Raw genomic sequence first — 63,684 nt, forward strand, 5'->3', positions numbered from 1 at the left:
GGCCACTTACTGAGTATTCTTTGAAATACTCAGGCCGTGTGCCACATCATTTTTCAGGTAAAGGCAAGGCGCACTTGTACGGAGGACGGCGGCATCGCGAGTAGAGACTGTGGCACATGTATAGGGTAGACTCATATTTAAATTTCTAGTCTTAAGTTAGAATAGGTTGTTTTGCATTTCATTGTTTTAAATTATTTTCTATTTGTTTTTGTTCTCTCTAAATTTCAGTATTTCATATTTAAACACGTAAGACCATGGCTGTGTTTTCCAGAGAAGAAGTTGTTTTAAACGTTTTTTTTTTAAGTTTACGTTATCAATTATGTTCAAGTAAGAGTTACATTTCCGCATTATAGATGAGCATGAGACGTTAGTAGCGACTTTGAGTATGTGGAAATTTAGGGTCGTTACAGTTACTCCGGGCATGGATCCTAGCAACTTGTTAAGCATGCCATCTGCATTAACCTAGGTGTTTCCTTGTATTCTTGGGGATCTTAGGTTTATGCATAACGTCTTGGGTCAAGCTTGGAACTTAAAGGTTCTTCTTAGAAATAGCCCAACGTAACCTTGTGCACTTAGAATCTTATTTAGCAACCATGGATACCTATGGGAAATCTCTTATTTCATGGGTACCTCGTTAGTCATCCTAGGAGGTAAAGTCATGTGGATCGTGATATACATTTTTCCCCATATCTTGGTTTCGCTATCTAACGTTTTCCAATGACTCCCAAACTTCATTACCTTATACAACATCGTGAGATAAAGATTCATATAACATTTCATAATGTTGGGAGGTCATTTAGGGCTTAACCCGTAGGTAGTCTTCTTTAGGGGCATTATGGTCATTTTACCCCTAATTCTTGGTTTTGCTACTTAACGAGTTCCAGTGGCTTTTGAACTTCACCACCTCATCAATCATCATATAATAAGATCTATTGTAGAGTTTCATAGCATTTGGAGGTCATCTAGGTCATGAACCGTAGGTAGATATCCTTAAGGGCGTTATGGTCATTTTTCCCCATTTCTTGGTTTACCTACTTATCCTTATCCATTGACCACTAAATTTCACACATAACCTAAACATGCTATAATATGCTCATCATTAAAGTTTCATAGGCATCGGAGCTCATTTAGTGAGTTATTTTAATGTTCCTTAAATCCCGAGCAATTTGGTCGGTTCAGCGCCTTAACTTACGGTTCTTTGAGTTTTTCTTTCATAGATCCTTGTGTAATACTTGGTTTAGGGTTCATACGAAAATCCAAGTGATTCCTACAAGTATTTCTTAAGAAAAGTCCAAGGTGGCTACTTACTTCATCGTCGATGTTCGGGACCTCCGTTCTTGAGCTTCCGGTATTTGAATTACTTCACATTTCCTTCCATAGACTCCTTATTGTGTCTAGTTTCTGGAACCATAAAGTTTGTCATGAGAACCAACCTAGAAGAAGATTAAAATTGAGAAACATCGAGGGAATGCCAGATTTTGGGCTGACTTGGCCGGTTCAACTAAACTAGCCACGTCATCGTCTTCTTCCTCTGGACAGGAAGAAGACGCGCGCGTCCTTAGCGCCACCGTCTGAAAGTGGCCTTCCACAGCCCCGATATCTTCGTTTAGCCCCTCGATTTCTTCATGAAACTTAACGATAATATTACAAGAGCTTGGGATTGATTTCATACCTTTTCGTGGATCATAGCCTAAGATATTAGCCTCCAAAGTTCGTCCAAAATCATCTTCCTCGCCAGAACTAAAACAGGGGATTTCTTATCGGGTAGCCGATTGTAGGGGTTTTCAAGGCCCGATTTCTTCATGGAACCTCTTTCATATCCTTTCCTCATGCTATAGGAACTGGTTTGGAGGAATGTCTTTGAGTGTGGAACCTTAATTTCCAGAAATCGTTCTCGGTATGCAACTCACCTGAAACGCCAGATTTCCGATCTCTTAGATATCTTATTCTACGACGTTTCAGCTCTCGATTCCTTTATATAACTTGTGAGTAATCTTGTTTGGAAACTATAGGAATAAGTTTAAGGAGGAATTGTGGAGAATTGCTCTCGAATTTGGAAGAAACCCGAGAGTAGGAAACCCACAAACTAAACGCTCATAACTCTCGAATGGGTGCTCGACCTTGCTCGAGTCTTGTTCCATATTGTTGCCCCTACTCCAGACTTTATAGGCAGAGCTTAAACCGACATTGAAAGCTCTAGAATCGTCGTGAATTGGCGGTGGGATTTTCTGGAAAATCTGCCGGAAATATCTACTCCGGTCAGAGCCTCACCAATTTTGGTTTTGCATAATAGCCGTTGGATGTGATGATCTGTCCATCTTCTAGATCATATCCAAATTTGGGGAAGATCCAACGACTGGGATTTGAGTTTCGTGAGATATTTCTCAGATGGTTACTGTAGATTTGCTCTGTTTCTGATCAGAGGGGCATTTTCGTAATTATACATTCTTCTAGGGGTATTTGGGTCATTTGTCTCTTTCCGAATATTTTAATATTATTTTTCCTGAAAAATCCATAATTTTTTCTAAAAATCCTTCATCTCATGTTGGTCATTTTTTTCTTGAGCATCTCGAAATTCCTTCTAGATAAGCAACTAAAAATCTGAGAAGGTCCTTAATAATTAGAAAAATGACACTTTTGCCCTTTTCACTTACTTTTACTTTCCAATCCTTTTTCCATCGGTCTTAAACTCCTTAACATTACTTGTTAGGGTATAAGGATGACTTGCTTGTGATCATCATCCTTGCTTAATCCTTTAATTCCTTCTCTTTTGATCATTTGGGTCTTACATGGGCAGCTTATTCTTGTAGGATCTAATTCCTTTCATTTTTGGGGTGTTACACGATCATCACCGTCCCGGCGTCGTTTCTGTCTCTCAGTCGATGAGCGGGACTCGTTCGATCCATCGGTTCCCTCCATGGCCCTTGCTACCCTCAGGGTGTCGGCATATGTAGTGGGCGTTATCGCCTCAACCACATTACGGATCTTACTGTCTAACCCCAGCAAAAATCGACGAGCCGTCCTGTAGTCAGTGTCTACCAAATCTGGAGCAAAACATTTCAACTTGGCAAACTCCCTGACATAAGCGGTAACCGAACGCCCTCTTTGCTTCAAGTGGGTGAACTCCTGATGTTTGTGAGTCTGGACGTCCTCTGGGGAGTACGCCTCCGCAAAAGCCTCCTTGAATTCTGCCCACGAAATCTCACCCCCCAGGTCAGATAAGCTCTCGGGTGGAACGCCACCATATATGTGCATCGACCGTAGCATGAACGCTGTGCACTCTACCTTTTGGTCTTCGGGGTAGTTTGTCAGCCTGAATACGATCTCTATGGAACTCAACCATAATTGTGCCTCTGTCAGGTCATGGAAGTTCCCTTGAAGGTTTGTAGGTCACCCCTCTTAAAATTCCGTAAGCATCTGACTTCCCTGGTGGAGGCTGAGTCATTAACTGGCTGGCCATCGGGCAGGTTTCATACTACGGTTCGCAATACGTCTACCAATTCTGCTGCCGAGTCTCGGGCGAGCTGGGGTGTCGTTGGCAGTGGGCACATCATCGTTATGTTGGGCCCCTCCATGGTGTCCTCGTGGTTGGGACCCTGTCCCCTTACGCTCCTACCCCTGACTGGGGTTCGCCTCCTAGTACTCTCTCCTCGCATCCTCGGTGGCATATCTAAACCTAGCAATAGCTGTGAGGTTAAATGTAACGACCCGAGTAAGAAAAAGAAAAAAAAGAAAAAAAAGAAAAAGGGAAAGAATAAGAAAACGAAGAAAAAACTCAGTCACCGAAAAACTCGCGAGTTTTTCGGCGACCACCAAGTTTCGCGGACCCACGCAAAACGACGACCACACCACGCCCAGCCTTCAGCCCACGACTTCCAGAACCTATCAGAATACCTGCAAAGGAAGAAAAGAAAGAAAATACGAGAGAGAGAGATTTCGGATAAACGTCGGCGAGTTTCCAATTTCTCCAATGAGCCCCTAAACCACCCAAAAACTGACACCAAACAATCAGTTACCACCACGAGAAGGATCCCTAATGAAAGCACGATAACTCAAGGTGCGTGTTGTGCTTTTTCGTAAGCGCCATCGTCGGTAACCGAGGTCGAAAAATTGGATTTTCCTAATCGTTCTTAGATCTGTGGTTTTAGGAACTTTTAGGCCGCAAAACTCCCAGAAAAGAAAGAAGAACGACAAATAAAGAGGAATAGGAAGAAAGAGGACCGAAATTGGCAACAGCAATGCCACGAAAATGAGAGAGAAAACTCGCCGGAAAATCGGCCAAAGTCGGGTAAGGAAGACGAGATCCACGAACCCGAGTCAACCCAAACCCAAAACCCGAGAGAGCCAGCCCATTCTTTCCCTCGACCTCTACCTTCGGCCCAGCCCAACTACAACGGCCCAAACCTCAAACCAGCCCAGAAGCTACGGTTCACTTGAACCAACCCGAGACTAGACCCACGGTCCAATCAAGCCACCTTGCAACCCAAACACTTGCGACCCAGCCTAGTAAGCCGAGGCCAAATGATTAGTCTTGGCCCAGTAGCCTTCCGCAGCCCGCGACCCGCGCTTCGACCCGACGTTACCGCACGATGTGGCTCGCTCTGTTGCTGCGACGTGTCACACAGCGGCGCAGGCAGTCCCTCGGCTCGGCTCAGCGCAAACGGCTCGGGCTCCCTCCAGTGACGCTCCGGCGGCTCCCAGCGGCTGTTCGACTCGGCTCACCTGTTTTCAGCCTGATTTCCACTGTTTTGACCCTCCCGGATCTGTTTTTAGCCCCGATTAAGGTATCCGAGGCCGCTTTAGAGTCGTATTTCACATTTATTGAATTATAGGTAAACTAATTGTGAAATACTAACGGAAAGTGGTGAACGGTGTGATAGGAAACAAACCCCGGCAACGTAGGAAGAAGCTCTCACGGAACAGGAGCTTACCTTTAGCTATTTAGGGAGTACTTCGGCCAAGGCCAACAAAATAAGTGGTTTTACTATAGGATAGGCTAAAAATTGTATGAGTTATGATGATGTATGAACTATGTCGTACGATGCGGTATATGAGTTATGATGATGTATGAGTTATGATGATGTGTGGGTTACGATACTTGATGATGTGTGCAGTATATATATATTTTGATGAATGACGTACTTGATATGTTTGATGCACTTTATGGCAATATGATGAGTATGATGATTGCATGACGTTACCTTAATATGAGGATGTTTTCCATATTGAGCATGCTATATGATGATGAGTGCCTTATTGCATCATGTCGTTAGATCGACATAGGACACAACCCTAAGAGCGTGAAAATGATAACGAGTATGTGTTACCTAAAGTAACAAAGAGATGAGTCTAGAGGGTTGTGTCAGAAGAGACATTATGATGGATTTAGAGGGACCTCATGCATATTGTATGTTCATAAGCATAGGGCTACTTCCCCTAGAGATGATGAGTGCAGACGCGCACCATATGATGAGCGCGAATGCGCACAAGTGCGAATGCACACAGATGAGGGTGTTCATGAGGCGCATGACACTATGGGGTTCCGCTGACCTCCGGACGTCGCTACAGATTGGCTTGACCAGAGGGTCCAGGGGGTGTGCGAGCGCCCTGTGGATTCACACTCACACGTGTGAGTCGTGTGTAAAGAAGTACTACACATCCAATTTGTCCGAGACTGGAGGCCACCCTTAAGATGGTTAGAGATAGGTCTCTAATTCATGATTTCATGAGTTTGCATTAGCATGGCCCCTATACTGGGGTCACTTACAGAGTTTTTCTTCGAAATACTCAGGTCGTGTGCCATATTGTTTTTCAGGTAAAGGCAAGGCGCCCATGTACAGTTGATGGCAACATCGTGATCAGAGACTGTGGTGCGTGCATAGAATAGTTGCATATTTAAAATTCCTAGTCTTGGTTAGGATAGGGTGTTTGCATTTCATTTATTTAAATTATTTAATTTGTAATTGTTTTTATCTTTTTTGAACTCCAGCATGATGTTTGAAACACGTAAGTCCGGCAGTGTTTTCTAATGTTTGAAAGTATTTTGAAGTTTTAAATTTTTCCGCTAATAAAGATGAGCATTCTTAGATTTATATTCTGCATTAGAGATGAGCATGAGACGTTAGTGGCGACTCTAGATATGTGGAAATTTAGGATCGTTACATTATATACTAATCTATCCATTCTATGAACAATCACAAGGGCATAAGTCACGTACACATGCAATGGCATTAGTCGGATACACACATAAGCATATATCTATCACATCATGGAACGCACTAACATCAGGACAAGAGAGCGTACAATCGTAATTCTTCCTTACAATATATACACATACCTGACGGTGACGGTGACGGTGTGGTTGCTGGAGGCCAGTCTACAAGACCTATGACCTAGGGCTCTGATACCAACTGTAACGCCCCTAATTTTCTCTATCCTAATTAGCGACGTTACCTTGTAATCATATAACGAAAGTGCAATAGTTTATGTAAGACAGTCTCAAAAATGGCAATACGTTCATTATTATAAGCAATTCATACATGGGGAAAACAATAACGACAGCCTAACCTAGAAATAATCAACAGATAACTAGAGGGACAATTGCAATAACTATTAACCGAGAGAATCCAACAAGATGCCTACGACACTACGAACCCTCCTTAAGACTTCCATGGCCTCCGCAGCATCCACCGTCAGCCGTACATGGGGGCCTTGCCCTTACTTGAAAATATGGGTTGCACGTGGCTTGAGTATTATATAAAATACCCAGTAAGTCGCCCCACTGTTGGGGTTAAGCATATAATCATACATTAGCATACACACGATCACATACAATACACATACATAAGCACAAGTGTCAAAAGAAAGAAACCGAGAGAGGTGTCTGTCTTCCATTCCTTCTCATTGCCTTAGGCCCTTGCTTTGTCTGGGCGGGGGTGGATACATGGTACTTTCCCACACATGGCCCACGTGCGTGACTGTGGGCCCACCAGGCGAGGTCGCATGCGAACTCCCTTGGCCTGGCTTGGTCGGGTATGTATGACATACATTACCGACGCTACGGAAAAGGAGGGCTTGCATGATATCGTGGCGAACACAATATCGAATATACGCGTCCATACCATCAGTAGCATAACGGGGGAGTGCCCCATGTACATAACCATAGCGTGCATAAGGTTTTTAAGGTTTACCTCCATGGCATTATACATACAACGTTCCATCCCCTCACCGAATTACATTGCATAACTGGGTCAAACATCGAGTAAGCATATCGCAACATACTGGTCATCACATTCATGGCATGCGGGGTTCTCATTACAATCATGACATGTCAATCAAGCTCATACATACAGGATAGCAAACCGTATCACAACGTCATATACATAAATATGGCATACATAGCATTTCACTGCAAGAATCACATACATAAACATGGCTTACATAGCATTTCACTGCAAGAAACATCTAACCTAGCATACATCAACAACACACATGGTGCATGCAAGGGCCACAGGGCACGCACCAACATACATACATAACTAACGACAACAGTAAGGTTACTTACCTCGATGGTCTTGGTTGAAGTTACTCACAACGAGCTAATCCCAGCGGTTAAATACGTCCTATGATAACCACATAAAAACTTAGGAACCTTTCATAACATACCCTAGCTAAACCTCATGCTATTTATCAAAATAAACCCCCGACCTAATCTGTCTTTAACGTTTAGGAACCATACTGACCTCGGATGGTAAAACTAAGGGCAGAAACGGCTTCAGAAGAGTCGAAAACCTTGGAATCGATATATTATGGTGATACAGAGTCACCAAGCCGAGCTGCCGAGTCGACCAACTAAGCCGCTAAGCCGCCAAGCCGAGCTGCGGGATTTGACTGAGCCGAGCCGCGGGTTTTGACGAAGCCGAGCCGCGGGTTTTGACGAAGCCGAGCTGCCGTACACGTCAAGCCGAGCCGAGAGCACGCGTGCAGGGCCGAGACCAAGGCTGCAGCGCGTGTCCGTGTTGGGCCAAAACGCACAGGGCCCGTGTTTGTTCCGTGGGCCGGTTCAAAGGCTGAAACCCGACCAGACTTTGTGTCTTCTTCACCCGAGAATCCCGATGGAACCCTAATCGCAGAGTTTGACTGCCGTTGCCGATGAGACCACCGCCTTCCGTCGTCCTTGGCGATGCGTTTGTCCCGCTTGTCCCAAAGTACCCTGGCGTCGGTTTGCTCCTACCTAAGGGCTCACGGAAGTTCGAAGTCTCGCGACGTTTTCGATCCCTCACCTAACCTTTCGGCTCCTCCCTCACAGGTACGATAGTGACTCGAAAGAAAAAGACGGCTACTAAGTTAACTAGGGTTTAATATGGGGACTCAAGGCATTAATACGCCCATCACAGGAAATCCCACAATTTCTGGCGAGATTTAAGGCGTTTTTTTTTTTTTTTTTTTTTTTTTTTTTTTTTTTTTTTTTTTTTTTTTTTTTTTTTTTTTTTTTTTTNAACCCTTATCATTACACCACCAGTCTAGATGAGAGACTATGCAACAAGAGAAGATCTTTATGAAGAAGATAATAAAGCTCACTTGGCCATGTTTACCACTATTGATCTGTAAGCTTTGAAGACGCATTGAAGAGTGAGAAATGGAGGCAAGCCATTGATCTTGAAATGGAAGCAATAAATAGAAATGACACATGAGAATTGATGGTGTTACCTAAGGGCGGAAAGAAGGTTGGAGTAAAATGGATTTATAAGACAAAATTCAATGAAATGGGAAAGTCGACAAATACAAGGCTAGGCTTGTAGCAAAGGGGTATACTCAACAGTATGGGGTTGACTATACTGAAGTATTTGCACCTGTTGCGCACATGGAGACAATTCGTTTGGTGGTAACACTTGCAGCTCAAAGAAGTTGATCCATCTATCAGCTGGACGTGAAATCTGCATTTCTATATGGTGATTTGAATGAGGAGGTCTTTGTGGAGCAACCTTGTGAATATGTGCAAAAGGAACATGAGCAGAAGGTTTACAAGTTAAAGAAGGCACTCTATGGGCTTAAGCAAGCTCCACGTGCTTGGTACAACCGTACAGAAGCCTATTTCATGAAGGAAGGTTTTGAGAAGTGTGACTATGAGCATACTTTGTTTATCAAGAGAGGAAAAGAAGTCAAAGTATTAATTGTAAGTCTTTATGTCGATTTTCTCATTTTTACTGGAAATGATGAATTAATGTTTCAGAATTTAAAAATTCCATGAAAAATGAGTTTGACATGACAGATTTTCGTAAGATGAGGTATTATCTTGGCCTTGAAGTCTTACAAAAATATACTAGTATTTTTATAAGTCAGAAGAAGTATGATGTCCTAGGATGCAAACTTATGAAAGATGAAGATGGAATTAACGTGGACAAACTTACTATATGTGTAACGACCCAGGAAAAAGAAAAAAAAAATAAAAATAAAGAGAAAAAGAAAAGGAAAAAAAAAACTCAGTCGCCAGAAAACTCACGAGTTTTCCGACGACCGCCGAGTTTCACGGACCCCACGCGAAACGACAGCCACACCTCGCTCCACCTTCAGCCCACGACTCCCAGAATCGATCAGAGTACTTGCAAACAGAGAAAATGATGAAAATATGAGAGAAAGAGATTTTGAGAGAGAGAGAGAGAGAGAGAGATTTTGAATAACGTCGGCGAATTTCCAATTCCTCTAACGAGCCCCAAACCACCCTAAAATCGACGCCAAACACTCAGTTACCACCACGAGAAGGATCCCTAATGAAAGCAAAATAACTCAGGGTACGTTTTGTGCCTTTTCGTAAGCGCCGTCGTCGGTAACCGAGGTCAGAAAATTAGATTTTCCTAAACGTTCTTAGATATGTGGTTTTAGGAACCTTTAGGCCACTAAACTTCAAGGAAGGAAAGAAGGACGACAAACAGAGAGGAAAAGGAAGAAAGAGGACCGAAATCGGCAACGAAAACACTGCGGAAAGAAGAGAGAAAACACGCCGGAGAATCGGCCAAAGTCGGGTAAGGAAGACGAGATCCACGGATCCGGGTCAACCCGAACCCAAAACCCGATAGATTAGCCCGACTTCTTTCCCCTTGGCCTCTACCTTTGGCCCAGCCCAACTACAGCGGCCCAAACCTCAATCCAGCCCAAAAGCCACGGTTCAGCTGAACCGACCCGGGACCAGACCCACGGTCCAATCAAACCGGCCAGCAACCCAAATACTTGTAGCCCAATCCAGTAAACCGAGGTCCAACAACCAGCCCGGCCCAATAGCCTTCTGCAGCAGTCGACTCGAATCAGAGTGCGACCCGCGCCTCGACCCGACGCACACCACATGATGTGGCGCGCTCTGATTTCTACCACGTGGCACACAATGGCGCAGGCGGTCCCTCGGCTCGGCGTAAACAGCTCACGGCTCCCAGCGGCTATTCAGCTCGGCTCCCCTATTTTTGGCTCGGTTTCCACTGTTTCGACCCTCCCGGACCTATTTTCGTCCCTGATTAAGGTATCCGAGGTTGTTTTAGAGTCGTATTTCACATTTATTGAATTATTGATAAATTAATTGTGAAATACTAATAGAAGGTGGTGAATGGTGTGATAGGAAACAAACTCCGGCAACGTAGGAAGCAGCTCTCACGGAACGAGAGCTTACGTTTAGCTAATTAGAGAGTACTTCGGCCAAGGCCAACTATGTAAGTGGCATTACTATAGGATAGGCTAAATATTGTTTAATTTATGATGATGTATGAGTATGACGTTGTGTTGTGATGTATGTTAAATGTACGTTATTTATGTTTCGATGCATGACGTGCATGTTATATTTGATGCACTTAATGGCTTCTATGATGAGTATGATGTATGCATGACGATGTTATTAACATGATGATGTTTTCCATGTTGAACATGTCTTATGATGTTGTTTGCCATATTGCATCATGTCGTTAGATCGACATATGACACAACCCTAAGAGTATGAAAATGACATTAATGTAAATATCCACGAGCACGTGCTACATAGTGTAACCAAGAGATGATACTAGAGGATTGTGTTAGAAGAGATGTATAATTGGACTTAGAGGGACCACATACATATTATATGTTCATAAGCATAAGGCTACTTCCCCTAGAGATGATGAGTGCGGACGCGCATCATATGATGAGCGCAAATGCAAATGCACACAGATGAGGGTGTTCAAGAGGCGCATGACACTATGGGGTTCCGCTGACCTCCGGACGTTACTACAGATTGGCTTAACCAGAGGGTCCAGGGGGTGTGCGAGCACCCTGGGGATTCACACTCACACGTGTGAGTCGTGTGTAGAGAAGTACTACACATCCAATTTGTCCGAGACTGGAGGCCACCCTTAAGATGGTTAGAGATAGGTCCCTAATTCATGATTTCATGTGTTTGCATTAGCATGGCCCCTATACTGGGGTCACTTACAGAGTTTTTCTTCGAGAAAAACTCAGGTCGTGTGCCATATTGTTTTTCAGGTAAAGGCAAGGCGCCCATGTACAGTTGACGGCAGCATCGTGATCAGAGACTATGGTGCGTGCATAGAATAGTTGCATATTTAAAATTCCTAGTCTTGGTTAGGATAGGGTGTTTGCATTTCATTTATTTAAATTATTTAATTTGTAATTGTATTATATTATTTTGAACTCTAGCATGATATCTGAAACACGTAATTCCGACAGTGTTTTCTAATGTTTTAACGTATTGTGAAGTTTTAAATTTTTTCGATAATAAAGATGAGCATTCTTAGAGTTATATTCTGCATTAGAGATGATCATGAGACGTTAGTAGCGACTCTAGATACATGGAAATTTAGGGTCGTTACAATATGGACAAAACTTACTGATTAGTAGATATATGGAGAATCCCACTGAACTTCATTTACAGGTAGCAAAAAGGGTACTACATTATTTGAAGGGAACAACTGGTTTGGAATTTTCTATCGGAAAGGAGGAGATGATGATTTTGTTGCATACACAGACAGTGATTACGTTTGAGATTTGGATGAGAGAAAGAGTACTTCAAGCTATGTGTTCTTAGTGAGTTCTGGAGCAGTATCATGGTCATCAAAGTAACAACCAATAGTAAGTTTATCTTCCACAAAGACCAAATTGATAGTTGCAGCTACATGTGCATGCCCGACAGTATGGTTAAAAAGGGTGTTGGAAAAGCTAGGTCAGAATCAAGACAAGTCAACTATTATTCGCGGTGATAGTAGCTCCGCAATCAGGCTTTCAAAAAACCTAAGAGTGCAGGTCGGAGCAAGCACATAAATGTGTGTTTCCATTTCCTTTGAGAGCTCAAAAGGCTGGCACGGTGGAGTTGGTGCATTGTGGCACACAGGAACAGTTAGCTGATGTGATGACTAAACACTAAAATTAGATACTTTCTTGAAGTTGAGAAAACTATTGGGAGTTTGTTCGGACATAGATAGAAACTGAATATAAATATAAACGGATTACTATGTATATTCAATTTATCGGAGGAATTGTTAGGTTTTGTTATTCCAGATGTTAGATTGTTTTAGTGGTCTGCTACCATCACTTAGTCAAAACATTCCTATGGTAAGCGATGTCTGTTTATTTGATTTCTTAATTTGATTTAGTCATACCATGTTATTAGGAGTATGGAGTTGTTAGACGGGCTTTTTTCCTTGTTTTCAGTGTATCAAGGAAGACTATATAATAACCAATTTCATAGACCATGAGATTTCTCCAAATTTTTAATGATCTTTCCAGTTTTTTTTTTTTTTTTTTTTTTTTTATNGATTGAATCCAACACAAACTTTGAATCAAGACTCCTCTCGGTACTGGAAAAGGAGTTCGGGTGGTAGATTCACACATTCCGACAAGAAAATTCAAGAACGAACAAAGGTTCCGAACTTCTTGTTTCGAATTTATCTAGATCTGAGGAGTTTCTTGAGCAATAGATCTAGAAATTTTGAAGTATCTAACTAAAAGAAGATTCACATAGCTTTCTTGAAGGTTTTCATAAGAAAATCGGATGAAAATTGGAGTTTAATTGGAGTTCGGGTAAACCAATCAAGAACAGAAAATGTGAGTTTTCCATATCTTTGAACAGCTTTTAACTCATTTTGTGTTCAAGAAAAAATAAATAAAAAATATAAAAAATATATGGTAGGAGTAGAATATGAGATCTACAATATTCGTGAAAAAACTTCCTTGATATGGATTAAGGATTAGAAGATAAGAAAATCCAAAGAAAATAGAACAAAAATGCGAAATCGCTAACTTCTAGAAATTTGAAACACACGAAGGAGAGAGAAAGAGAACCGCCATGCGTCGATCGAATGAAGGAGCGCGGCGGATGGCGACATTCCACTAGTGCAGCACGTTCAGCCACACCGTCGACACACGTCAGAGCGTACGGACACGAGTCGACCCGGACGTCCAATAAATCGGTCTAAAATCACACGGTCCTACCCAACAATCTCCCAATCACTGTGCGCCACATGTATCGCCCACAAAATTCGAAAGGTAAGCTTACGTCCGCTAGGGTTCGAAACGTGGCACTGCCTGCACGCTGCCCGTGCATGTGCCCTGCACAAGGAGGCCGCACGTGTGGGAGCGTATCGATGCGTGCGGGAGTGTGCTAGCGCGTGCACACGTGTGGGACCCCATTCTCTCACCGGTTTGGTTTTCGTTTGCTTGTTTTTTGCCCCGATTTCAATACTGATTCTATTATTATGTGAATTAGGACCTATCAAGGAAATTAATTTATGGACCATTTTCCGGCAAGTAATTCAAGCTTGGGAAGGTACGCGTCAACAAAGTAAGTAACTATTTGGATTCTCACGAGCAATACTTGTAGGAACCGCTTGGAATAAGTATACATGTTAATATACCGATAAACTTAGCTAGCCAAACCTAGCATATTAGTATGAAAATTATGGAAATGAATTGATTAAAGAAATTAATGGAATCTAAATGTGAATGACTATAAATAGATGTGATAATTGAATGTATGCATGAGTAGGAAGGGAACTTGTGAAATCTGTGCTCCGGGTGAAGATGGATGTTATCTTCCCTTTGAGCATGTTTGTTAATATTGTGTGAACTGTTGCATATTAACTCCAGTGCATGATTGCTTGTGTTATCTTTCTTGTTGAATAGAATGGAACTACGAGCTTAGACTAGGGTGCTTGAGACTATGTAGGTTAGATAGAACCCTAGAATGGGGATACCTCTAAAATATCATGTATTTAGGCTCACAAAGCGATTATCAGCGGACCCAGGCCCTAGTATTCCAGACCACGACAGGTTTGTGAGACTTTGCACGAGAATCCTAGAGATGAATGAATCCAAGTCCAAGCCAACAAGAATCTACCCTAGAAAGACTAATAGGACACCACGGTAACTGTAGGTAGCCCGTCGGAGTTGAACAGTGTGGATAGTGCCAACCGAGATTGTTGAGCTAGGAAAAGTCGGACAGGGAAGTGTGACTTGTGTCCCGACCTAGTGGTGATAGCTAAGGTGTCTTATGAACAAGACTCCTAGGCCATATAAATCCGTCCCTGAGTAGGGAAATGTGGAACCACATAAGATGACTTAGTAGCTGATCAGCACACAAGGGATCGCAACCCCCGATTTTAGTGGATGTATGGTCTCGTGGGAGGGTTGTCAACTAACCTCCGTGGGAGGGTTGTTCAGAGAGAGTACTTATTCAAATCAAGCCATGCGATCTCCTTAGATTTACTTTTGAGGTCTCGTCTCACCTCAGGATACTGATTATTCCAGTGCATAAGATGAGCAAGCCTCCTAAGATACATAAAAGAGAGTTCGAACTTAGTTCACACTCACTAGAAACCCGAGATAAGACCGTGGATACCTACTAAGATAAAGGGATGCAAAAAGAGCCTACAAGTAGGTTGTTTACTGAGTATTTGTATACTCGTTCCTTTCTACTCTTTTTTTTTTTCAGGTACTCGTCGAGATGGGGAGGTGTTCGAGAGCTGTATTGTCATAGAGGGGTGTTGTTCCGGAGCATCAGTTCGTTTTCCATTTGTAATAATTGAATTTAATTTTGGTGTGGTTGACTTTAATTTCTTGTTTTAAATTTTATCAGATTTTTATCTTCTATTTTATTTTCTTTTAAATTTTATTTGTTTTTGCTTTTATCTTTTTAGTCACGATTCATTTTTTTCGAAACCTCGAAAAATCGGGTCGTGACAGCCATTCTCATAAACAACGATAATTGTTGTTATTAATTTTTGTTGATATCAATAGACATAAGTGAACAAGAGTGTGGTGTCAAACTACTTCCCCTTTAATGCTCAAGTCAATAATTGAGTCAATAATAGAGGTAGAAATGGGTGCTTTTAGACGTATCTTTCCATTTATCGACTTGTCATGTCCATAAGGCGGTCTAGAAACTATAGTCATTAAAGTGTTATAATCTTGTAGTGATTCCCCAAAAAGATTACAAGGTTGGGATCGGTCATATTGCCCTTGGCAATCTCCATGGGAGTCAACCTCAAGGGCCTCAACCTTAGCCCATATTTGAGTTACATTCTTTGAATTCACTTGTTGACCCTTGGGGTTTTACACTTTAAGAGCTCTCATCCTAGTCAATAATTTCACTAATATCAAGTTTTAAAAAATGATTGAAAAAACAAATAAATTTTTAAAAATTTAATCGTTATCTAATTTTAAATTTCAAAACATAGACAAGACAAAACAAAATCACCAACATGCACATCGAATGCCTGAAAACCACTTCATTTGATGGTGAATTAGTACGGATGAAGATCATCAATACAAACTTCATTTTGAAAACCTAAACTAAAATGGATGTAAATGAGTGCTTCAAAGTATAAATGTGAAACAACAATTCAATTTACCAATGTAAAAAGAGACTGGCAGGTTCAAATACTCTATCTCAAACTTAAAACTCAAGGAAATTTATATATAAAGGTAGGTAAATAAGTGGACAAGAATGGCCATTTATTAATGAAGTTCAGAATGGAAGAAAAGACCCAAAAAGTCCATATATTAACGAAGTTCACCCTTTAGCCAAGCAGCCATTAATGCATTCAGCGGCTGAGGAAATCTCAACAAAGGAATATCTTTTTGCAGAATTTTGTGCCAAAAAACGTGAGGCGCATACCTTTTTTGAAGACCCGAATAAAGCCAAGTCACTGCAGATTTGATGATGGTATCGTACACATCTAAACTGTAAAAGAATAGTGTTACAATGGAAGGAAAATGAAAAACCCAGATACCTCTTTCTTCTTCATCCTTCTTCTTTCAGCAGGTCCAAGATGATGATCTCTTGATCAGTGGTTTCATTTGCTTGTCCTCTTCAAGTGAAATCATTCCCAAGTGTGATGGATCTTCCAACAACATCTTTGCAACTAAGTATCCTGCTATTGACCACGTCTGATATTTCCTCGCTTGTTTTCCTACATATCTTCCAAACTTCCCATCATAGTATTCCGGCCAACCATCCTTCAGCAAACGACTCTCGGTCAGCTCAATGGCTCTTCTTGCAATCTGTGGTCGTCCAGTTTTTATGCACGCGGCTGTTAGCAGCCATAGTAGCACTGGATCCAGAGCAAGGAGGAAGATGATATTAACATTCAAATGGGATAATGGATTGATAACTTGTCTAAAATATTAACATTCAAAATATTAATAGGAGATTGGTAACTTGAAGGGAATGAACAAACCTGGCCAAGATCCACCATTATGGTAACTCCACCTGGTATTCTTTGGATCACAACCAGTAGTAATTCGCCATTCATGGCTTTCAATGGCAGGATATGATATTTTCAAAGGCATTTCTCCAACCAGCTCCTCCCAGCGTGATTCAATAAGATCCATAATAGCCATGGATTGCTCAGGGGTGGCAAGAGAAGACAGAATTGCAACACAATTACCTAATGCGAACCATCTAAAATCCATTCTTGCAGGACTGACGTTACCAACAAAGTACCCACCACGTTTGGGCATAAAATCAAACACCCAATCTGGGATTGAATCGGGGATGACATTGAACTTATTTACAGCTGTATGTGAATATTCTTCAGTTTTATAACGGTAGATGTCATTTAGTTGTTGGAAGTCAAGCCAGAAATAACTCCGCATGTGATAACTTAACGCATGCAAACGCTTCACAATGCGCTCTATGCATTCTTTTCCTTCAGCATCATGTTTCAGCATAGCCAGAGCACATCTCAAGGCCATAAAGAAAAGGGCTTGAATTTCAATAGGATAACCATATATACCCTAGAAATAAAAGCACATGTAAATGTAATGAAAAACATGTGACTGTAGTTTCAATAGGACAATCAAATTATAATCACATAATATGAAATGAAAAACATGTAAACGTAAGTTTATAACAAGCAGAAGATATAAAGAAATTTTACCATTCTTCGATCGATCATGGAGCATCCATCAGCACAAAGTAGAGTTGGGAATGTATCAAAGCCCTCTGACAGACATAAAGTTAAAATAAGCTTCATTCCCTTCTGACACTCTGGTGTTTCAGCCAGAGATAGATCACCAGTTGACTTGGTATATGCACGGAGCAGAATGATCCACCAGAATCCAGAGTCGACAGGAGCCACTCTTCCAATAGCACTCTCTCCAAAATCAGCAGCTATGGTATCTGTTTTTCTAACAGGATCATGAAGAACCTTAAAGCTAGCAGGCATTGCACCTTCCCCAAGCTTGAATCTGTCTATTTTCTTTTCCCATCCCTGAAGCTGGAGAGTCTTTAACAGGAAATTCTTAACTATTTCCGGCTCTCCATTCATCAGAAAAGCCAGAGCACTGGGTACAAAATCCCTAACAAAAACCTGAGAGAAAAGCAACATAACCAAACATTAGATTGTCTCTAACAGTTCTTTTCATAAACTGTAAATATCCAAAATCATTTTCGAATACTTTTACTGGAAGCATAACCATTGACCTGATCATAGTTCAAAACTTCCTCTGAGGCATGGTCATAGGCTGCAATAGTTCCAACTGGTTGGCCACGAAAATACACCAAGGATCTCCGCAAAGCTTCCCATGCTTCACCTATCATTGGGTGGGTCTCAAATGTGTTTCTAGTAGATGAAGCAGGGGTATCAAATCCTGACCTTCCACCAGGTGAATACGAGCTCTCAAAGTTGTCCAAACCTCCCCGAGCAAGGCCGATGGACAGCTCGCTGAGAGACCGATCATCAAACGATCTTTGCCTCTCAATATTGAGCTTAGGCTTGTCAAGAAGCCGAGACAGATCATAATCATCCATCTCAGAGATCGAGCAATGTGAGCTCACATTTCGAAGTCCAAACCCATCCATTTTATTTTTCCTCTAATGATCCAAACAAGAAATATCTGCGTTATGAACAGATATTTACAATTAGTCATTCATTAACCACAACCGTTTGCAGTGCACAACAATATTTAAAAGAATCGAAGGTCAATCCTTCAATTTTTTAATTTAAACGGAAACGTAAAGTCGATGGTACAGAAAAAGGAAACCCGGCTTTCTATCCTGCAGGGAGTAAAATACACGAAGGATTAAACATAAAAAAAAAAAAAAAAAAAACAANGAAACGAAAAGCCAAATATATAACGTCCAAAAGCATCGAAGGAAAGTGGACAGATATAGAAATGTTCATTAATTACTAGGAAGTTGATTTGCCAAAACTTAAATTCGCTATCATATTACAAGATATTCTACATATCAAATCATTTCTAGCCCTTTCAGCAAGACACGAGTAAAATCAAACCACATAAGGTCCATCGCCACGAACTTATTAACTAATCAACTAGCAAAATAAGAAATCAGAAGTAAATCACATAGCTAAAACAAATAAAAAGGAACAAAAAAACAAAACAGGTCGAAGAAAATATCCTGGAGAAAGCTTTGATGATAGCAGATCAAGAACACGATCAGGCAAAACATGGACTCGAAAGCAGAGAGCAGATAGCATGAAAAACAATATCCACAAAGAACACCACAACAAGAGAGTGAAATTCAAAGAGGTGGAACAAACAGAGGTAAGCAGACATCCATTCAAAGGCACCAAAACCGCCAGATCTGAAGCTCTACTCAGACACAACAAACAACAACAACCACAAAACAAGGAATCAGAGCGAGAGAAAGAGAGAGGAAGAGAGAATACCAGAGAGAGCAGAAGAGAGGAAGGCGGAGGAATCAGAGTGAACGTCGGCGGTCTCGCCGGGAAATCCTCGCCGGAGAAGAAAGAAACTAGGAGGGAGAGAGAGAAGGGAAAAAATAAGGAAAAAGGAGAAAAAAAAAAGCAGCAGTTGTCAACAGCTGGTATTTATATAGCTGAAGAAGCGGGAAGGGGAAGCCAGTGTGTGTATCTCTCTCCCTAATCCAATTCCACAAATGTTAAGAGAGAGAGAGAGAGAGAGAGAGAGAGGTTACTTGGAAACGGGAAGTGCCGGTGACCTTAGTCCGACGTGGACAAAAACGACGCAGTTTTGAGGGTTCCGTCTGACAAGTGTGTCGAGGCAGAATAAATAATTAACAATTAAAATGAAAAACGCAGCCTAAATTGATGATGGGGATTGTATAAAGAGAAGGGATGCTTATTTATAGGAGAAATGAAGCGCCTGATTATTGACCAAATCAAAAGTAATGGGTAGGTGACCATAAAATTGTCTCTTTCCTATTTCTTTTTTTTTAATTCCAATTAAAATTCCATTTCTCTTACCNGGTTGAAAATTCATCGTTTTTATCTCTTTTTCTTCCCATTTTCTCGGTCTTTTTTTCCTTCCTTTTATTTTATTAAATAAGTGAATAATGACCTAGCTATTATGTCAATAATAAGTTTATTTAATTAAAATTTAAAAAAAAAACAAATAAATATAATTCCTAGTTTACGTTTCTCTAATCCATTTTTGTTAGGAAATAAATATTTAAAGCAACCATTAATACACATTACGGAATTTCCCCTTAATGTCCCTTCATTTCCTTGTTTATGGGCCAAATTTATGAGCATTCTAATAATGAATAAATATTCATTAATTAACGTGCATAATCTTATTTATTTATACCAAATATATATATATTGGGAATAAAGGAATTTCATAGAAATGTAGCTAAAGTCTAGAAAGTAACTAATAACATTGGAAACAACTAACAAGACAGAAACGAGAAACAAAATTTGGAAAAATCAAAGCTTATAAATAAAAGCAATAAAATTAGAGACAGAATGTATTTAATGTTTTATCCCTAGTATACTAGATACAAAATATTTGATTGAACCTCCTGCTATTATGGAAAAAGATCCTTTTTTACAGTTACATGCGGATAGAATTTCTTTTCTTGAAACTGCCTTTATCTAACGAAAAAGGTCTTTTAATGTTTTACCCCTATGTTGGATAGAAAAAAATTTATTCTGCTAAGGTGAAGGAGAAAGATGCACATCCTTAAGAGTAATTAATTGCTCAGAGCCTGACACGAGAGCTCCGGAACCGTACTCGAGGTTACAGTCTCACGGCTTCGCTCAATAACCTGTCGGTCTCACACAATTCCATTGTCTCTCCTTTCTCAACTATTAGTACGGGAGCCTTTTGTATATATGTAAAGGTAAGGCTCTTTTGCTATCAATTCAACCCAAAGAAAGACTATTTTATTGTCTAGTATAGTTAGGATTTTAGCAGTTTCTCTATCGTGCTGCGACAACCTTTACCAAGTACGAACGATTGTCGACGAGACGTCAGATTAGCTTGACCAACCCTTACCGCCCTAGTTGCTCGGACCCTACAGACCTCATACCCCTCCGTGGTTGTGAGTTATTCTTGAAGAACAGAGTAAAGACTCAAGATTCATTTCTTTATAATCCAAGCCATATAAATTCCAATCCAAAATATTTAAGGAATATTTGTGCTAATAGTCGTGAATAGGGATGTTCGTGGGACAATGACTTTTGCGTTCTTTAAATCCACACAATTTTTTATTAAAAATTGTGGGAAAAAGACGAATGTTTGTATAATTCATATTCTCCATTTAGAATTATTCTAAAATTTGGAATATATGTCTTTTTTTCTCGTAAAATTGTATTCAAAAAATTTATATAAACTTGGTTGCATTGACTTGTTAAGAATAAACCTTCAAAGAAGGATTATTTGATAAAACTACTTTTATTTGAAAGTTTTAAATAGATAAGTACAACCTTATATAAAAGCATTATCAAAAGCTTTTAAAAACCTTTCCCATAGTCTCAAGCTCTGATTCCTCATCACTAGAAACTATACAAATCCAAGCATCTAAAAAGGGCATTTTTCTTTTTAAGTTCATACTTTCGAGATTTTAACGAGGATCTTAAATGCTGAATTTCTTAGAAAAATTATAAGAACCCAGAAAAAAAAATATAAAAGAAAAATAGTGAAAAATTAGAAGAAGGGGTCGAAGTTAACTTCGAGGGGCAAAATGGTCATTTTGACCCTTCCTTTCGTAATGGGGTGTGTAGGAGCCTAAACCAAATGACTAAGGAAGAAAAGAAAAAAATATGAAAAACTGAAAAAGAGGAGACCTTAGTGTTTGAGGGAGAGAACAAATAAATGGAGAACGTTCCCACCCTTAAATCTATAATCGAAATTTAACTCAGGTTCAATTACAAAAAATGCTCAATGACTTTGAAAGAACTAGTACTTGAATCACTCAAATTCATCTCGAATTGAGAAATTAGATTCTTTAGATTAGAGAGATTTTGATGGAATTAGACTTTGAAATTTTAATATATTGTTCTTGAGAGGATTTCGCGCAACTCCTGTGAAAGAAAATGGAGTTGAATTGGACTAGAAAGTAGAGTTTCGATGCGCCTCAAAAATGATGATTTTTCTAGTTTCAAGCCTATTCTCGACACATTTATTTCTCTCCATAATTAACAAAATGGAATAAAATAATTTTGATGAAAAGAAGGATTTAAACTCCACAACTTTGTTGAAGGAAGAAAGTTTATTCTAGTCACGTAGAAAGTTTATTCTAGTTTGTTGAAGGAGATGAATCATGGGATGACACATGTCGCACATAGAGGGAGCGAGCGGGTCAGGTCAGGTATTGGGTGGTAGAGGATGGATGTGTGTTAATGGCTAGTTGGTGAGCATGATCCGCGAAGTGACCCGACCCAAGAATCGAACAGCAATCGCTCCGGACATAACCGATTGAACCAACCTGAGCAACCCACACCTCAACTCAACTTGAATCAGAAGCGTCAGTTAAGAACGACATGTGACGTAACTAGAGCATGACTACTTCCGCTTAGGCACATCCAAACTCGCATGTGGGTTGCATGCGTGGAAGCTCATTAGTCGCATGTTGCAGCACTTTAGAGCATGTGAGTTTGCTAATTTGTCCCATTTCGGCTCTTGTTTATCAGTTTTTCGCTTCAATTTCAATACTCGCCTTACTTTCACTAGATTAGAATGTATTAGAGGAATTTTATAAAGTTTGGAGTTCTTATCATACAGAAAAGTTAGCTCAAAATGGCACACGTCATCCATTTAAGTAGCTATTCAAACTTGTTTATCGGATTGTTTGGATCTATTAGCATGCAAGCATGTCTTGCCCAGAGTGGTTAGAATATACATAATTACGACTTTAGAGGGGTAATTTGGATGAGAACTTTATGTATATTAAGAAAAAAAATAAATATTGAAATGCCTTTGGGATGTGTAACGACCCGAAATTTTCTACTTAATTTAAGATTGCTACTGCATACCTATCATGAATATTGAAGGTATAAAACTTCTCTATTTATTCTTTAACATAAACTCAACCTTAAATTTTGCAGGCTTTATTTATTACCTTCGCATAAAATTAATATACAGAAAATAAATAAACAAAAAATAATATAGAATAAAATGTCTACACTAATCATCTATATACTACGGAATGGAAATACAACTCAACCTATACTAATCTATACTATTAAATGAAAATGAAATTCAACTTATACTAACCTATGATCTACTAAATGAAAATACAAATCAACCTATACTACTAAGTTAAATACGAATCTATCATATGCATGCGCCACAATTTTGGGATTATAATGTCGTCATCAACCTTACAGGAATGTCTTGCCTTAATCTGAAATAGAAGTAGCACGAGGCTTGAGTATTTAAAAATACTTAGTAAGCGACTCCCTATCAAGATTATAATGCAAGAACATGTGGGTGCGTGCATGAGACCTATCATATCAGTCTTCCTACAGCGGCTATCCTAACGAGCAGCTTGGATGTATGATTAATTTCCAACACATGACCCACACATGCGAGTATGAACCGACAGTTGATTTGCACACCTACTAGGCCCCCTTTTCTTGTCGAGCAATCATGACAACATTATGTCAAACATAATAATTGTCCGTACCATCATGAAGGAATAGGGGTATCCCTCAATACATGAGCACACAATAATGCATGATTCTCTTTCCTCTTCACACCGTTCTGATGGTGTTGTTATAACACATGCGGAAGCAATTTGAATCTTAGGCACTCTAAGTACATCAATTATAGTAAATTAGTTAGCATGTTCATAGGTATTAAAACTCAAGAAGTTTGAGTATCAACCTTTTGTAGTTCAAATTCCTTTTTTCTCACGAACCAGTGTCGAACCACCACTAGTGTCTTCTCTACTATTCTCCGGCCTTAGAATGGGATTGTGGAATCGAGCGAGTGACTAAAGTTGGAAGGGAGTATATGTGAAGAGAGAGTTTGTTAGGGTTTTTCTCAATGTTTTTACAAGAAGACTTTCATGTAACTTGATCACTTTATTTATAGAGTTATATTTCCATGTTCATGCAAATTTGAGATTATCAAATTTTGACACTCAAAATTCCACTAACTCAAACATGGATTGGATTTTTTCATGAAGTGAGGTAACATTTTGACTTTCTCCATTTTAATTCAATAATTAATTTAAATAATTAATTTCAAATTAAAGTAATATTAAATGATTAATTAAATAATTTAACTAATATTTAACATTAATTCAAATGTGAATCTCAATCAATTCCACACATATTGATTAAAATATTTAAATCTTATTTAAATAATTCTGATTCTCTCTTTTTGTTTAATCCCTAAATAAAACAAAAAATGCGGTTAAATATATCGTATACATTTAGCGCATATTCACTAATTTGAATTCGAACACTTCGAACTCACTCGTCACAGTGTTCTATGGTTTAGTCCAATATGAGTTAGTAGGGGGACCTAATGGACCTATAGATCATGGGCTCCAACGATCCGAGATTAATCGGCTAAACTCATTAACCTTGTTAACCAACATTCGTTAACTACTAGGACACTCCACTATAGCCTAGTAGTTGCACTCCCCTCACTATAGATATATTTCTGTTCATTTGATATAACCATGATTAGTAAGTCGATCATTCACAGGTTGTTCATAACTAGAGATGGGTCAATTTACCATTTTACCCCTAAAGTTACTTTTTGTTCCTTATGTTCCACTGATCTTCTAATGAACAATTGGTTTGTGGTCCAACCAGTAAACCGAATCCCTCTCAAACCAATGAGAGGGTGGGGCCCCTTGTTCAAGACCTGGAGTCAGTACTTAAGAGAACAACCTCTCTACTATCCCTAAAAGTTGGTAGGAGTGAATTTCCTCTTGTACCCTATGTCCTGAGCTATTCACCCAGTCTTACCCTTGAAATGGGAGGCTTATTGAGTCGGCGAACTCGAGCCACTCTCGCCCATGCAAATCTAAGGATAATTCTAAATAAACAGGAGTTCATGGTTAACTTAGGATTAAGATCGAGTTACCTAGGTCATCGAATGAAAAAAATCAGTCTCAACATTAAACGACATTATAAAGTGAGAGTGATTTTCTTCATGGTCCGATCTTATGCAATACTCATTGCATAGGACGCCCCCACTCACATGCCTCTGCATGTACAATTTAGTGATCACATTGTTTATATCATATACAAAAGTGGACCGCATCCATAATGTCCCCAAGACAAGGTACTCAGCTACTATAGATCATTTTGACTATATACTTGAACTTGAAACACTTTATGTCTCTACATATAGTTCAAATAATCATACTATAGTTAGAGTGTTCTTAGTTTATTGAATTTAGATTAATAATCGTAAAATTCACTTTATTCAATAACAATCTTTACTGGATAAACATCAATAATAACTTTATTGAAAATATAATATATTTTTGTTTACAAACTATAAGTTTTAGGACATAAAACCCAACACGTTCAGACGTTTGTTTTCCACCGTTTTTCTTCGATTCCTCGTTGTTTCTCCTTCCTCTTCAATCCTTACATGCCTTTATGGATGGTAAACACCTGAAAGGTACAGATCCATGAGGTTTTTTTAAAAAGAAAAGTGTTCTCCTTTCCGACGATGAACGACACGAATGGGGTGCGAAAACTTACCCTTTACGTGTGTACGGTCTTCAGTGATCCCTTTTGTGGTAGAACTTGGAGGTTTTGGCGTTGATCTTGTATGGTTTTGTCGGAGTTTCGGATCTCTCCTCTCTCTCTTTCGGTTTCTCTATTTGTTTTGCGATTTTTCCTTGCAAGTGACTCTCTGGAGGATAGCAGAGTTTCGTGGGTTGAATTTGGCGATGCGGGAGTGTCGGATGGAGGTGAGACCGAGTTGGGTGCGCGTCTTTGCTGGCAATCGTGCAATTTTTTTTTCCCGTATCGTTACAAGGTGAGAATTTATGATGCATGCCAATTTTAATGCTTGTGTTAGAATAGACGATGAGATATTGTGATCTATGCTCCCGGTGATTAATGGATATTAGCTCCTCGTTGAGTTTGTATATATGCACAATATAGTATGTTTAGTTCCATGTGATTAATTGTGTGTTCCTCTTTATAGAGCGTGTTTATCAATACAAAGTTAGGATTAGGGTGCTAGAGCTGGTCAACTAGACAATGACTTAGGCCAGGAAGCCTTCAATAGATTGAACACCTTAGGAGCATAGTGGCGATCAAGAGGTCTAGACCCGAGTGCTCCCAGACTTATAAAAACTTGAAGAGTCAGAACAAAATACCCTGGAGTCAAAAGTTCGCATTAATCATTCCCTATGTATGATACACTGATTATGTGCCTCTTTATGTTCAATGTGTCTCTTTATGTTCATGTTATTAGGTTACTACAGACTATTAGAGGGTTGCCAACAAACCTCCGGTAACAAACAAACCTCTAGTAACAAACTATTTGTATTGATAGAGTTCATTTTGTATCTCAGTAGTTGCTATTATCAATTTACTTTATGAGTACTATTAAAAGACTCGTCAACTAATCACCAATAGTGAACTTTCTAGATTGACATGGTCACATATATATCTCAGTGGTTGGTTGAGGCACTGTGTCATTCCACTTATGTTTATGATACGAGGATACTATGTGAGAATTATTAAAGGGTCGCCAACTCTCTAGTAATGAACTATATAAATGACCAAGATCAACATTATATCTGAAATAGTTGGTTTAATTATAGGGTCACACCACCATATAAATAGTATGATTCTCATGGTGTACGACAAGAGCGTTCAATAGAGCAATTGTGATATACCAGAGTCTTATCTTAGATCCTATCAAGCGTGCAAGTTTGGCTCATCTCTTCAACTCATCTTCGTTTTTTATATAAATAATTTTGTGTTTATTCAATATAAAATGTTATGCTAACTTAATATTTTTACGAGATTCTAAAATCTTAAAGATAAAGTTGTTTCGAGCCGGTTATCGAATTTATATGTTTTCTTTATATCGAAAGTTGTACAATGATATTCCAATTTTGAAAGAATCTTTTGTTAGCAATTTTTACTAAAATTTGTTATAAATTGACAAGTTGAAGATTGAGTTGAAACCCACAACATATTAGAGATAAGACAAAGCCGAAGCATAATAAATTATACATCATGTCACACTAGAGGGTATTTCTGTAATTTAGAATACCCATGAGTCAACGCAAAGACATTTTTTAAATAAAGAAGTAAAAATATATTATTGGTAATTGTCTCCACTTTATATAGATTTTAAGGACATAAATTAATGATTTAAAGCAATAAAATAATTAATTCCACGTAAGCGCCAAGTCATTGGAGAGATTAATTAATATAATAGCTTATCTGGTGATGCATGAGGATCATGCTTCTCAAATGTAATATAAATTAAATTGGCAACTTAGTGCATTTTATTTAATTTGGAACCATAATTAATTGATAAAAAAAAATAATATAAAATATGTTATGGGAAAGATATGGATCCTTTCTAATTCAAAACAAATTGTTTTTAAAATCTTTTTGTTTTTAGAATCTAAAAATTTTCTAACTATTTTATGTTTGGTTTTTTTATTTTAAATTTTTTTATATTGCTAACTTTTTTTTTTTTTTTTTTTTTTTTTCAAGTTGGTTTTAAAAAATATAAACAAAAACATTATATTATGATTTTTTTTTCTACTTATAAAATAGGTAATAAATATTTTTAAAATGATTATAACACTTAGCTTTTTTATTTTTTAAAATTGATTTTGAAACCGATTGTAACGACCTAATTTGTTATCTTCTTTGGCTTTCCCTTTCGGGCTTTAAAACGCATCTGTTAGGGAAAGGTTTCCACACCCTTATAAACGGTGTTTCGTTCTTCTCCTCAACTAATGTGGGATTGTGGGCTCTCACAATCCACCCCCTTTCAGGGCCTAGTGTCCTCGCTGACACTCATTCCTTTCTCCAATCGATGTGGGACCCCCGCCAAATCCACTCTCTTTTGGGGTCCAGCATCTTTACTGGCACACCGCCTCGCGTCTACCCCCCTTCGAGGAACAACATCCTCGCTAGCACATTGACCGATGTCTGGCTCTGATACCATTTGTAACAACTCAGACCCATCGCTAGCAAATAATGTCCTCTTTGGAATTTCCCTTTCGGACTTCCCCTCAAGCCTTTAAAACGCATCTGCTAGGGAAAGGTTTCCACACCCTTATAAAGGGTGTTTTGTTCTCCTCGAAAAGTTTCCACACCCTTATAAAGGATATTTCGTTCTCCTCCCCAATTAACATGGGATTATGGGCTCTCACAATTTTAAAATGTAAGGCATTCAATAGGAAAATCACGTACCTCGAATGCTCCTTATTAATAATAGCATAAAATAGCTTGCTTCACTTCAAATCTTCTCTTTGCTAGCAAGTTCTTAGTCGATTCCTAAAATAACATAAATTAGTCATCTAGGGTAATACTGACTTCCATATATGATTGACCATGACAAATACGATGATATGACTATGCACAAGATTTACGAGATATTATGAATTAGAAATGTATTATAATGTATGACTGATAAAGAATTTAAGCCATGATTGCACAACCTTATTATGTACAACATTCTATTGAACTATGATTTTATAGGTTTGATCTCATGCATGTTGTATGATCATGTGATCATGGATTACTTCTCCAATTACGTAATGTACAAATGAGTACACTCATCATATTACTTGCATTTTCCTTTCTTTTCCACTGTTTCGATAGTGTTAGTTTGCAATTGTCCATAGTCAAGCCTAATGGGTACATTAAGGAGCTCACTTAGTGGGCACACATACATGAACATAGATTTTGTGTAAGAAGTACTAGGCATCTGATCTTACTAAAAAAGGAGAGTAGAGTCAAAGTACAATCATTTCCAAGGGCGTGTTACTAAACAAAAAAGACTTATAACATAGTACTTCTTATTCATCAAACAAGAACAAACTTCTCGATTCCCACTTCACTAATTGAAAGAAAAAGGATGATCCATTATACTTCTTTGGTGTGGAGAGATCTTTGCCATCAAGAGAGCTCGTAGGTCTTATTGTGCAGATCAAAGAGCGACCTAATTCACCCTTCATCAGAATTCTACATTTGTTCATGTTTATAGGACAAGTAACACCCTGATTTTGTAATGAAATTTTTAGTGATTTAATGGATTAATTTTATTGTGTTTGTGGTTGAGAATGGGAAGCAGTGGAAGAAGGAAAAGAGGAAGATAATAAGAGAGAAGGTATATAAAAATATTTAAAGAAAAGATTTAGAAAACTAACTCTAAAAGTTGGAATTTGGAAAAATAGCCTCAAAATTTGGAAATGAAGAATTTGCCTTAAAAGTTGGAAAATTACAAAAATAACCTCAAATTTCTTGGAAAATTGAAAAACTAATCCATTTGATGGCCAAATTGGCCACTTGGATGCCCAATCATTGCATTTGGCGGTGGGAGATTGAGAAAGGGTTGAAGTGTGACAGATTGGTGGCTGGATTAGTGAGTGGATAGTGAGTTGACAGTGAAACTAGTTTTCAAAATTCTTCCTCCCATGTCCATCCAAAGGTTCTAAGGAAGAAACTTAACAACTTTTATGAACAACTCAAGCCTTAAAAACCTATGGAATCCAAGTTTCCATTTGAGCTAACCTTTGGTAAGAGTTTCTATAGCTTTGCGACGAGAAGTTGCATACAAGGAACCTGTAATGATCCTAGATTTCTACTTAGATTCACCGCCATTAGTATAGCGTAATCATTTCTATGCGGAAATAAGCGTTTAAACTCTTTCATAGAACATAAACTTCATCTTAAAACACAATCATCGACATTATGTGTTCGAAAACATCCTTAAAAGAACACAACAATAAACTAAATGAAATAAATAAACATTTAAATTAAAAACATCTTATTCTAACCTAGGTCTAAGAAAATAAATGGGACTACCCTATGCATGTGTCATGGTCTCGAGTTGCGATGTCATCATTAGCTGTACAAGGATGTCTTGTTTTATCTCAAATAGAAGTAGCACGTGACTTGAGTATTTTAAGAAATACTCAGTAACTGGCCCACTATTAGGGTTAGATGCAAACACACACGATCATGAATGGGACCTATCATATGAGTTTATATTCCTTAGGCGACTATCCTAAAGAGGCTAATTGGATGTGAATTTACTATTCTACACACAATCCACACGTGCAAGTATGAACACACTAATTGGTTCACACACCTCCTAGGCCCCTTTCTTGTCGAACAAGCATTCTCTGGTAGTTGTTGATGTCAAACACCCGTTTAGGAATAGCAACCGTCGCAGCATTAGAATAAACATAATAACCGTTTTGCTACCTGGTCGTCACAACATTATGATAACCATAATGATCGTTTTCCTACCTTGTAACGTACGTGTCCATACCATCGTAAAAAAGGGTATTCCCCAATGCATTTACACGCAATGATGCATGAGGTCTCAACATTTTTCCTTTTCCGTTATCATGTATGACAACCCCTCTAGTGTTTTCCTTCCTATCATATCATATCACTATCATAATTTTTATGTAATTTCAGGGTTGTTTATCACGTCGAAACATCTTATTGCATGTCATGCATATCATAATTCTTAACATGTCATATGTATCATATCATAACCATATTGTGTCCCAACATATCATGTTATACCGTACACGTATCATATCATAAAGCGTATGATTCGTCATTCACACACACACATATATATATATATATATCATTCACATATCACTAGTGTGCATGGGTACATCTTATCCATTTTTATGATTATAATACTACATTGTTTGTCTAACGACCCTAGATTTCTAATAACCTAAAGTCACTACCGTCATCATAAAATATTTTCTTATGTGGAAATGAACACTTCAAACTTTAACATAAATGTCATGGACTTGTGTGTTCGAATTTTTTTTTTTAAACAACATAACAGAATACTAAATAAAATAAATAAACATTAAAATTAAAAACACCACCTTCAAAGGTCTAAGAAATTAAATGCAACCATCCTATGCATATGTCATGATCTTCTAAGTTGCGATGCAACCATCAACCGTATAGAGGAACCTTGCCTTTACTTGAAAAATAAGAGTAACAGTGACATGAGTATTTTAAGAAATACTCGGTAAGTGGCCCCACTATTGGGTTTAGATGCAAACACATACAAGCATGAGTGAGAACCATCATTTAAATTTGTATTCTCTTAGGCGACTATCCTAAGCGGGTAATTGGATGTGTATTTACTATTCTACACATGGTCCACACGTGCGAGTATGGCCCACCAGCCGGTTCGCATACCTCTTGGGCCCATTTCCTGGTCGATCTAACATTCTCTAGTGTTGTTGCTGGACACCTGGTAGGAATAGTGACCGCCGCAACATTATGATAAACATAATGATCGTATTCCTGTTTCATAACTTACGTGTTCCTACCATCGTAAAAGGAGAGATTCTCCAATGCATGTAATACAAAATGATCATGAGGTCCCAACATTTTCGTTCATTAAACATGTAAAACAACCCCTACCATCATATCATTTTTATCATAACTTTCAAAACATGTATCGGTTTGTGCATCATGTCGAAACATCTAATCACATGTCATTTATATCAGACATTGTGTCACATTATGTCATATCATACCTGTGTCATATCATAAAACATATCATGTCACATAACATGTCCTCCAACATACCATATCATAACATGTACTTATCATATCATAAAGCATATCACAATATGCATCATATCGTCAAACATATCGTATCATGATATATATCATATCATCCACACGTTGTATAATAACATGTATCATATCATTAACGTACCATATCATAATCATATCATATCACAAACATAGCATTTCATAATATTGCATATATATCAAACATATAACACATGTCATCATGCATGATACAAATTCTAACCCTATCGATGGTAAGGCCACTTACATGGTTGGCATTAGCTGAAGTTTCTATCTCTCGAATTCTTTTCCACTTATACCAAGGTGCTTCGCCCTATCAAAGACATTCACCTAATTCCTTCCGTAATTCTAATTCTTAACTTCATTGAACTAAATAAATATGCCAATATGGATCACATAATCGAAATTATGTTTATGTTGGTGCAACTTGATTAAAAAAAAAAATGTTTTTGGGGAATCGACTTACTCTGACCGCCTCTCCTTAGAGACAATCCTTACTTTATCAATGGGAACTCATGGAGAATTTTTACTCCCTAGGCAAACTTCTTACCATAAATGGAAATCTGGAGAAAGTTTTGGCGGAGAAATTGGAGTTTTTTTTTTCATTTTTTTTTACCGGGTTGTTACATTATATACCCCTAAAAACAACTTTCTTCCTCGAAAGTCTCAAACTCTTATACTAACTCCGACGTATTTTTCTCTTATTTCGTCCTCACGCTCTCACGTGGCTTCCTCGCTGTGGTGATTCCGCCACAGTACCTTGACAAACGCAATGTTCCTGATGCGTAAGGTTTTACTTCTCTAGCTAAGATTTTTCCTAGTTTCTCCTCGTAGCTCAGATCTTCATTGAGTTGGAGTGGTTTGTAGTCTATTATGTGGATAGAGTCCGTAATGTACTTCCTTAGCATCGACAAGTGAAATACATCGTGCACTCCTAAGAGGGTTGGAGGTAGGGCTAATTTATATTCTCGAATGGTCCAATGAATTTAGGACTTAGCTTGCCCTTACGTCCGAATCTCAAGACACCTTTCATAGGTGCCACCTTGAGGAATACTGGGTCCCCTATCTCAAACTCCAGGCTTCTACACCTTACATCGGCGTAGCTTTTCTGTCTACTTTGAGCGGTACGCATCCTCGCTCGAATTTTCTGGACAACCTCATTGGTGAGTCGAACCAACTCGGGTCCTACTAACTCTCTCTCACCTACTTCGTCCCAACATTGTGAGGACCTACACTGTTTTCCGTACAGGGCCTGAAATGGTGCCATTCCAATAGTTGCTTGGAACCTGTTATTATACGAGAATTTCATCAGGTAGAGTTTGGAATCCCAACTCCCCTTAAAAACTAATATGCAAGCGCGTAACATGTCCTCTAGAATTTAGTTTAAATGCTTCGTTTGTCCATCAATTTGGGGGTGGAAGGCGGTAGGTGGATACCCAGTGCTTTTTAAAGTCCGCGCCAAAACGTTGACGTAAAGCGTGGATCTCGATCCAACACTATAGACACTGGGACTCCATGTAGTCTTACTATTTCTTTCACATACAGTTGTGCCTAATTGTCAACTGTATATGTAGCTTTCCCAGGTAGGAAGTGTGCCGACTTGGTCAACCTATCAACAACTACCCAGATAACTGTATAGCTTTTGGGCGTTTTGGGTAATCCTACTATGAAGTCCATCGCCTTTTGTTTAGGAGCTTTCACTTTTTGACAAACTAAGCACTTGCTAACAAACTCGGCCACATCCCTCCTCATGCTCTCCCACCAAAAGTGTTGTTTTAAATATTGGTACATCTTAGTATCTCCTGGATGCATGGCAAATGGCGAGTTGTGAGCTTCCATCAGTATCTCCCCTTAAATCCTCTATTGTCGGAACACATAGGCGTCCCTAATACAACAGTCCTTCATCTGAGGACTTCGAGAATCCATCTACTGAACTTTTGTCTAGTTGTCCTAGGACTTTCTGTAGGTTAGGATCCTCTCGTTGGGATGTAATAATTCTCTGCCTAAGCGTAGGTTGTACTGTGAGTCGGGCCAACTGTGCTATGACTCCCTCGGTCGCTATAGCTATGTTGGCTCTTTCGAATTCTCTTTGTACCCTTACTTTCCTCGTAATGAGGGCCGACGAGTGGACCATCTTTCTACTTGAAGCATCTGCGACCACGTTTTCTTTTCCAGGGTGGTACTGGATATCTACATCATAATTCTTCACCAATTCTAACCACCTTCTCTGCCTCATATTTAATTCTTTATGGGTGAAGAAGTATTTTAAACTTTTATGGTCAGTAAAAATTTGAGTTTTCTCTCCATACAGGTAATGTCGCCAAATTTTCAGCGCAAACACTAGAGCGGCCAACTGTAGGTCATGGGTAGGGTAGTTCTTTTCGTATTCCTTAAGTTGACGAGTCGCATATACGACAACCTTGTCGTGTTGCATTAATACACATCCTAGTCATTTCATGGAGGCATCACTATAAATCACATACCCTTCTGAGCTCTCGGGTACTGTGAGTACCGGAGCGGTTACCAATCTCTTTTTTAGATTTTGGAAGCTTGCCTCACAAGTATCATTCCATCTAAATGGTACCCCTTTTTTTGTTAACTTTGTTAAAGGCGAGGCTATCCTAGCAAAGTTCTGCACGAACCTTCGATAGTATCCCGCCAATCCTAGGAAACTCCTTACTTCCATTACCGTAGTTGGGCGTTCCCACTTTGTGACCGCTTCAACCTTGGTGGGATCTACAGATATTCCGTCCTTTGGCACCACGTGTCCTAGAAAAGAGACTTGTCGTAACCAAAATTCACATGTGCTCTTTTAGGGTGGTTAGGACTTTTCGGAGGTGTTCCTCGTGCTCTAGGTCTATTTTCGAGTATATTAAGATGTCGTCAATGAACACGATCACGAACATGTCTAGACATTCCTTGAATACCCGGTTCATTAACTCCATAAACATAGCTGGGGCATTGGTGAGGCCAAATGACATCACTATGAACTTGTAGTGACCGTACTTTATCCTAAATGCTAATTTTGGTACGTCTTTTTCATTGATCCTAATTTGGTGGCAACCGAACCGAAGATATATCTTGGGGAATACAATTGCCTCTCTGAGTTGATCAAACAAGTCTTCTATTCTAGGCAAAGGATATTTGTTTTTTATGGTTCTCTTATTTATCTCTCTGTACTCGATGCACAGACGCATCGATCCATCTTTCTTCTTAACAAACAACACTGGCGCACCCTAGGGAGACACGCTAGGTCGAATGAATCCTTTATCTAGTAAGTCTTGCAATTGCGTCTTAAGTTCCTTCAACTCTGCTGGCACCATGCGATAGGGTGCTTTAGAAATAGGCCCAGTTCCCGACTCGGTTCGATGACAAAGTCGACCACTCAATAAGGGGGTATTCTAGGTAAGTCGTCCGAAAATACATCCAGGAACTCGTTTACTATTGGGACATTTTCTAGGGTCTTTTCTTTTCCTCTTACGTCTACATCACATGCTAATATAGCTCATCCGCCTTGTTGGACTAACCTCTTTGCTTTCATCATCGAGACAACCTTGGGGGCAATCTCGGTACTTGTGCCTTTAAATTTAAAGGTAGGTCCTGTCGATGGTGAAAATTTTACATCCTTTTTACGACAGTATATACTAGCTCGATTTTCGGCTAGTCAATCCATGCCTAGTATGACGTCGAAATCCGTCATGTTTACTACCATTAGGTCAACGCTTAAAATTTGGTTCCATATGATTACTTGGCCATCCTTTACTCTTTCCCTAGATACTAAGTCTACCCCCAAAGGGGTGCTTACAGACATTTCATGCAATAAGGATTCTAATTCGAACCCTACTTGTACAAAAAAAGGCATAGAAATAAGGAATGCGTGGATCGAGAATCAAATAAGGTAAAAGCAAAATGAACTAAAATAGATAGTGTACCTGTCACCACTGCGTCGAACCTCCCTGTGTCCTTGCTCATAGATGCGTAGGCCCTAGCCTGAGCTCGCGGTGGTGCTGGTTGTTCCATTTGCTCTACTACTCTGGGCGGGTTTGATTGTGCTTTAGTATTTCCGACCGTGCAGTTCACGATGATGTGCCCCTCTTAACCACATCTATAACACACTCGGCTGCCAGCCATGCACCTCCCACCGTGTAGTCTTCCACAGATAGTGCACCCTTTCTCTCTCCTCCCTCTAGCCCCATCTTGGTTCTTGGGGTTCCTGTCGGTACGTCGAGGAGGGTGTCGCTCATTCTATCCTGGAGCGGGTCTGTTGTTGGAACACTGCCTAGTGCTGGCGGTGAACAGTCAGAGCCTCTTGATTCATGTGGGCGCTTCTGCCAGTTACTACCGGCTCCTCACGTCGTTTCTCATCCTTTGGTTTCTCTAAAGCCTTGGCAGTTCTCAAGGCTTTCTCATAGGTCTTTGGGTTGAACGCTTCCAGCATGCGACGGATTCTTGGTTCCAGACCCAGTACAAACTTCTCTGTCATCTTTTCCTTGGTGTCCACCATGGACAGCGCAAATCTCTTGAGTCTCTTAAACTCTTGGTTATATTTCTTCACTGTGAGTCCGCCCTATACTAGATGGGCGAACTCTTGCTGCCTCTTAAGTCGCTCTGACTTAGGATAATATTCTTTAAGGAAGGTCTCCTTAAACCGTTCCCAGTTCATAGGTTCCCCTTCTAGGTTAAGAAGGGTTTTGTTATCTCTCTACCATATCTCTGTGTTCTTTTGTAGGACGAATGTTGCGCACGCGACCTTTTGGTTCTCTGGGCACTCCATAGTCTCAAAGGTTGTTTCTACAGCTGCAATCCACATTTTGGCTTCTATGGGGGGTCTTCTAAGGAACAGACGAATGGTCAAGGGTCATATCTCTTGAAATCCTTTATCCAGTTTGAACATCTAACAGGTTATGGAGGATTTACTGGGGCGTTGGCCTGAGCATCGGCCTGTGCTTGTGCCAGTGTCAGTGCCTATGCTTGGGCCTGTGCTTGGGCCTGTTTCTGGGCCTGTTGGCTGGCTAGTAGATTGGCTTGCGTGGTTACCAAGGTTTGAATTAAGGCTTGGCTGGAGTCACACATCAACTTAGTATTAGCATCTACTCCGGCCGCTGGGGGTGCAGCTTGTGGTGGTAGAGCAAGTTGGGGTGGAGGTTCAGCTTGTGGTAGAGGCTCAACTTGTAGTTGAGGCACTAGAGATGGTAGCGCAACTAGTGGTAAGACTGGGGTGGCATAACTGTTACCGACTCAGTCTCTGATCCTTCTCGAGGTGGGCCCTCTACTACGACACCTCGTCCTATTTCTCTACGACGAGGTCACCACCATCCTCGTCTGCCTCTAATCTTTCCTCTTTTTTGTCCTTTGGGCATGGTTCTATAAACCAATATAAGGTTGCTTAAGTCTAAGGCCTTAATACTATGCATATATAAGTAACAATATACACAACATACAATACATCATAACGCCACAGAAGTAAACACTCAACATGCTATACATTATATCATACTCATTGATAAATACTTAAAATATCATAGAAATTTCAATAGTGTCCATAAAAAATGCAATTCGAAAATGTTTCTCTTTTCTTATTTTATGCAAGGTGTACCTGGCAGTGACAGGGCATCGACATTGGGACCATGAAGCGTACCAAGCCTACATCGTAGGCTAGTCTACAGAATTTAAAACCTAGAGCTCTAATACCAACTGTAACGACCCTAAATTTCCACATATCTAGAGTCGCCACTAACGTCTCATGCTCATCTCTAATACAGAATATAACTCTAAGAATGCTCATCTTTATTAGCGGAAAAATTTAAAACTTCAGAATACGTTAAAACGTTAGAAAATACTGCCGATGTTTCAAACATCATGTTGTAGTCCAAAATAAGATAAAACAATTACAAATTAAATAATTTAAATAAATGAAATGCAAACACCATATCCTAACCAAGACTTGGAATTTTAAATATGCAACTATCCTATGCACGCGCCACAGTCTCTGATCATGATGCCACTGTCAACCGTACATTGGCGCCTTGCCTTTACCTAAAAAACAATATGACACACGGCCTAAGAAATACTCAGTAAGTGACCCCACTATAGGGGCCACGCTAATGCAAACACATGCAATCATGAATTAGGGACCTATCTTTAATCATCATAAGGGTGACCTCCAATCTCAGACAAATTGGATGTGTAGTACTTCCCTACACACGACTCGCACGTGCGAGTGTGAATCCTTAGGGCGCTCGCACACCCCCTGGACCCTCTGCTCAAGCTAATCTGTAGCGACGTCCGGAGGTCAGCGGAACCCCATAGTGTCATGCGCCTCATGAACACTCTCATCTGTGTGCATTCGCACCTGTGCACATTCGCGTTCATCATACGGTGCGCGTCCGCACTCATCATCTCTAGGGGAAGTAGCCTATGCTTATGAATATACAATATGCATGAGGTCCCTCTAAGTCCAATTATACATCTCTTCTGACCCAACCCTCTAGTCTCATCTCTTGGTTACACTATGTAGCACGTGCTCATAGATATTTACATTAATATTATTTTTATACTCTTAAGGTTGTGTCCTATGTCGATCTAATGACATGATGCAATATGTTAAACAACATCATAAGGCATGTTCAACATGGAAAAGCATCATCATGTTAATAACATCGTCATGCATACATCATACTCATCATAGAAGCAATTAAGTGCATCAAATATAACATGTACGTCATGCATCGAAACATAGATAACTTACATTTAACATACATCACAGCACACGTCATACTCATACATCATCATAATTCAAACAATCTTTAGCCTATCCTATAGTAAGGCCACTTACTTGGTTGGCCATGACCGAAGTACTCCCTAATTAGGTAAATGTAAGCTCCTGTTCTGTGAGAGCTGCTTCCTACGTTTTCGGGGTTTGTTTCCTATCACATCGTTGTCCACCTTCTATTAGTATTTCATAATTAATTTACCAATAATTCAATAAATGTGAAATACGGCTCTAAAATGGCCTCAAATAGGCCCGGGAGGGTCAAAATAGTGGAAATCGAGCCAAAAACACGGGAGCCGAGCTGAACAACCGCTGGAGGAGCCTACAAGCTATTTTCATCAAGCCGAGCCGAGGGACTGCCTGCGTCACTGTGTGCCACGTGGCAAAAGAAGAACGTGCGACGTCGTGCAGTGTGCGTCAAGTTGAGGCACGGGTCACACTCAAGTTTAGGTCGGCTGCTGTAGAAGGCTACTGGACCAGGCTAGTTGTTGGTCCTCGGTTTACTAGACTGGGCCACAAGTGTTTGGGTTGTAGGCTGGTTCGATTGGACCGTGGGTCTGGTCTTGGGTTGGTTCAACTAAACTATGACTTCTAGGCTGGATTGAGGTTTGGGCCACTGTAGTTGGGTTGGGCCGAAGGCAGAGGCCGAGGGGGAAAGAAGTCAAGCTGGCTCTCTCGGGTTTTGGGTTTGGGTTGACCCAGATCCGTGGATCTCGTCTTCCTTACCCGACTTCGGTCGATTTTCGGCGCGATTTCCTCTCTCCTTCCCGTGGCATTTTCGTTGCCGATTTCAGTCCCCTTTCTTCCTTTCCTCTGTTTTTGTCGTTCCTCTTTCCTTCCTCGAAGTTTTGTGACCTAACAATTCCTAAAACAACAGATCTAAGAACGTTTAGTAAAATCCAATTTTTCGACCTCGGTTACCGATGACGACGCTTACGAAAAGGCACAAAACGTACCTTGAGTTATTGTGCTATTGTTAGGGATCCTTCTTGTGGTGGTAACTGAGCGTTTGGCGTCGCTTTTCGGGTGGTTTGGGACTCGTCGGAAAAATTGGAAACTCGCCGACGTTATTTGAAATCTCTCTCTCTCAAGTATTTTCTTTCTTTTCTCTATTTGCAGGTGTTCTTATAGGTTCTGGGAGTCGTGGGCTGAAGGGTGAGCAGGGTGCAGTTTTCGTTTCGCGTGGGATCCGCTAAACTTGGCTGTCGCCAGAAAACTAGCAAGTTTTCCGGCGGTTGAGTTTTTTTTTCGTTTTCTTTTTCTTTTTCTTTTTCTTTTTCTTTTTTTTTTTCCCGGGTCGTTACATAGAGTAACAAAGAGATGAGACTAGAGGGTTGTGTTAGAAGAGACATTATGATGGACTTAGAGGGACCTCATGCATATTGTATATTCATAAGCATATGGCTACTTCCCTTAGAGATGATGAGTGCAGACGCGCACAATATGATGATTAGTGCGAATGCGCACAGATGAGGGTGTTCATGAGGCACATGACACTATGGGGTTCCGCTGACCTCCGAACGTCGCTACAGATTAGCTTGACCAGAGGGTCCAAGAGGTGTGCGAGCGCCCTGGGGATTCACACTCGCACGTGTGAATCATGTGTAGGGAAGTACTACACATCCAATTTGTCCGAGACTGGAGGTCACCCTTATGATGATTAGAGATAGGTCCCTAAATCATGATTGCATGTGTTTGCATTTGCATGGCCCCTATAGTGGGGCCACTTACTGAGTATTCTTTAAAATACTCACATCGTGTGCCACATCATTTTTTTTTCAAGTAAAGGCAAGGGGCACTTGTACGGAGGGCGGTGGCATCGCGAGCAGAGACTGTGGCACGTGCATAGGGTAGACTCATATTTAAATTCCTAGTCTTAAGTTAGAATAGCTCGTTTTCATTTCATTGTTTTAAATTATTTTGTATTTGCTTTTATTTTCTCTAAATTTGAGTATTTCATATTTAAACACGTAAGACCATGACTGCGTTTTCCAGAGAAGAAGTTGTTTTAAGCGATTTCGAAGTTTAAGTTATAAATGATGTTCATGTAAGAGTTATATTTCCGCATTAGAGATGAGCATGAGACATTAGTAGTGACTCTGAGTATGTGGAAATTTAGGGTCGTTTCAATTGAATTGTGTGGTCGACTATGATTTTTATAACGTTCCAAAACTTTATCCATGCAAAACTTTATCCATGCAAAGCCTTTAATGCTCGCATGAAGTTTAGCACATGAACCATTATAAGAGTTAGAGAATTGAACATGAAATTGATGTCATGGATTTATATAGGTTGACTTGGATACAAAGGGAAAAATCGAACTTTCATTAAAGATAAATTGGTGACACCCGTATAAGCTAACCAGGTAAGTGGCCTTACTATAGGATAGGCTAAAAATTGTATGAGTTATGATGATGTATGAACTATGTCGTACGATGCAGTATATGAGTTATGATAATGTATGAGTTATGATGATGTGTGGGTTACGATACTTGATGATGTGCTCAGTATACATACATTTTGATGAATGTCGTACTTGATATGTTTGATGCACTTTGTGGCAATATGATGAGTATGATGATTGCATGACATTTACCTTAATATGATGATGTTTTCCATATTAAGCATGCTATATGATGATGAGTGCCATATTGCATCATGTCGTTAGATCGACATAGGACACAACCCTAAGAGCGTGAAAATGATATTAATATAAATATCCACGAGTATGTGTTACCTAGAGTAACAAAGAGATGAGACTAGAGGGTTGTGTCAGAAGAGACATTACGATGGATTTAGAGGGACCTCATGCATTTTGTATGTTCATAAGCATAGGGCTACTTCCCCTAGAGATGATGAGTGCGGACGCGCACCTTATGATGAGCGCGAATGCGCACAGGTGCGAAAGCACACAGATGAGGGTGTTCATGAGGCGCATGACACTATGGGGTTTCGCTGACCTCTGGACGTCGCTACAGATTAGCTTGACCAGAGGGTGTAGGGGGTGTGCAAGCGCCCTGGGGACTCACACTCGCACGTGTGAGTCGTGTGTATGGAAGTACTACACATCCAATTTGTCCGAGACTGGAGGTCACTCTTATGATGATTAGAGATAGGTCCCTAAATCATGATTGCATGTGTTTGTATTTGCATGGCCCCTATAGTGGGGCCACTTACTGAGTATTCTTTGAAATACTCAGGCCGTGTGCTACAACATTTTTCAGGTAAAGGCAAGGCGCACTTGTACGGAGGACGGCGGCATCGCGAGCAGAGACTGTGGCATGTGCAGAGGGTAGATTCATATTTAAATTTCTAGTCTTAAGTTAGAATAGGTTGTTTTGCATTTCTTTGTTTTAAATTATTTTGTATTTGTTTTTGTTTTCTCTAAATTTCAGTATTTCATATTTAAACACGTAAGACCATGACTGTGTTTTCCAGAGAATAAGTTGTTTTAAACGTTTTTGAAGTTTATGTTATAAATGATGTTCATGTAAGAGTTATATTTCTGCTTTATAGATGAGCATGACACATTAGTGGCGACTCTAGATATGTGGAAATTTAGGGTCGTTACATGTGAGTGTGAATCCCTAGGTGGGCTCGCACACCCCCTAGACTCTCTCTAGTCAAGCTAATCTGTAGCGACGTCTGGAGGTCAGCGGAATCCCTGGTGTCATGCGCCTCATGAACACCCTCATCATCATATTGTGCGCGTCTGCATTCATCATCTCTAGGGGAAGTATCCTTTTGCTTATTAACATACAACATGCATGATGTCTCTCTAATTCCATCTTATCATCTCTTTTGACACAACCCTCTAATCTCACCTCTTTGTTACATTAAGTAACACATGCTCGTAGATATTTATATTAATATCATTTTCATGCTCTTAGGGTTGTGTCCTATGTTGGTCTATCGACATGATACAATATGGCACTCATCATCATACAACATGCTCAATATGGAAAACATAGTCATATTAAGACAAACATCATGCAATCATCATACTCATCATATCGCCATAAAGTGCATCAAGCATATCAAGTACGTCATATATCGAAACTCAAACATCATAACTCATACATCATCATATCACACGTCATATATCAAACATCATAACTCATACATCATCATATACTAGAATACAACATCATACGACACCGCTCATACATCATCATAACTCATATATCATCATATACTAGTATACAGCATCATACGATACCCCTCATACATCATCATAAGTCATACATCATCATATACTAGTATACAACATCGTACGATACCGCTCATACATCATCATAACTCATACTTCATCATAGCTCATTCATCATAAATTGTAACTCATACAATTTTTAGCCTATCCTATAGTAAGACCACTTACTTGGTTGGCCTTAGTCGAAGTACTCCCTAGTTTAATTAACGTAAGCTCTCGTTCCTCGAGTGCTGCTCCAAAGGTTGTCGGGGTTCACTTTCTATCACACCGATCGTCACCTTTTGTTAGTATTTCGCATTTTGATTAATAATCCAACTAACAATGTGAAATACGGCTCTAAAACAACCACTACCTTAATCGGGGCCGAAAACATATCCCAGAGGGTCGAAAGAGTGGAAACCATGCTAAAAATGGCAAGACGAGCTGAAAATAGCCAAGGAGCCGCCGGAAAAGTCAATGTTTTTCTCTTCCTCGAATTTCTTACTGATTTTCTTCCTTGCAGGTACTCTAAGACGATGTTGAAGGCGGTAGACAGGAGGGGTGCGTCTGGGATGAACCACCGAGGTCATGGTTGTGAGATTCGAAAATTTCANTTTTTTTTTTTTTTTTTTTTTTTTTTTTTTTTTTTTTTTTTTTTTTTTTTTTTTTTTTTTTCATTTTCATGAGGTAAGCATTAAGCTTGGGATGTCACAATATTTATCTTATCATATTAAATAACATAAAAGGATTATTCATATTTATTATATTATGATTATTTATAATTATTACATTTTGAGTGAAGATTTGAACGTTTGTTCAAAATAAATCTCTTAATTAACTATGTCCTGTTATAAGATAGTTATTTCACACTTATGAACCAAAATAAATATATATAAAATATGGGCTAAAATAGATATAATGAAATTTAAAAGTTCCAAAATGGAAATGAAGTTCAAACCTAAATTTTATACCAAACAAGTATGACCCACAATATATATATATATATATATATTTAATTTAAAAAAAAACAACCCCAATAATTCTGAAGCTATTTGGTAACAATAACAATAATTCAAAATGTGTTTATGTAAATAACTTTGTAATAAATCATTTTATTAATTACTTTATGAACATAATTTTTTGTAATAAATTATTTCATTTATAACATATTATACTATACACATTTTAATTTAAAAAATAAAATAAATTTACAACATGAAGTCGTATGTATTTAAAAAAAAATTCTTTCTTTAATATAATACTTTGTTCTAAAATTTAAAATTAAAACTCTATATACAACAATAAATATATAAAAAAAATGTTATTTTCAATCGATCATAGAATTTGGAATAATATTTTAAAGCACATCTTCATAATTGTTTTAAAAAATATAATGTAAATTGGGTACTAAACACACGCAATATTGAATCTATTTGTGGCAACAATCATGAATAAACCAATGATTATAAAAAGACATAAAGAAGAAAACATAAAAAACAGAACAAAAAATAAATAATAGATAATATGGGTAAACGACAAACCCAGTTGGTCCACACCATGTTTCGCGTGCCCGATATTATTGGTGGATAGCCCAATGCGTCCAATACATTTTATTATTACTTTTTTTTTTTAAAATTGCTAATAATATTTAATTTTTTAATTTAATTCATCTTTCTTAATCTTACAAAGTTTACCGTTAAGAAACTATTTTAACTCCGTAAAATTTGAATTGACATAAGGGTATTTTAGTAATTTAGAATATCTAAAAGTCAATATGAGGCATGTTTTAAATAAAAAAGGTAAATAAATTATTAGTAGATGTCTCTACTTTATATACCTTCTAAGGACATAAATTAATAATTTAAACAATAAAATAATTAATTCCACGTAAGCGCCAAGTCATGGGAGAGATTAATTAATATACCCATGAAGATCATGCTTCTCAAGGTAATATAAATTAAATTTGTAGCTTAATGCCTTTGATTTAATAATATTCAACTTTTAATTTTTGTAATCGAGAATATATGATAAAACAATTAGATTTTGTAATATAAAAATTTTAGTAGCAACAAAATGTGTGGTTATTTTATTATAATTTTCCTATTTATAAAATGATTAATGAATATTTGAAAAAATAATTACAAAACTTTCATTATCAACATTTTATTTTATTTTAAGGTAAAGCTTGAATCTTTCTTCTAAAATATTAGTAAGCGTAATAAAATAATTGTTTTTAAAGGTTGTGTATAGGATGCATTAACTGAAATAAATAAATAAAACGACATGAATAATTTTCAAGATTAAAACACTTTTGAAAAAAAACAAAACAAAATGATTAATATGTTTATTATACAAATAATATAAACTCAAACATGTCCCTTCAAAAATAAAATATACATTAATTGATTGACTTTGTTAATATATATATATATATATATATATAATCTTGACTAGACTTTGATTTGGTTGGTTTAGTACTTGTAATTTAGTCTCTATATAGTTTTTTTTGTTATAAGTTTAAGAGGTTCATTTTAATATTTGTAATTTGGGGATCATGCATGAAAACTCTCTTTATTTGAGGTAAATCCCTTCTAACATAAACTAACTGCCAAGAAAATTACATAGATTTTATTTACTTAGAAAATGATTAATATCGAAAAATGGTTCAGGATACAACTACAAAATGAAATAGAAAGGATCAAAATACAAAAATAAAATGACACTCCGAAACGACTATCTCTATGATCATGCAGCTCTCAAACGCTCCTCCACCTCGACTGGTAGCCTGTGAACACCTACAAAATAAAGAAGAAATGAGTGAGTATATAAATATACCCAGGAAACAACCTACTTGTAGGCTCTAATCACATCCTTGACTTAGTAAGACACCACATGCTTTACCTTAGGCTGTAGATGTATTGTCTTACTATGCACAGTCTTGGGTAGTTAGTTAAGTCTATGCAACATAACCGGTATCCAAAGATAAGGCGTTACCTCAATAGACTCTATACAAGGTAGGGATAACATGGTGAGTGTTAGCCTACTCATCATCCATAAAAGATTAGACCGACTGCCCCATGATCAATGCCCTTTCATAGGATGGATCCTTTGTGCAGGAAAGATATGTTGGAAATAAACTTAAACGAGGGAGAGAGAGAGAAAAAAAGGAAAGTAATTACAAATATTTTTTATTTTAAATTCCGTCAAAAGCTATTAAGTTTAAGAAAGAAGGCTTATGGGTGAGAAAAACTATGGGGAAGTTAGGATCAATTTTAGCCTTAGGAAAACGTATAAAAAGGCTTTACTTATGGTTGTAATATGAGAGAACAAGAGAGAGCGGCGAGGGAGGAAAAGAAGAAAAATAGCAAACTTGTTAAAGTTAAAGTACAGTGTGTAATAGAAAAGACTTTTGAGAATTTTGTCTCTTTATCTCTCACCTCTCGACACCCCCTTACAGTTTCGTGAGAGTTATCTAAACGAGTTAGTTTCAGAGCGAGCGTCTATTATCTACAAGTTGGTATCGGAGCGGCTCTTAATCTCTACAAATTGGTATCAGAGCAGATTTATTTTCTACAAATTGGTTTCAGAGTAAATTTTATTTCAACAAGATCCACCATGCAATATAATCCAACAAACCATTGAGTCACACATCCCTAATTGTTTTCATATCATGGTAGGTTAGGGCTTGGGTTGTGTATTCTTGACCCTCGTTCTTAGATCATCATTTTAGGTTATTAGGTTGTAGCTCTAAGAGTTCTCTCCTAAGTTTTGAGGCACAACCAAAGAAACATGATTAACATGTAAGACCTAATCCATATGAGTCATAAATATTTCTGACTCAATATTTCTTTACATGCATAAATCTTTCATGAGTATCTTGTCACTTTATATAAAAACCTTGATTTTATAGATGAAGACACTTCATCTGTCTCGTCAAGGGAACCCGGACACAAAGCACATCATAGGTGCAACGCATGAGGTAACTGCCTTTGCAAATACGATGTGAAAAGTACTAGATAGATTTAGAAAAAATGTCAACTAGCAAAAAAGTCTTCCAGGGTTTGAAAGAAGAAAAAGAACATACCCAACGTTATGATTACGAACAGACTGCCCTATTTGGTAGAGAATCACGGGCCTTTCAAAGAGCTGCTCGAGCCATTTTCGACATTCCCTAAGCAATCTTTTGAGTATGCTTGTTGTTGAACTTAAAAAAATCGGGGTCAGTGACTGCAAGAAGTTTGTGCCATTTTGAGCCTTGATAACTCGGGTCCCGTCCAATAGCCAGTCCCTACCCAGAGAAAGCTCCTCCATCTTTAAGATGATTCTTCTTTGACTCTTCACACATATCAATATATATGACACGTGCCGAATCACGGGGCACCTGTTAATATCAAATATAAACATGCCGATAGTAAGGCCACTTACTTGATTAGCTTAGGTTGATGTTCCGAAATTATCTTAATGAAAGTTCGATTCTGTCATTTGAAATCCAAACCAACCTATGTGAGCTCATGACAAATAATTTACATTGGTCGATTATTAAAAGTCTCGAAAGGTTATATATCTATAATTATGTTTTTATTAAAAATCAAAAAATCTTATTTTATATGGTTACGGTTGTATATAAAAAAGTTGATAGAGTTATTTGAGTCATTTTGTGCTTTCTTGCCCTTTGTATTTACTTTTCTTATTTTTTTTTCTTTATCTGTATTTACTCCATTGTTTTTTACTTTTCTTGTTTTTCTTTATCTTTATTTACTCTATTGCATTTTAATTTTGTTCACAGGTATTCCAAATTGTTTTTCTTTATCTTTATTTACTCTTAATTTTGTTCACATGTATTCTTAATTTTGTTCACATGTATTCCAAATTTTTAGTGGATCCATTTAAATCTTTCAAATCTTTCTTATCTTTTTGTTTCATTTTCTTTCCCTCTTAACACTTGATTTTGTTTACAAATTTTCTTTGTCATTTTATTTTTAATCTATTCATTTGTTTACTGATCTAATATTATTGATCTAATATTATTAATCTACAGTGATTACTAGAATTCATATAAATTATTGGCATTTAGTTTCTAACTCAAAATTGAACCATTCTAATGAAGATTTAATTATAATTGGATGTGATTTTTTAAAAAATAGGACAAAAAAAATTAAGATTTAATATATATCTTATTGATCAGATATATTCCACGTAAATCTTGTTAGGTGAATTGGGTAAAGGCATTCTCATTTTTTCCTCAATTGAATCTATCCATTATTGTTTTTCTATTTCTTTCTGCAAACTGTAAGGTAGGAGAGATAATTGGGGAAGGAATGAGAGGTTAGTGGAGAGAAACGAGTAAGATTGTTTCTCTTTCTTTTAATAGCAAAATGAGGAGATATAATCAATCTCAAAACGGCCCACTACTTCTCCGCAGGAAACAAAGGAAAAGAAAAAGGCAGTTTGGTATGTCTTACATATCTTTATAACCATCATTTCCAAGCTTCAAGGGAACACAATTGTTTTCCATATCTTTTTTGAGAGCTACTTCTGCTTCACGGATGGCTCGACAAGAGGGGAGCAGCAGAGCAATTTCGATGAGCACGGTGGCAGTTGCAATGGCATTGTTGTTGCTGCTTGGCTTTGAACATGGCGATGCTGCTGCAACTTTTGTTGTTGGTGACTCGAACGGATGGAACCTGGGCGTGGAGGGATGGCCTAATGGGAAGGTGTTTAGAGCCGGTGACATATTAAGTGAGTTTTCAACTCTCGTTTTGATCGTTGAATAGTAACTGATATTTTACTTGCTTAATCGTATATGTTAAGATTGATGCATTGTATATGTTAAGATTGATGCATTGTATATGTTAAGATTGATGCATTGTATATGTTAAGATTGATGCATCGTATATGTTAAGATTGATGCTCTCTTATTATGTTAAGAATGAAAAAACAGAAGTGGGATAAAAAATGAGAGAAAGTAGAAAATATTCTACTACCCAAATCCTTAAGATATGATAAAATATATCAAACACAAGTCCCCTAGCAGACGCATTTTAAAGTCTTGAGGGGAAACCCGAAAGGGAAAGGTTAAAGAGGATCTGGGTCGTTACATTACGACTATATAAAATGCAGTTGGATCGTTAATAATAAACAAAATNTTTTTTTTTTTTTTTTTTTTTTTTTTTTTTTTTTTGTAGGATTCAACTATAACCCGATAATCCACAACGTGGTGGCAGTGGACGAGGGGGGTTATAGAAGCTGCATAGCTCCAAGAGGCGCCAAAGTGTTCAATTCAGGCAAGGATGAGATCAAGCTCTCAACAGGACACAACTTCTTCATATGCACCACGGTAGGCCACTGCCAATTTGGGATGAAAATTGCTATCAATTCCCTCTAGTTCTTGACCACCCCATCTTATTTACACGTCAATGTTCAATGTTCTAAGTCTTTAATTTTATAAAGATACTGATATAACAATGATTTGGAAACATTGTGGAAATAAAATGGAAACATTGTGGAAATTTCTCTTTGTTTATTTATTTAATTTTTATAAATATATTTTAAATTAAATTTATAATGGATAACATTGAAAATAATTAGGATAATAAGGTTAATGCACTAAATTGTTCTATTTTTATAAATTAATATAAATAAAAAATGGGGTATATCGGCTTAAATTATATCTACTAATAACTTATATCAACGTCATACAATATTTATTAAAATTATTATTTATAATAAAATAAGTTCAATTTATTTATTAAATAATTTAATACGACTGTGTATAAGTATTTAATTTTTTATTGTGGTTAAAATTTAAAATAGAAATATTATTTAATAATTTAAAATTGATTAATTTAATTAATTAGTAATTTAATATATAGAAAGAGAGATAAATAATTATATAAAACAAATATAAATTTATTTATTGTGATTTATATAAATATAAATAATGGGATTATTAGGATCCTGTTTTAGAATCAATGTTGGATGGTATAGTTTGTAAGCATTTGTTTTTTCTTTTTCTATTTTTACTATTTAGAAATCGCATTTGAAATTTTTTATAATTATTTAAAGATAATTATTAACCAGGATTGTGACTTAAGAAAATTATCATCGTAAATTTCATTTTAATTATGGAATAACGTCATATTAAGATAAGAAATTTCATAATCTTACATCTTACATCGTTATGTTGTCATGCATTGTCATCATATAATATCATTATAGAACATCATACAATATCATATGACATAATCATATAAATCAATCATGTCATCATACATCATACATTATACATCATCATCCTATAAAATAGTCACAACGTCATACATATAAAGCATAAATGACACATACAAGTTATCATGCATCAAACTAAATGACACATACAAGTTGTCATGCATCAAACAAGTCGTCCAACCTATCTGATAGTAAGACCACTTACTTGGTTAACCTTAGTCGGCATTTCGCTAAATTTGAGTACGCTTGTCTTCCGTAGTAAGACCACTTACTTGGTTAACCTTAGTCGGCATTTCGCTAAATTTGAGTACGCTTGTCTTTCGTCCCTCGAAGTTGTTTCAAGTATGGCCCGAGTTGTTTCCTATTAAGAGGTCCATCTCATTTTGTTAGTATTTAGCATTTCTAATCTATTTAACTTAATTTGGGAAATAGAGCAAACTCCAGTTACCTTAATTTATTTTATTTTTGGAATATGACTAAAATTTTAAATGTTTATTTAAGAAAATGAAAATTGTTTTCGAATGTTATGTTTTTGAAATCTTAAGAAAAATGGATTTTATGGTAAAGAAATGATAAAATAATAATTTTAAAAAATAGCATAATATAAAGAAAAGTCAAATTTATTTTATATTTAGAAAAAAAATTAATTAAACTTTTGACATATTTAAAATATAGGGTAAAATTGGCTGAAAATAATTTTTTTTTTTTTTTGAGTACTTGAGAAAAAAGCGTATAGAGTTTTAAATTTTTTTTTTTTAATGAAATTTGATTAAAGAAAGAGGTGGTTACCCTTTAATAAAATTTTATTATTATTATTATTATTATTATTATTATTTTGTTAAATTTAAATTGATCCAAAATCAGCTTGATGGTAGAAACGTCCATGGAGCAGTGTGGAGACGAAATGAGTTGAGCTTGTTTGTGAAGAGAGAGTACCTGTTTCAAGTTTAAGATGAGTTTTATGGTTTGGCTTTAAAATTTCATATTCTAAATTCTCTCTCTGCAAGGTATGAAATTGATCGTGGTTGATTGGTATAGACTTGTTAGAGGACGATTTACACTTTCAGGAAGGATTCGTGAACCAAGAGGGACGGTAGAAGGAGATTGAGCTTGGAAATGTAAGGTACGATTTTGGGGTTTTGAGGAACTTTAGTAGATAATATCTTCCTTGATTCTTGACCAAACTCGATGATTTGTTGTTCATTACGATTGAAAAATAATACTAAAGGTTTGATGAAGAAACCAAAATCAAAAGTCTGCAAGGTAAGAATTGATGATGGGAAAAGACACATCTACATGAAGGTATGTCTAGATTACTATACTATGTCTCTTTTTATGATATGTTTATGGAGGTGGTATTTATGTTGTTATATTGAGATGACCAGGGATTTGTCAACAAACTCCTAATCGTGAACTTGCTTAGTCAGAAAATATTATAGAATTAGTTGTGATTTGCTTGTACTATGTGAGAATACTTTCAATGCTTTAATTTCACCTTAGCTTTAATTTCCCACCATTCCGGTAAAGATGACATCAAATCAATGCCTTAATTTCATATTTAAAATTAATTTTCACCGAACTTAGTTGACTTACAATCATATTGAATTTATTTATATGATCAGCAATAGATCCACCTTCACATATTTGTAAATTGAACAATCTCCGCATAAAACACACCTTGTTCATAGTCGATGGTTTTTGGTACATAATCGACAGTACCTTCAACAGGTCTGATATTGTCTTCTCCTTGATGATGTTGAACACTAAGTTTTTGGATAGCGTCAACCGGATCAACCCTGAGGCCTGTCGATCCTTGAGCTTCTACTGCTCCGTGTTCATAGTATCTGAATTCACCTCCTACAGGGGTTCGTGAAGATCTTCTCGTACATATATAATTTGTTATAATATTATATTCTCTAGTATAAATAATAATAATTTCTCAAATCTTCCATTTTCCTTCTCTCTCATTTATTTCTATAACGACCCTAAATTTCACCTATTTAATCTAAGGTCATTACTGTACCTTGAAATGCTGAATATACATTAAATGGGTTCTATTCATAAATGCGACTTACACTCGCCTTTTATTCCCTCGTGAAAGAGAATTACAAGGAAAAGGAAGGAGAAGAACATTAAACATTATTGAGACAAAGGAAAAGGAACAAAACCGAAATGAATGTTTTATTCTACCTTATGGTTTATTATGCAAATACAAATCAACCTATACTAACCTATACTAATGATGCAAACCGAATTCAACCTAGACTATGTAATGGAAAAACAACTATCCTATGCATGTGTCACGGTCCCGGGGGGTACAATGTCGCTGTCGATGTCACATGGGTGCCTTGCCCTTATCTGAAAAAGTAAAGTAGCACGAGGCTTGAGTATTTCTAGAATACTCAGTAAGTGACCCCCTATCGAGGTTATGCAACAATCACATGCAATGAAATGATGGGTCCTATCTTTCGTTTCGTTTTCCTTACGGTGCTGACCTAACGGGTAATCGTGGACGTGTACCATATACTCTACACACAGCCCATACGTGCGAGTATGGGCTCACCAGCTAGTTCGCACACCGCTGGGCCACTTTCCTTATCCGGTGGGCATACTCTGGGAGCCCCTTATGTCGGGATCCGTTAAAACTAGTAACCGCCACGGCAGTGCTATGCAAAGCATAACGATCGTTGCCCTGCCAATGGATGTACGCTTCTGTACCCTCGTGATGGGATAGGGGTATCCCCCCAAATGCATGATCACACAATATGCATGAGGTCCCACTAGTCCTACAGTCATCATTTAATGAACATAACCCCGTGTCACGTTTTCATGCTTACATGTCATTCTCATTCTCATTTCGTTACATATCATACATATTCCTAGCGGGGTTATGTATCATGCAATTTACCGTATTTCATGTCATGCAATTCATTCAATCACATTCGCATACTCATACAACAAGCCATAATCGTACACGAGTCACACATCGTCACAAGCATTCATATCACATCCAATAAGCAGCATAAATAACATACATTCACGTTCACATGATTTCGTACTTAAGCATATTAAGCTAGCAAACAATTTAATGCCACGTGCATAACCACGGGCACATGCCAACATACAGCATTTAATGCGTAACCTACGACGGGTGAGCCACTTACATGGTAGGCCTTAGCCGAAGTACTCCCTAGAATATAACGTAAGCTCCTAGCTCCTCGTGGACGTTCTACGCTTCCGTTGGTGGTTGGTTCCTTAAACAGGGCCGAAACAAGGTGCGGGAGGGTCGGAACGGTGTCAATCGTGCTGGAAACAGGTTTCCCGAGCCGAATGAGCCGCCGGAGCCGAGGAGCCGCCGCGAGCCGATGAAGCCGCCTGAGCCGAGAGGAGCCGCGCTGCAGACGTGACACGTGGCACAATCAGAGTGCGACGCGTGCAGGCGTCTCGGGTCGAGGCGCGGGTTAACAGGTCGCTCGCGGGTCTCGGGCCGAATGCGGGTGACGGGCCACGCGGTGATGGGCCGACTCGCGGGTGACGGGCCGTGGGGTGAAGGCCGGGTGTTTGTGCTGCAGGTAACGTGGGTTCTGGGCCGACCGAAGGGACGGGGCTCGGTTCGAGTTTCTGGATCTGGATCTCGGGTCGGACTTCATCCTCTTCGCCCGACTCCTGCGCGATTTTCCGGTGGTCTCTCTCTCTCCTCGACAACGTCGTCCCGATGTCCTTTTTTCCCTTTTTTTCCCCCGTTCCCGAGCTTATCCTTCACCCTAACCCCGTTTTTGGTACAGATTTCGTTGGTAAGGGCCTCGCACTCCGGGATCTGGAGAAGTTCGAAAGTCCGCCGTTCCGTCTTCCTTGCCGACGGTGTTTAGCGTACGGGATTCGTCTAAAACCTACTCCTGATGTGTGTAAAGGGTTCTGGGATTACTTTTGTGGTGTGAAATGGGGGTTTTCGACGTTGATTCGTACGCTTCGGCTTCGCCGGAGTTCCGTCGGTTTTCTGTTCTCTCTCCTTTTTCCTTCCCGTTCTCGTTTTTTTGCAGGTGTTTTCAGGGTGGCTGAAGGTCGGGGACGCGATCTTTTTGGCATCCCAGCCCTCGGCCGCCCTTTATGGGTCGTGTGAGAGCGAAAACTCCGGCGAACGCCGGAGTTTTCGGCTCTGCCATCGACCATCATATATATATATATTTTCTTTGGGTTCCGTTACATTACCTACCCCTAAAAGGAACTTTCGTCCTCGAAAGTGTTTTAATCTTGGAATAACTCGGGTCCTTATTCTAAGAGTTCTTTGTTAAGTCTTCTAGTACAACTAAGTAAAAATTCTTAACAAGTATACCATAATCCGTATGAGTCATAGCATTTATTTGCATTCATAAAACTTTCATAAGTCTATCACTTTGTGTTCATAAAATCTTTGATTCCTTATAAGGTGTCTTGTCAGATAGTTAGGTATTTTAAATCTTAATTCATACTCCAATAGGGTCTTTTGGTCATTTACCCCCAAATCTTGGTTTAATTCTTCAACATATTCCAATGGCCTTGTAACTTTGTGTAATCCCTATACACCATGATATAAGGCTCCTCATCAAATTTTATATCACTTGGAGGTCACTTTGGTCATAAGCTAGTGGTACATAAATACAGGGATATTTTAGTCATTTTACACCTACACTTGGTTTAGCCCGTTATCATAACCTAATAGTCACCAAATTTCGTACATAACCTTATCATGTCATATTGAGTCTTCTTCTAAAATTTCATGGACAACATAATTTATCTAAGGTTTGTGGCTCAGGCAGTTCATTGAAATAAATGTTATGTGTACAATAACGTTGGAAAACTTACCTAGTTCCTCCCTTTTTTTTTTTTCCATGATTCCATCTACTGGATCAATAGTTTTACTAGTTTGTGATTTACATTGTTCTCCAAATCAGATTTTCTACACTTAGCTAAAGGTTCACTAATTGACCCGTTTGTCCATACATCCTCAAAATCTCATTTTAAAATACGGGATCTCCGCCTACACAAGAAAATTGTGGGTAAAACTCCAAAATGACACTTTCTTTTGATCTAAATTTTTCCTCTCCTTATCATTAAAGAAAGATAACGGAAAATTTCAGGGTAGAAACCTTCTCGAGAATTTCTCTTAAGATTCGAACCCATAGCTGATGATAGAACTAGAATAGATATTTTTTTGTTTCCTACTCACAAGCACTCATACCTTTGTTTCTCGATCAATCTCTAATTCTAATCTTCCTCCCCAATCAAATATTATGGTGCCGGTATAAATCGAAATTTCGTTATAATCCAATTCTGACAGGTAATAGATACCGGGGCTTCGCAATATTTGTCTGATCACAACTCTGTATAGTCCATTTACTGTAGAAGTTCTCAGGGAATTCATTAGAGGAATGTTTCCAATTAACATTGTTGGTTCTCTGTATTTTTAATAATTAAAAAGAAAAAGAGTTGTTTTTCTTTCCACATTATTGTTTATATTTGTATCGTTTGTAAGTGTCCACTTGCTTTGGTTCGTCATTAAGGTCTCATCTTTGTAGATGAATTCCATATACAAATTTGCCTATTTTGCCATACAAAATCAAGAAATTTGTAATATTTTGTCTCTTTCGGCTACCTACTCCAATTCTAGTATATTTGTTTTTTTGGAGTGAAAATCATGACATGAAACTGGTTAAAAACTCCACCCTAACCCAATGCAAATTGAATGCACTGGTAAATCACATAGATCTACGAACGACTTCCTGTATTTGGTTTGTGGTCAAGCTAGAGTTTGAGGATTTGGTAACTTTCATTGGAAACATTGTCAAATAGGCTTTTCTCTTGGTATACCTTATCTAGTACAACCCAAAACTAATGCTCCTATAACCATAACTCCTATAACCATAACGGAAAGACATCACAACCCTTTCAATGCCTTGTACTATGAAGAATGGGCTTAACAAAATTCTCTTATAAAAATTGGTATTATGTAAGCATGGTGGATATCCTCACAAGTCATAAACTTGGGATACTTGAAAATCAAACTTAAAATGACAGTTTTGAAACTTTAACTATAGTAATACCTTTTAACCAGGTTGACATTGCTATGAAAAATTGATTGGTAATTTTCTACAACAATTTGTTTATGTTGAGCTTCCTGAGTGCATTCGTATACCTTAAGGAGGATTACCACAAAACTTCTAGTTGATTTAGAGACAATGTCTCACTCTAATCCTTGTGTGTCCCCCACCCAAGTTCATCTTAAATCATGGTTTCTTAAATTTAAGGTATCTTGATAATCTCAAATCTCATACCGTAGTCCCTCTCCATATACCTCTAAAATTTTGACCATGATCGTAATGTCTCGTCCAAACTATGGTTCGATACTTTTAAATCACCTCACAACTTCCCTAATTGGTTGTATTATTATTATTATTATTTTTTATTTTTTATTTTTTAATTTTCAGCTCGTATTAAGGCAGGAAAGTTTTCTACATCTCAGTACTTCCAAAGCTCATCTTCCATTAACGACACTTATGTCATTTACCAATCAATTTAAGTATACATGTTTTAAACTTTTATGGTCTTAACTCAAATTTTTTTTTTTCATACTGATACTTTAATTTCATCTTTACATACTTCAAAGTTATAAAATTCTCTTTCAGACACTACCACTTTTAATATCTATAGTATATTATAGGATATTGACATCTATCAAGCTTCTTAGGTCATTTTATTTCATCTAAAACTACTTACTCTTCCGTATACATTGTTACAGTCCTCCCCATCTCTATGGTCATAAGACTGTGTAGTTTATCTATGTTCAAGACGTCTAACTAAAACATATGATCTTGCTTAGCAAAATCATTTTCACGCATACACTAACATTTAGTAGCTTACTAAAACTATAGCTACTCATTCACAATAACAACCTCAGTAAGTCAAAACATCATCAATACAACAATTTACATTCACATTCAATCAAGGTAAAACATAACATATTCTACATTTAATATCAATGTAGAATTAAGGCAACAATAATGCAGTAAATTATAACACAATCAATGGTGTAAAAGTCCAATTATGAGTTATATTTTATAATGACCAAACAATAACAACATACACAATCAACGACATTTCATTTTTTATCTTTAGCAAGACATACCTGACGGAGACGGGGCATCAACGGTGGGACCATGGAACATGCCAAGCCTACATCGTAGGCTAGTCTACAAGATCTATAACCTGGCTAGCTGTAACGACCCGAAATTTTCTACTTAATTTAAGGTCGCTACTGTATACATACCATAAACATTGAATGCGGAAGACTTCATTTAAATTCCATAAAACATAACCTTTAACTTAAAAACACAGCCATGGACTTACGTGTTTCGAAAACATCTTTAAAACGACACAACAAAAGACCCGAAATAAAATAAATAAGCGTTTAAGTTTAAAACATCCTATTCTATCCTAAGTCTAAGAAAATGAATACCACTATCCTATGCATGTGCCATGATCTCGAGTTGCGATGCCGTCGTCAGCCGTACAGGAATGCCTTGCCTTAACCTGAAAAATGTAGTAGCACATGGCTTGAGTATTTAAAGAAATACTCAGTAAGTGACCCCACTATTGGGGTTAAATGCAACAATCACATGCAATAAAATGATGGGACCTATCTTTCGTTTCGTTTCATTTCGTTTCGTTTCTTTTTCGTTTCGTTTCGTTTCGTTTTCCCTACGGTGTAATCCTAACAGGTAATCGTGGACGTGTACCATATACTCTACACGCAGCCCATACGTGCGAGTATGGGCTCACCAGCTAGTTCGCACACCGCTGGGCCACTGTCCCTAGCCGGTGGGCATGCTCTAGGAGCCCTTATACCGAGACCCATTAAAACTAGAACCGTCACGGCAGCGCTATGCAAAGCATAACGATCGTTGTCCTGCCATTGGATGTACGCGTCCGTACCCTCGTGATGGGATAGGGGTATCCCCCCAAATGCATGAGCACACAATATGCATGAGGTCCCACTAGTCCTACAGTTATCATTAATGAACATAACCCCCTGTCACGTTTTCATGCTTACATGTCATTCTCATTCTCATTTCTTTACATATCATACATATTCCTAACGGGGTTATGTTTCATGCAATTTACCGTATTTCATGTCATACAATTCATGCAGTTACATTCAAATATTCATACAAACAAGCCATAATCGTTCAAGGACCACACATCGTTACATGCATTACACATCACATCAGACTAAAAGCATACATTCACGTTCACATAACTACGTACTTAAGCACAATAATCTAGCATACAATGCATCATATCATAAAAAAGTCATAACGTAAACACTTCATAGTCATATCATTCTCTAACTTACCATAGCCTTAACGTTCTTATACCTATCACAGACATATCATTACGTAACGTACCTTAGTCATATCATCACCAGAACGTATCCTAACGCCATCGTTCTATCAATCTATCACAAACCTATCCCTTTCTATCCATAACCTAACTGTATTCTTTCATCAATCTCTCCTATCCATAGCACTCCGGTATGTAACCTAACCTTAACGTTTCATGAACCTATCTTACTCCTATCGTTACATTTTGTTTTGTGCATCCTTCTCGTATTCTATCTCAAACATCTCCTAAAGCACATCGTACCATAATTAATATCATACAATCCATATATTATAACATAACATAACATATAGGAAGTATATCGATCCACAGACAATTCACACATATCAACATATATGACACGTGCAGAACCACAGGGCACGTGTCAACATAAAAAATAACCATGCCGATAGTAAGGTCACTTACCTGGCTCGCTTAAGTCATTGTCACAAATATATCTTTAATGAAAGTTCGATTCCGTCCTTTGAAATCCGAGTCAATCTATATGAGCTCATGACATCAGTTTCAAGTTTGAACTCTATAACATTATTTTCCTAATTTACATTGGCCATCTTAAAATTCTGATCTTTTTTGTTAGACAAAATTTAAAGAAGCTCACTGCCCTCCGATAAAAATTATGATCTTTTCTATTAGACAAAATTTGAATGAGCTAAAGGAGCTGAGCTAAAGGAGCTGACTGCCCTCTCATATTTCCTTTTATTGTTAAATATTGTTTAACAAATCTTTCCTCAATCTCCCTCTCTCTCATTTTTTTTTTCATTTTGTAAATAGGCTTTTCAATTGTGTAAACAGATATTACCGGCCAATTTTTAGTTTATAGATCTCCCACCTCAAATTTTATTGAATCTAACCTTATAACCTTATTTCGTATAACTAAAAATGCTAACAAAAATCTAATAATTGTATATGGGATCTGATTATTACNGCACGTGCCAACATACAACAACTAACGCGTAACCTACGACGAGTGAGCCACTTACTTGGTTAGCTTAAGTCGTTGTCGCGTATATATCCTTAATGAAAGTTCGATTCCGTCCTTTGAAATCCATGTCAACCTATGTGAGCTCATGACATCAGTTTTAAGTTTGAACTGTATAAAATTATTTCTCTAATTACACTAAAATTCTGATATTTATTGTTAGGACATGCTAGCACGCACTTGATTTCAAATATCTTAAAAAATTCATTATTAGTTAGAGGTCTTCCTAAATTTAAATTTGAAAATGATAAAATCTTCTTCTTAAGTGGGTAAGCAAATCAAGTTGTCTTTCAAACCAAAAAATGTGATTTCTACTACTAGACCTCTTCAACTGGAATTATTGGACCCTTCTAAAATAGCTAGCTAGAGGGAATTTCTATGTGTGATAGTTGATGATTTTTCCAAATTTACCTGATTTTGACAATAAAACATAAAAGTGATGTTTTGAAAAGATTGGTTAGTTTTGTAAAAAGAGTTCAAAATGAAAAAGGGTTTTTATTTTGAGACTATTTGCTAGTTTTGTAAGAAGAGTTCAAAATGAAAAAGATTTTTTAATTACTAAAATTAGGAGTGACCATGGGGAGAATTCCACAGTGTTCATTTAAAAATTTTTGTGACGATAATGATTTTTATCATGACTTCTCTTCTTGAAGGACTCCTCAACAAAACGGTGTGGCTGAAAGAAAAAATTGTATTTTATAAGAGTTTGCTAGATCAATGTTAAATGAATATGATTTACCTAAATATTTTTGGGCGGAAGCTGTTAATACCGTCTCTTATGTTTCAAATAGAATTTTAATTAGACCCTCCTTAGATAAAACTACTTTTGAACTTTGGCTTAATAAAATTCCAAATATTGGGTATTTTAAAGTTTTTGGTTGCAAAAAACATTTTGAACAACAAAGAAAAGCGGAAAAAATTTGATTATAAGATGGATATTGATATTTTTTTTTGTTATTCATCTAGTAGTAAAACTTATAGAGTTTTCAATAAGAGAACTTTAGTTATTGAAGATTAGTTATTGAAAAATCTATGCAGGTGGTATTTGATGAATCTTATAATAATTTTTCTAATGAGTCTATTTGTAGGGATGATTTAGAAAGAAATTTTGGAGATTTATTTGTCAAAAGAAAGAAAAAGAATCTGTTTGAAGTAAAGAAGAGGTGGGCTTAAATGAAAAGAAGGAAGAAGGTTCTTCATGTGTGCAAAAAGAATGGAGGTATGCCTCGTCTCATCCCAATGACTTGATTATTGGTGATCCCGAACAAGGTGTGAAAACTCATTCCTCTATTAATTTATTTAATAATCTTGTTTTTGTTTCTCAAATTGAACCAAAAAGTCTTAAGGATGCCGAAAATGATGAGTTTTGGATTTTATGTATGCAAGAAGAACTAAATAAATTTGAAAGGAACAAAATTTGAGAATTAGTCCCTAGGCTCTCTGATATTTCGATTATTGGAACCAAATGAGTTTTTAGAAATAAAATTGATAGAAATAGGAATATCATTGGAAATAAAGCTAGACTTGTAGCTCAAGATTATTGTCAGGAGGAAAGTATAGACTATGAAGAAACTTTTACCTCGTTGCTAGATTAGAAGCTATTAGAATGTTACTTGCATTTACTTCTTACAAAAATTTTATATTGTATCAAATGGATGTAAAAAGGGCATTCTTAAATGGTTATATTAGGGAGGAAATTTATGTAAAACAACTTACTGGATTTGAAAATTTTGATTTTCCACATCATGTGTGTAAGTTGAAAAAGGCTATTTGTGGCTTAAAACAACCTCCAAGAGTCTGGTACGATAAACTTAGAACGATAGCGTTAGGGTACGTTCTTGTGACGATATGACTAAGGTACGTCACGTAATGATATGTCTGTGATAGGTATAAGAACGTTAAGGCTATAGTAAGTTAGAGAACGATATGACTATGAAGTGTTTACGTTATGACTTGGTTATGATATGATACATTGTATGCTAGATTATTGTGCTTAAGTACGAAATCATGTGAACGTGAATGTATGTTATTTATGCTGCTTAGTTGATGTGATATGAATGCATGTGACGATGTGTGGCCCTTGTACGATTATGGCTTGTTGTATGAGTATTGGAATGTAACTGAATGAATTGTATGACATGAAATACGGTAAATTGCATGATACATAACCCCGCTAGGAATATGTATGATATGTAACGAAATGAGAATGAGAATGACATGTAAGCATGAAAACGTGACACGGGGTTATGTTCATTAAATGATGACTGTAGGACTAGTGGGACCTCATGCATATTGTGTGATCATGCATTTGGGGGGATACCCCTATCCCATCACGAGGGTACGGACGCGTACATCCAAATGGCAGGACAACGATCGTTATGCCCTGCATAGCGCTGCCGTGACGGTTTTAGTTTTAACGGGTCCCGGTGGGCCCCCAGAGCATGCCCACCGGCTAGGGACAGTGGCCCAGCGGTGTGCGAACTAGCTGGTGAGCCCATACTCGCACGTATGGGCTGCGTGTAGAGTATATGGTACACGTCCACGATTACCTGTTAGGATTACACCGTAGAGAAAACGAAACGAAACGAAACGAAACGAAACGAAACGAAACGAAACGAAAGATAGGTCCCATCATTTCATTGCATGTGATTGTTGCATTTAACCCCAATAGTGGGGTCACTTACTGAGTATTTCTTTAAATACTCAAGCCATGTGCTACTACATTTTTCAAGTTAAGGCAAGGAATTCCTGTACGGCTGACGACGGCATCGCAACTCGAGATCATGGCACATGCATAGAATAGTGGTATTTATTTTCTTAGACTTAGGATAGAATAAGATGTTTTAAACTTAAACGCTTATTTATTTTATTTCGGGTCTTTTGTTGTGTCGTTTTAAAGATGTTTTCGAAACACGTAAGTCCATGGCTGTGTTTTAAGGCAAAGGTTATGTTTTATGGAATTTAAATGAAGTCTTCCGCATTCAATGTTTATGGTATGTATACCGTAGCAACCTTAAATTAAGTAGAAAATTTCGGGTCGTTACATCGACCCTACTTTCTTTATTAAAATTAAAGAAAAAGATATGCTAGTGCAAATATATGTAGATGATATTGTATTTGATTCTACCAATCCTTCTTTATGTGAAGAATTTTCTAAATGTCTTCATAATGAGTTTGAGATGAGTATGATGGGAGAGCTCAATTTCTTTCTTGGACTTCAGATCAAACAACTGAAAGATGGTATCTTCATAAATCAAGAGAAATACACCAAGGATTTACTCAAAAGGTTCAAGTTCAATGAAGGTAAGATTGCAAAAACTCCAATGAGCACATCTACTAAGCTTGACAATGATGAAAAAGGTAAATGGGTAGATATAAAATCTTATCTAGGTATGATTGGATCCTTACTTTACTTGACTACTAGTAGACCTGACATTATGTTTAGTGTATGTCTTTGTGCTAGGTTTCAATCTTGTCCTAAGGAATCTCACTTACATGCAGTTAAAAGAATATTCGGATTTTGCGGGAAGTTTACTTGTTCCTAAAAGTATTAGTGGAACTTGTCAATTTCTCAGTAATTCATTAGTTTCTTGGTTTAATAAAAAACAAAACTTGGTTGCCTTATCTACTATCGAAACGGAATATACTGCGGTTGTTAGTTGTTGTGCTCAAATTGTTTGGATGAAACAAACTCTTTGTGATTTTGGATTAAAATTTGATAGTGTGCCTATATTTTGTGATAGCACATAGTGCTATTAATTTAACCAAAAATCACGTTCATCATTGTAGAACTAAACATATTGACATTAAATATCATTTTATTAGAGAGCATGTGCAAAATGGACATATTATTCTTGATTTTGTAAACTCTAATTGTAACGACAAAAAATTTTCTACTTAATTTAAGATCGCTACTGTATACGTACCATAAACATTGAATGTGGAAGACTTCATTTAAATTCCATAAAACATAACCTCTAACTTAAAACACAGCCATGAACTTACGTATTTCGAAAACATCTTTAAAATGACACAACAAAAGACCTGAAATAAAATAAATAAGCGTTTAAGTTTAAAACATTCTATTCTATCCTAAGTCTAAGAAAAAATTACCACTATCCTATGCATGTGCCGTGATCTCGAGTTGCGATGCCGTCGTAAGCCATACAGGAATGTGTTGCCTTAACCTGAAAAATGTAGTAGCACATGGCTTCAGTATTTAAAGAAATACTCAGTAAGTGACCCACTATTGGGGTTAAATGCAANAAGCCATACAGGAATGTGTTGCCTTAACCTGAAAAATGTAGTAGCACATGGCTTCAGTATTTAAAGAAATACTCAGTAAGTGACCCACTATTGGGGTTAAATGCAACAATCACATGCACTAAAATGATGGGACCTATCTTTCGTTTCGTTTCGTTTTTCCTACGGTGTAATCCTAACAGGTAATCGTGGACATGTGCCATATACTCTACACGCAGCCCATACGTGCGAGTATGGGCTCACCAGCTAGTTCGCACACCGCTGGGCCACTGTCTCTAGCCGGTGGGCATGCTCT

The 63,684-nt window shown here is 37.7% G+C and overlaps 2 protein-coding genes across 6 annotated transcripts; one reads left to right on the forward strand and one right to left on the reverse strand.

Annotated features, from left to right (window-relative positions):
• Positions 1-15,955: 15,955 nt before the first annotated feature.
• On the reverse strand, positions 15,956-19,515 carry LOC111788724 (probable alkaline/neutral invertase D). Of its 3 annotated transcripts, XM_023669185.1 has the most exons (6): positions 19,433-19,515; positions 19,164-19,249; positions 17,957-18,369; positions 17,412-17,843; positions 16,710-17,268; positions 15,956-16,583 (listed from the first exon to the last, which is right to left on the reverse strand). In XM_023669185.1, the coding sequence occupies exons 3-6, from the start codon at positions 18,332-18,334 to the stop codon at positions 16,288-16,290; spliced, it is 1,665 nt and encodes a 554-aa protein (XP_023524953.1). In that variant the 5' UTR covers positions 18,335-18,369; positions 19,164-19,249; positions 19,433-19,515; the 3' UTR covers positions 15,956-16,287. The 3 variants fall into 3 exon arrangements, with proteins under 3 accessions (XP_023524953.1, XP_023524954.1, XP_023524952.1); XM_023669186.1 differs by lacking the exon at positions 19,433-19,515 and having other exon boundaries at positions 17,957-18,529; positions 19,164-19,351; XM_023669184.1 differs by lacking the exon at positions 19,433-19,515 and having other exon boundaries at positions 19,164-19,350.
• Positions 19,516-47,870: 28,355 nt separating this feature from the next.
• On the forward strand, positions 47,871-51,583 carry LOC111789234 (basic blue protein-like). 3 transcript variants are annotated; one of them, XM_023669939.1, is made up of 2 exons: positions 47,871-48,223; positions 51,428-51,583. In XM_023669939.1, exons 1-2 carry the CDS (start codon positions 48,031-48,033, stop codon positions 51,460-51,462), a joined length of 228 nt encoding a protein of 75 aa, XP_023525707.1. In that variant the 5' UTR covers positions 47,871-48,030; the 3' UTR covers positions 51,463-51,583. The 3 variants fall into 3 exon arrangements, 2 of the variants coding, with proteins under 2 accessions (XP_023525707.1, XP_023525706.1); XM_023669938.1 differs by lacking the exon at positions 51,428-51,583 and adding an exon at positions 48,670-48,972; XR_002814301.1 differs by having other exon boundaries at positions 48,136-48,223; positions 51,440-51,583.
• Positions 51,584-63,684: the final 12,101 nt, after the last annotated feature.

Source organism: Cucurbita pepo, chromosome LG02 (assembly GCF_002806865.2).
Source record: "Cucurbita pepo subsp. pepo cultivar mu-cu-16 chromosome LG02, ASM280686v2, whole genome shotgun sequence".
NCBI lineage: Eukaryota > Viridiplantae > Streptophyta > Magnoliopsida > Cucurbitales > Cucurbitaceae > Cucurbita > Cucurbita pepo.

Excerpts from the sequence above, each read along its gene's own strand:
- LOC111788724 (XM_023669185.1), bottom strand. The coding sequence starts at position 18,334 with ATGGATGGGTTTGGACTTCGAAATGTGAGCTCACATTGCTCGATCTCT. Across the intron at positions 17,844-17,956 it reads AAGTTTTGAACTATGATCAG|GTTTTTGTTAGGGATTTTGT; the intron begins GTCAATGGTTAT and ends CTTTTCTCTCAG. Across the intron at positions 16,584-16,709 it reads TAATGGTGGATCTTGGCCAG|TGCTACTATGGCTGCTAACA; the intron begins GTTTGTTCATTC and ends CTCTGGATCCAG.
- LOC111789234 (XM_023669938.1), top strand. The coding sequence starts at position 48,031 with ATGGCTCGACAAGAGGGGAGCAGCAGAGCAATTTCGATGAGCACGGTG. Across the intron at positions 48,224-48,669 it reads TAGAGCCGGTGACATATTAA|GATTCAACTATAACCCGATA; the intron begins GTGAGTTTTCAA and ends TTTTTTTTGTAG.